This window comes from Camelus ferus, chromosome 2 (genome assembly GCF_009834535.1).
Source record: "Camelus ferus isolate YT-003-E chromosome 2, BCGSAC_Cfer_1.0, whole genome shotgun sequence".
Taxonomy (NCBI): domain Eukaryota; kingdom Metazoa; phylum Chordata; class Mammalia; order Artiodactyla; family Camelidae; genus Camelus; species Camelus ferus.
The window spans coordinates 109,735,364-109,807,452 of record NC_045697.1 but is presented as its reverse complement, the minus strand read 5'-3'; positions in this window follow the sequence as shown (position 1 = coordinate 109,807,452).

Sequence of the window (72,089 nt, the reverse complement as noted above, 5' to 3'; positions counted from 1 at the left end):
ATATTTTTATTAGGATCTTTCAGTGTATTAGGATTTGTTTAGAGCTCTTGGGTTTTCAGTGTTTTGGTTGGGACTTCACTTTTATGAGGTGTTAGGGCCGAAGAGGGGGTATGTTTTGTTTTTATTTTGATTGCCACACGCTCTTCTAACCCTTCCCCGGTGTTGACCCCTCTAAAAAGATGATAATCTCATTTCCTGCTTTGCAAGAGAAATACTTACCAGGTCAAGAATTGTAATCAGGTTTAGACAGTTATTTTAGCCTTCCTTTTTCATCCCACTGACATTAAACCAAGATGAATCAAAATATGTGTTCCACGCATTTTTTGCAAATATTCTTGAAATAGGCACATGGGTTCAGTTCTGTTCTGGAATGGTCTGTTCCAAAGAATCGCAGCGTTCTGATCCTCCTTCATTGTTAGCATTGTGTTTCTAGCAAGTACACCAAAGAAACCTTTCCACTGGACACAACCTTAAAAAACTAAATTTCACCTGAAAGTAGATGACCTGAATAAGGAACATTAAATGTTTTTCCTTCCAAGACCCATGGAAGAAGAAAGCTATGAAGCTCAAATATATTTTTTAAAATTTCAAAACCACTTGCTTACAGATCCAAAGTGGGAATCTAGTTTCTTTTCTCACTCTGAAACTGGTGAAAAGGACCAATTTAATTGTGTAATCTGCTACCCTACTCTTGTGATTGAATCTGAACCAGTATGACATATAAGAAGTCTCAAAGGAGAACAGAACAGTAGTTTTCTTTATGCTGGGAACACCTGTTAAGAGGTTATAGTTGGGTTTATATACAGCAAGTAGAACGCCAGTCTTCTCTCCCTCCATGTAAAAAAAAAAAAAAAAAAAAAAAAAAAAAAAGCCTCATTAAAACATATTCTTAGCCAAAGTTTCATTGCTCAAAAGAGTCTAGGTAACTTTTTCAACCCACAGGAACTCTACAAATCGTGCTTTCAAACTCTGCAAAAGTGTTCTTGTAAATTCTGAGCTTAAATATATTGCCCATCATTTTCTAGGCTAATGTGGTTTCTGGATTCATATCTATTTAGTGACAATAGTGATTCAATAAGTTATTCCCTAATTAGCCAGCATTTTACATACATATTCTGCTACCACTCTACATATTTATCTCCTAAGTGTAACTAAGAGGTTAGCATAACATACATTCAGGAAAGTCGACAGGTAACCAGATCATTTAAAACAGAATGAAGATATCACATACTCCACCACAGGAAACTTCCCGCCAACATGGAAGACAGAGTCAACACAGAGGAAACCTCCATTCTACTCCAAACACCTAGACGTGCTGGAAAAAAATAATAACAATAATAACAAAAGAAAATGAGGCTGAGTGTGCAAACAGGAAAGAGAAATTTCCATATAACGGAAAAAAAAGAGAGAACTCAAAACCAGAATGATGAGCTGAAAGCAAATGACCACACACGATCAGTTTCAGATCTGGGTTCGAGGGCTGAGGTCTGGGTTTAACATACAAAATACAAGGACTCAGTCCCAAGAAAAATGGAAGGATTGAACTGTGCCTTCCAAATAAAGCTGGGGGCATAAAGGGCTGCCCTGTATAAGCACAAGATAAGGAATGAAACACCTCTGCCCACCTTCCTGGGCTGGCATCAAGGTCTTAACTCCAGGCCATGCTCAGGAGTGCAGTCTAAATTCTACTCCCAAGAGCCACAGAAATCCAAGAGTGACACATTAACCTAAACAGTAGGCTGAAACACTGAAGTCGGTTGGGTCCTCACTCACACCAACTCCAAGCCACTCAACAGGGAAACAATGACCCAGGGGACATGAGGCTCCCAAGGCAACCTCTGTGGCAGGTCAGTGAACAACAAAGTCTGACCAGTCATACTTTGAGGAGCAAACCACCAAACAATGGGAGAAATGGCACCTCAACGGTTAGAGGGGATGGGTCCACTTGAAAAAGTATTTAAAACAAATGTTTACGATATTCAAAAAGATAAAGAGAGAAAAAGATGTGGTACCACTGTCTTCAGATTTAGAACATAGTTCTGTCCATCAAAGGACCAAGGAGAGGGCAGAGTCCAGCTCTGATGAAAAGTACTACATGCACTTGAGAAGAGTCACTTCTCTAGCCTGAATACACAGTTTGTTTTCAGAGTAAAACACCCATGTCAAGAAATGCTGTTAGTTCATACGAGTGACATCAGGAATTATGTTGAACCACATATGGTTTGATAGTCTTTTTCCTCGAGCTAGAAAGATTGCACTGACAAGAGTAAAAAAACCATGCAATCTTCTTTGACTTTTTGGCAGACTTTAGGCTGGAAGTTTTATTTGCTACATACCAGCTTTAATCTTCTTCCAAAGGTGAAATGAGGGGCCTTGGGGAGAATTTTGATTCTCTGCTCTTCCTCTCTAGTAAAATTTCTCATTTGTTGTAATTTTTTCCAGAACTGATAAACTCTATAAAATTTTTTTTCCAATCATGATGACCAAGTAGTTTCCTCTTTCTCTTGTTTCCGGTAATTTTCAAAGTGGAAAGAAATTCCCTAAAGAGAGCCAGGATTGCTATTCCTAAACAAGTCACTCCAGAAACCCAAGTCACAACGTTAGTCTTGTCCCTAATGAGATTCCTGACCTTAAGCAAATTATCATCAAAAAAATAGAATTTTCCCTAAAAATGTTACTGGAAGGTTAAGTGATAGCATACTCCTAGCAAATGCTGGTTTCTTACCTGCCTATCAGCTTTCAATCAATAATATTCAATTGCATTGGCTTGGTTCACTTATGAATTTTAAGATGTTTTTCATCTAAAGGATAGTCAAACCCAGCAATTCCACTCTTGGGTGTACAACCAGAAAAAAAAACAAAAACACTAACTTAAAAAGATACACACACCCCAATGTTCACAGCAGCACTATTTACAATAGCCAAGATATGGAAACAACTGAAGTTCCCATCAACAGACAAATGGATAAAGAGGATGTGGTGTACATACACACAATAGAATATTACTCAGCCATTAAAAAGAATGAAATTCTGCCATTTGCAGCAACATGGATGGACCTAGAGAATAGTCCATATGCATAGTGAAATAAGTCAGACAAAGAAAGACAAATACTGTATGGTATCATTTATAAGTGGAATCTAAAAAATAGTACAAAAGAAGGTACATAGCAAAACAGAAAAAGACTCACAGATATAGAACACAAACTAGTGGTTACCAAAGGGTAGGGAGGAGGGACAAATGAGGGGTATGGGATTAAGCAATGTGAAGTATTACATATAAAATACATCAGCAACAAGGATATATTGTACAACACAGGAAGTTTTAGCCATTGTCGTCTAATACTTTCTATTAACTCTAAAAATACTGACTCCCTATGCTATACACCTGAAACTAATATAATATTGTAAATCAACTATACTTCAATAAAAAATAAAATAAAATAAACAGCCAAAAATATACAATAGCGCAGTTGCATTTGCAGAATCTCCTTGGAATGACTTGGTCCTCAGTTATTTTATGATACTGCCTGTTATTTAAATCTGGGTAATTTGTAGTTTGGCCATTGTTCAACCAGAAATGCAGGAAAAAGTAGTCCTCAGAAAAATCCTGAAGGACCACTATATTAACTATCTCCAGAATAAAAACTGAATATTTTCAGAGGGTAGTTGATTTTCACACCCTAAAGGTATAATAGAAATATGTAATTAAAGATTAAATTGCAGTGACTACTCAGGAGGGTAGCCACCCAACAAAAGGCTCCATATTTCTTATTGTGAACCCAATCATCTTCTTGAATACAGAGAGCTAACCCAAAATACGGAGCGAAAAATGAAACTTAGGTGGGAGTGATTAATACAAAGTCAATACTCAGCATTACAGGGAATGTTGATGAAGATAGTTCACTAGATAGCCATTACAGTATCATGTTATAAAGACAAATGTCCACTTGGTAAAAAGAACTTTGAGATAAGACGAAGCCCAGTCGTCATGATGAAACTGTATGCAGGAATAATCCGGTGGCAAGAGCTGCACATATTCAGTTGAATCTCAAAAAACTTGAGAAATAACAGTGCTTCAGATTTCAACCTTAAAAAGCTTCAGAAAATCGCAGAGGAACCCTGCAATTAACAACCAAAGCAAAACAAGAAAAAACAGCATTAGAAGAAACATTTCCCCTGGGAGATACATGGTATCATGTCATATATTTACCATGTCATGTATACCATTGCACATCACTCATAGCACAAGAGGTGCAAAATAATGACATAGCTACAGAAACTTCTAGAGAATTCAGCTTAATTTACATTACTGTCCTTGCTTTAATAGTGATACTACCCTAATAGACCCTCAAATCTTTATTTGAGACTTTTCTAAGACAATAACAAAGAAATTCCATGTTCTTTCATGACACCAAGTAAGATCAATCAAAAGATCTATTGAATATATGAAGGTTCAGGGAAAACCAGGCCTCAGCATTCTCTTAAAACTCTGAGAAGGCAGTGGAAAACAAAATCAAAACTACTCCCCAAAGTACCTCCATCCATAGTTCTTAAATGATCAGGCTTCACCATCTGGAATCAGTTGCCCTGTGATGGGGAAACAGATGTTCTATCAAAGTTGCTTTGTGATCAAACAGGCCAGGAGGAAGGGTAGGGCAGCTCCTGAAACACGCAGAGCCCTGGACTGAGATGAGAAAGGAAAGGGAAGATGAAGTACATGGTCGTAGGTCAGAAGTGAAATAAACAAGGCTAGGGATTATACTTTGGCCCCACTTATAAGCCAGCAGTCCTGCAGCAGACCAAGAACCACCACCACAGTTAGTCCTTGGGTTTCTGATCTAAAATGGCAAGTTTAAGAGAAAGATAAGTTTATTATTACGATGTGTAATCCCACTAGAATCTACATCTCAGAAGGGAAGTGGCTTTCCTCAGTTTTGTGCCTTGGGTGCAGTACGCCCTCACTATTTAAGTGCATGGATGGATGAATGGATGGGTGGGTGGATGGATGGAGAAAGTTACTGCCCATTGAACCACACTCCTGATTTGGATGCTTCTCTATGACCTTTTAGGTTGACCCCAGCACATCCAAAGGCCCTCACATTCCAGTATCTTGGACAGACACTGTGGAAGCCCACTTCCGGCAGGCTAAGGATGGAAAACACAGCTGTAGGAGTTGCTCATATGGATGTGGAATTTATTCCTGATCCAAGTTGAGGTCCAATTCACCCCTAGAATGTGAGTTATTAGGACCTTTATAAACTTTCCTCTATATGCTTTTAAAAAATTAAGTCTAATCTTTATGGACAAATCATCTTAGAGTTTATTAAACTAAAGTAGAGCTTATCTTTATTCTGTTTTCCTTCCCTTTTCAAAATAAAGGAACATAAAGTTCAGAAGTATGTAAAGAAAAGCAAAAGATCAATTTTGCACCTATTTAAAAGATTATATGATTTTTCTTTTTTATATTTGATAAATGTGAATTATATTCACTGCCTTTCAAGAATTAAAGGAAACTTGCATTTCTAGGATAACTCCTACTTTGTCATATCTTTTTACATGTTATTGGATTTAATATGCTGATATTTTATGAAATCTTTGGTATCTATGTTCATGAGGGATATTGGTTTGCAGTTTTCTTTGCTTTTTTTGCAAAATTTTGACAGATTTTAGCATCAGGGTTATGTTGGTCTCTAAAGCCCATAGGGACGAAGTCAAATCTTCTGTTTCCTGAAAAAGTTTGTGTAATATTGGTCTTTCTTCCTCAAATATTTACTAAAATTCACCACTGCAACCCTCTGGACCTGGATATTTCTTACAGCCAAAGACAAGTTTTGAGAACACATTTTATTCTAACCCAATTCACCTGAGAGATAGTACAGTAAACACCTCCTCTTGGTGTCCCATTTAAAATTTTTGAACCACTTTTTATTCAATCATCAGTCATAGTGACCATGAATAAAATTTCCTGTTTTTAATGAGAAATGACCTGATCAGACCAGAGAATTAGAAGCCCAGTTTGGTAATCCAAACCCAAAGCCAGCAAGTCAAGCCTTGGGGACCAACACTTCCAGTGCTTTCCAAAGCACATTCAGTATAATTTGTCTTTTCTATCTCTGACATTCTAATCACTGCCCGTGTTCCTAATTTCCAGCAAAAAATAAAAGATCCTCAAGCCTGCCAATGCACTGAAATCAGTTCAATGAAGTAAAAACTGCCAAGAGCAGGCAGATTTGAATTATTAACAGATACATATATACAATTTTTGCTTTTAATCCCTGTATTGCCAAATCCAAGTTAGACTTTCAGGACTATTTCACTTACGTACAAAGCCAATGAAGGCAGATGACTCCATAAAGAAGAGATACATGTACTTTCAATGCGACATTTTGTATTTTTCCATTCTCTCTTACAAGTCTCAACAAAGAATACATTTGCTCTACCTAACAGACTATGAAAATGTCATAGGTTATATGGATCAAAAGCCATTCAAATGTTTTCCAATCAAAAGACAAATCATGACCATAAAGGAATAAGGCTGAATTGTGAAAAAAAAATAAACTAAAACATATTCATTTCTTCTGATGGCTGCATACTTACTCCAGTAGGTTTACATTCTTGGTTTATGTAAGAGACCCTTCCCTTAAAGCTGCCTTCAGAAGCCACACCCCATCCTCCAAAAGTCCTCAGTGGAGTGAGCTAGATTACTGTTAATAGATGAAAGTCATAAATGGCTGGGCTGCATGGTCTCCATCTGCCCCTCCAGTACCACTCTTCACGCCTCTCCACTCTGCTCTGTGTCCTGGGAGGCTGATCCACATGGGCTGTCCCAAGGCTCCCCAGCTCTCTGGCTTTCTCTCAAGTTTGGCCAAAGGGAAACACCATCAGAAATTGGCAGTCAAAGAAGAGTGTAAGCTCAGAGATGTGGCTGCCTTCCTCCTCCAAAGTCCCCAGCTCCATGGAGCACAAGGGCTCCCCTCTATCCCTTGTTGATTTCCCATTATCCTCACATCTTTTGTAAATAGACCCTTTATTAAAGACTCCTCAGTCACACACACACACACACACACACACACACACAATGTGAATCAGTAATATGTTTCTGGCCCAAACCCTGACTAATAAAGGAGTCAAGTCTGCTGCACAAGGCAGATAATCAAGCTAGGTAACATGTCTTTTAGGACAAAAGATAGACTGTATAACCATGAGAGCAATTTTTTGGAATTGCTCATTCATTGGCTCTGAAGTACTTTCCAAAAATGGAAGTTCAAAAATTGTTTGGAGCATATTCCAAACATCTTGTCTCCAAAGATGACTGCTTTGATGGAAACACTATTCATTTCACTTTTAAATCTCTACATGTTTGTTATTTTTAAACATCTCATGACATTGTCATCACATTTTGTGATATCTGTTCATCACTTGCCATAAAAAAAACAGGTACCTTGGAATGTCTGAATACATAATCAAATTTTGGGGTGATCCCGGTTCAGATAGTAAGAACAGGAAACAGCTTATTACTAAAAAGGGAGAGGGAGAGAGGGAGAGATTCAGAAAGAGATATTGGGAGGATTGGACTTCAACAAGACGCTGAGAAAGAAATAAAATTGTTTCCAAAAATCATTGCATTAAGTAGATGTGTGTCCAATTATGTTCATGTTGTGAGGGGCAGAGTGTCCATGTAAACTATGCATGTGCTTGGGGCATCGCTGAGCTCCTTCGACTCTTCAAGAATCAATTTTCTTTTTTTTGAAAAGACTATTAATACTTAAGACAAAAACTTGGAACCTGACCTGGTAGCTAGTTCTCTATCTGGAGTCAGTTAATTTCATAAAGCTGGTATTAAGTTATTTTCTCTCTCTTCTCTGTACATAATGTACTACATTGAGCTGTTATTGTGGCTTAAAAAATACATGACGAACATTTTGAATGTTCCCAATGTTTTTAATTTTAAATTTGCACAATCGTAGAAATTAGAGATGGAAAAACTAGGATTCTTCCACTTAATGTGAACCGTAGTCCTTGGTCGGGGCTTGGGTCTCTTTTTCTGATTAATGAAGCCGGGGTAGGGGTGAGGCATGAGAAAAGCCCTCTGGGCAATTGTTCCCATCATTTCAGAATGTCTGGACTAGCCTTATCTCTTTAATGGAGCCCCGTTACGCTAGTGATGTATCCTGGAGACCTAACACACGCTGTCCCTCTCTTGGCATTACGCGTTCAGCTTACTGGTTGACAGACACTTTGTCCCTATCAGCTGCAGTATATTTGCACAAAGGATGTTGTCACTGCAATTAACCATAGTATCAAGATTGGCCTGAAAAAGGCAGCAACATGGAACTCTCCAATCCCTTGTGTTTGGGACCATGGAGATAACCAAATTCAGCCAGACTTGTAGTCATATTTAATTCATGTGATGGAATATTGGCACACACAGAAGCCTATGTAAGTTATTTTATTGACAATGATCTATGTCTGTAATTCCTTTAATCTGCTCATAACTTAATGTTTCTATTTTTTTTTCCACTCAAGAGGCAAAATGGTCTTTTAAATCCTATATGACTGTGGAGATGTTCCTGGTTTTGCTTTTTTTCTCAAATACAGCTCCATACTAGATTCATATCTCTGAAAGGAACTTTGTAAATCATCTAGTTGCTAATCTCATTTCAGATATGAGGAAATTACACTCAAAAAGTGATGCACCATTATCCCTTCAAACTTTCTCCTGATCATCACAAACAAGATAACAATACATTGCACTTTTAACAATAACATTTGAAAAAGAATATGATCTCCTTTCCAGGAGCTGAAGCCAAGTTGGTTTTATTTTTTTAATATTTGAAATTCTACTAAAATGTCCTATTTATTTCAAATCCATTATTTCAAAACCAAGCTCATTGTTGAGACTGCCTTAGTCCAAGGTAAACAAACTGAGAGCACATCAGGGCTAATCTAGTCCTTATCAAATGCTGCGTTAGCTAGCTATTGATAATGCCAACCTCGATTTGGGGAAAAATAAATTAGTATTTATTTTGCTTTAAATATACACAGAGGAATGAGTTTATTGTTCTTAGCAGAAAGAACCCAACACATATTGGTGAAAATGTTACAGAGCCTAAAAGCAAGCACATGATTTGAACACGGGCATGGGAAGAACCCAAGTAACTCGCAAACATCCTCTGGGATGGGTCAGAATTGTCCTACTGACTGTCCAGCCTAAGACTCGTACTTATGACCAATCAGTACAATAAAGCCTATAAAATGTTTCCACTTCAATTTAACCTGTAAACTCACAAGAATAACCTATTTGCTCTCTTTGGCTAGAAAAACTGCAAAAGGGTGAGTCAATGGAATAGAGGGTTTTTTTCCCTCTTTTTTTGCATCTCCATTTTTTAAATTGAAGTATAGTCAGTTTACAGTGTTGTATTAATTTCTGGTATACATAGTGATTTAGTTATCCATATACATACATATATTCCTTTTCATATTCTTTTTCATTAAAGGTTATTATGAGATATTGAATATAGTTTCCCATGCTGTACAGTAGAAACTTGTTGTTTATCTATTTTATATATAGTAGTTAGTATCTGCACATCTCAAACTGCCAGTTTATCGCTCCCCACCCCCTTCCCCCCAGTAACCATAAGTTTGTTTTCTATGTCTGTGAGTCTTTCTGTTTTGTAGATGAGTTCATTTGTCTCATTTTTTTAAGATTCCATATATGGGTGATACCATATGATATTTTTATTTCTCTTTCTGGCTTACTTCACTTAGAATGACAATCTCTGGGTCCATTCATGTTGCTGCAAATGGCATTATTTTATTCTTTTTTATGGCTGAGTAGTATTCCATTGTATAAATATACCACAGCTTCTTTACCCAGTCATCTATTGATGGACACTTAGGTTGCTTCCATGTCTTGGCTATTGTAAATAGTGCTGCTGTGAACATTGGGGTGCTGGTGTCTTTTTGAATTAGAGTTTCTTCCAGATATATGCTCAGGAGTGAGATTGCTGGATCATATGGTAAGTCTATTTTTAGTTTTTAAAGGAATCTCCATACTGTTATCCATAATAGCTGCACCAAACTACATTCCCAACAGTGTAGGAGGGTTCCCTGTTCTCCACACCCTCTCCAGCATTTATCATTTGTGGATTTTTGAATGATGGCCATTCTGACTGGTGTGAGGTGATACCCCATTGTAGTTTTGATTTGCATTTCTCTGATAATGAACAATATTGAGCATTTTTTCATGTGCCTGTTGGCTACTTGTATGTCTTCACTGGAGAATTTCTTGTTTAGGTCTTCTGCCCATTTTTGGATTGGGTTGTTTGTTTATTTGTTGTTAAGTTGTATGAGCTGTTTGTATATTCTGGAAATTAAGTCCTTGTCAATCGCATCATTTGCAAAAATTTTCTCCCACAGAAAAGACTTATTTTTAATCACACACATTTCTTATATTTTATGTAGTTCACTTTATACTTATTTTTCTGCTTCTTTGTTTAAATAAACAGAGGTCTGCATCATAAGAACCTCGATTTGTCTAATATATTAATTAGATAACACTAAAAATTGTTTCCCTCTGTATTATTTGTCTGACATCCTTTGGAAAGAATTTTTAACCAATAGGAAAAAAATTAAGTTTATAATGAAGAATATTTTCTAAGTCCATTTGGCTAGGTCAGTAAATTTGGAATTTGGCAGTGACTATAAATTTTATTTAATTTCACTTCACTTTGAAATTTTGCTGAGTGAATAGAACTAAGGGAATCAGAGAATGATTGATTATAGGCTTTTTAGAAATATTGCCTAAAATACTGAGGAAAAGACAGGAAGTGGAAGACAAGGGAACCATTCAGTAGATTAAACAGAATTTTGAAAGATGGATACTGACAAAACTTACAGAATGAAAAGAAAGTGTCAAAAATTACTTTATTCTTCATTGATATAACTGATATTTTCTCCTATAGAATATAGGAAATATTTAGACTTTACTAAAGGGACATTTTAGTAATAAAAGCATAAATTGGAATTAAAAGAGTGAGATGAGACGTTTGAAGAATTTACAAAAAGTATTCCATGTCCTGACCACAAATGGATTCAACTTTGCGTCATCTGAGGAGCGAAACCATTTCCTGTCTCCGTGGACATCTTCATTTCCAAACTTGGCTTCTTAGAAAAGTCGTCTACCGCACAATTTTTTATAAACCGAGAGCCTCTAAGAACAATGTGGCAATAAACATAGACAAAAACAACGTTTCAATATATAGAATATTATGGTGGGGAAAGACTGACTTGAGGACCTTGATCAACTGTAATGTGAATTTCCCTCTAGACGTTTTGGAGCAAGCGCCTGCTACAAATCAAAGCTGGTGGGAAGAATGGACCTGTTTCCTCCAAACAAGTGTGGGAGACTTACAATGGCAGACATCCCAGCAGCGGTGCAGGAACTTAAAGGTTCTCTTTCTTTCTGCTCAATCACAGGCAAAGGAAGTGTAAGTGAAAGTGAAGGATAAATACCTCTTTCTAGGAAATCTTCTACAGGCATATTGACATGAGATGGGAGTCCCATCGGGTGGAGTGACAAAGAAAGAATTTGCCATTGTGACACAACGGGGCCTAGCAGAGTATTAAAAAATTCATCCCAGGTTAGCTTCACAGACTCTTTTTTTTTTTTTTTTTTTTTGATTCCCTACTCTGTAGCAAATTCTATAACACAATTCAAGGCTCAGTGGAGGAGAAAAATAAAAAACAAAAGAGCAACAGGAAAGGTAGTTTGCCCCTTGCCTCCCTCCGCCCCGGAAATGGAGATAAAATCAGACAAACCACGACCTGCGCTGTTTCTGTCTTCCAAGGAAAGAGTATTGCTAAGAGCACAACGCTTTTGGCTTGAATCACTAGCTCGGAAACGCTTATTCTGCCCTTTGGCCGGGACCCCTGAGCCCAGACTCCAGCTCTGGTCCCCCAGTGATCACAAAACATGGCAGTCCTCTCAGGGGGATTAATGAGACCAAGAACAGCTTTCTCAAAGCTGTGCCTGGAAACTTCATGGAGAGAAAGCGTGATAATTTCAATGTGTAATAGGCAAAAGGAGGCATGAAATCAGCAGTACTCACTCAGAAATTATTGTAACTCTGGACTTAGGAAAGGGTATTTGACAATTTAATTCATGACATTTATTTGTCAAATTAATTCAGTGTGGCTCAGATATGAGCGTAGCCATATGAATGGAAAATAACCAAAAAGCAGGAAGAAGGGGGGAAAAAAAAAGAGATCTCTCCTGCAGGGATGAAATAATAGCTCTTGGGGGAGCCATAAAGCCCTGGATTTGTTGCATTTGCTTTATGTCATGGGACTTAGGTGTCCTGACTTTGTGTGACAGCCTGCTGAGTATTTTGTCCTGTGTGTACCTTGAGCATCTAAAACGCAACATGTCCAAAAACAGATCCATTATTTTAAAATTCCAATATAAAGTAATAGAATTAAGGTTTATTCCAGGGTGTCTAGGAGCTCAAAGGGAGAACTAATTACGTTGAAGATGTCAAAGCAAGCTTCACAGAAAACCATCAGCCACATGTTGACGAGTGAGTAGGAGCCCACAAGGTGAAGGAGGACCTGAAGAATATTCCAGGCAGAGAGCAGAGCATGGGTAAAAGCAAGCAGGTGGGAAGAACGTGGGGTGTTTCAAGAACCTCAAAGAATGTAGTCGGTTATAATCTGTTTCTCCTCACTTCTGGCACCAAGTAGGGGTGAAAGCGTGTTGGTTTCTTCACACCAGTCCTCCAACTCTCTGAACACCAACTGGGTGTCCTACATTTCAATTCAGTTCTTACACTAACCACCCCGAATGAGCTCAGACCCCATAGATTAAGGGCTCAGTCCACAAGACTGCCCCCACCACAGATGTCAGATGCAAGTCCTCAGCCTCCTGCGCTTCTGCTAAACAACGAGCTGTAAATCGGGGCTTCCTACAACTTCATCCCTGGGTTTGACCATTTGCTAGAATGGCTCACAGATGGTCATTCTAAGTGTGGTAAGCCAGAAAAAGAAGGAAAATACCATAAGATAGCACTCATATGTGAAATCTAAAAAGAAAAAAAGAGGACACTAATGAACTCATCTACAAAACAGAAACAGACTCACAGACACAGCAAACAGTCTTATGGTTACGGGGAGAAAGGGGATGGGAAGGGATAAATTTGGGAGTTTGATATTTGCAAATGTTAAGCATAACATATAAAACTAGATGAAAACAGATTTCTTCTGTATAGCACAGGGAACTATAGTCAATATCTTATAATAACTTTTAATGAACAAGAATATGAAAACAAATATATGCATATATATGCATGACTGGGACATTGTGCTGTGCACCAGAAATTGACACATAGTAATTGACTTTACTTCAATTAAAAAAGAATGTACTTACTGTTACGAGTTTACTATAAAGGATATTATAAAAGATACAAATAAGCATCCAGATGAAGAGGTACAATGGGTGAGGTGTGGAAGGGTCCGGAGCATAGCAGCTTGTGTCCCTGTGAAGCTGGGCTGTGCCCCTCCCCTCCCAGCCTGTGGATGTGTTCACCATCTAGATGCTCTCTATTATTTAGGGGGTTTTATGGGGTTTATGTAGGCATAATTGGTTAAATCATTGGACATTGGTGATTAACTCTCCAGAGGCAAAGGGGTGGGGTTGAAATTTCCAACCCTCCAACCACAGGGTTAGTTCCTCTGGCAATGAGCCCCCATCCAGAAGCTGTCTACGGGCACACTAAGGGTCATCTAATTAGCATAAACTCTGTATGGTTGAAAGGGGCTGATTGTGAATAACAAAAGACATCCCATCAATCAGGAAATTCCAAGGGTTTTGTCCCCTCTTGTGTTAGGAACCAGGAACAAAGACCAAATAGACATATCTTATTTTATCTTGTATTACATTGGTACACAAGGGGTGATGAGAGACGAAACAGTAGAGGAAACAAGTTCAATTATGAAAGATCTTATCAAAGTTAAATTGCATCCAGTAGTCAATAGAGAGTTACTGAGAGAGTCAAAGGAGAGTGATACGGTCATATCTGCGTTTTCAAGAGATCACTCTAGGAACAGTGTAAAGACAGGATTGGAGACATGCACAACTGACAGCCAAACACCATACGGACTGGAATAGAGCTGTAACAATGACACTGAAGAGGCGTGGTCAGATGGGGGAGAAAGTACAAAGGGCGATTTTGTGGGACTTCATAGGATATCTGATAAGAGCAGTAAGGGAGAGGAAGAAATTAATGATAATGTTTGGATTTCAAGCTCGGGTGACTAGTTGGGCAGAGAAGAAGGACTAGGCATTGGGATGGGGCAGGAAGCAATGAGAACTCTTCTGGACATGCTGACATCCCCGTGGGTCATGCTGGTGGAGACGCCAAAGAGGAAACTAGAGAAACAGATCTGGAGCTCAGAAGAAATGTCTCACAAGAGATGAAGTTTTGCAAGTTACCGACCTGGCTGTGGTTAGCCATGGAACTTTGAGTACTTCTAAGTGAGGCTAAGGTGAAAACATGTGAGACAGCATCCTTGGGGCAGGCATACATAGATATTCATCTCTTCACCCATAAGAAGGGAGCTTAATTGGAGAGAGAAAAGGGCGCGTGCCTGGGATGGGTCCCCACTCTTGGTAAAGCTCTGTGGTTAAAAGATCAGGAGACTTTCAGTAACACAGCTATTAGGAAATATGTGCACTTCAAGGAATGGCTTTTGTGGGTGCCTGGGTAGAGGCTACCACCATAACTACACCACCCATGTGGAGTTGAAAGGGCTCCCTGTGGAACCAGATTTAAAAGCTAAAAAATAATGAATGAGATTATGGTATGCGGTGATATATGTAAGCTTTTGTATACAATCAGTCCTCATTATTCACAAACTCTGTATTTGCAAACTCACCTACTAAAATTTATTTGTAACCCTCAAATCAATACTCACAGCATCTTTTGTGGTCATTTATGAACATGCATGGGGTGTTGAAAATTTGAATCCCCAACGTACAGGATCCCAGGTGAGTCTGAACCAGCCGACATTCTGCCTTCTTGTTTCAGCTCTCAGACTACAAGCAAATGTCCTTTTCAAGGTAGTTGGTGTCATGGTTTTTACACGTTTGTGCTTCTGGTTGGTTATTCAGCTATTTAAAATAGCCTTCAAGCAGAGTGCTGAAATGTTGTCAAGTGTTTCTAAGCACAAGCCCGATGTGCCTTACAGAGAAAATGTGGGTGTTAGGTAAGTTTCACTCAGGCATGAGCTATAGACCACTGTTGGCTATGAGTTCAATGTCGGCTAATCAATAATACATATTAAATAAGGTGTCTTTAAGCAGAAACATACATAAAACAAGTTGTGTGTTCATAAGTTGATGAGAATGTGACCAGAGGCTCACAGGAACACAGTCCTGTACTTCCCTTAGGAGCAGTGGTTTGGTATTCACCAATTCACTGTCACCGTGACTTTATAGGACATAGTTACTGCAAATAACAAGGACTGACTTTATATTCCAGAGGCTAGAATGAGCCAAGAGTCACATCAGTCCTAAATGGAGCTCCTAATTTATTCAGAACGATTCCTTACACACTCACACAAGGTTCAGGGTAAGGTATTGTGTTTTGAGCTTTTATTTGGGTTTCAGAGGCCAAGGCTGAGATTTTTCTCTTTGAACCACCTGATCATTGATTGCAGTCACATGACCTGGAGAGGGAAAGCACTTCCTGGAATCCAGGGTCCCATCCTGCCGTACACTTGCCCTGTGACCTCGGACAAGCGTTTGCCCTCTCTAGTCCTCAGTGATGCCACATGACCCCTCAGACCCCCATCAGCTTTGACAGGCCATGATTTTGCAGCAGGTCTCCAAGCCAGAGACACTGCCCTCAGCTGTGACATTAGGACAACATGACTTACACAGGAGGATTTCCTGGAGTGCATTTCCTGTATTTCTTAGAGCTATCTGAGGACAGAGTCATTAGATGATTGATTTCAAGATTTCTGCAATTCTTGTCTAATTTTAACTTTTATGCCAGGAATAAACCCAAAGGAAAACTGTAAACCTGAAAGAGTAAAATATCCTCAGTTATTTCCAATTTAATGGCATTAAAAATAGAAAGAAGGCAAGAAGAGAAGAGTGTCTAATTGCAATTATTTAAAGCAAATGGCTTGAATGATCAGGGCTGGACCCAAATGTTGTGCATGCCAGTCTCCCTTGAGCACCCACTCGGCCTTTTAGGTCTCTCCAGAGGACGCCGGCAGAGCTCACCAGCCATTGCATGCTCTGTTAAGCACTTGGCAGAAGACTGGATGGACATGTGTGACCCAGACATTTCCATGGAAGATTAGGCCTTCCAGATGGAGTCCTTATTTTAAGAATGTGTGTAGGATAAAGATATAATCCATTGTTTCAAAGAATACAATGATGCACAAAATAAGGGCTCTAGTTTCTTTTTCCTCCAAAGTCTTCAACTATAGAGGATAAACAGAATCATTTATTTAACAAAAGATATCTTGCTTCCATCTAAATTGTCCGAGGGTAACTCTGGGTAGGAATGGAAAAAGTTGAAAAGATTAAACACACACACACACACACACACACACTCAAGAAAATCACCTTGCCTTCCCTTGTCCCTTAGCCAAATGAGAAAATCACCAGGCTACACGCAGGTTCATATCTAACATCTGAAGGGGTCCAGCCACCACCTCTTCACCCCGTCTCCATCTTATACTTGGAGGGGGTCTTGTATGCATGGGTGCACACACCAGCACCCGGGGACAGCATAGTCATCATTCTAAGAGACAGACCTATGGAAGAAGCCCTTGCAGGCACTGGCAGTGGACTCAGGGCCACTGGTCTAGGGAATTCTGAGATTATGGGTCCTCAGGATGTGGACCAGAAGCAGAGTGTGGGCTCCGGGCAAGCACCTCCCCGTAGTTCCTCAAGTTCGTCACCCCGGTGGGGAGGGACACAACTGAACTGGCACGTGCGCACCTCTCTCAAGATGCAGTTTTATTCTTTCTCCGCATGTGATAATGCACATGTCTTTTCATGGTTTTCCTAAGCACCCCTCCAACTCCAAACGTCTCAGCACATTGAAAGCTGTTCCTCTTGGAGGATTTAAAGCATACCATTATATTGCAGTGTGTATAAAACACCTGTAAGTGCATGAGAACACACTGGACTGGACTTTTGGAGGTAAGAGAAAACAGTCTCTCCTATGTTGAAGCAGCTCAAGATATAAAATGAATAAAATTAACGTCTCACTGAAAAATAACCATACATTCCTATTCACGTTTATGACAGATAGAAATTGCATCATCACTGTGCTACCTCCCTTCACTAATCTCCTCCCAAAGTACCATGAAAGCTCTATGACTCTGGGACCTGGTCTGCCTCTGGCACCCTGCCTAGTGCCTGTCGTCTATTGAATGGTCAGTGAATGTTTGTTGAATAAATAAATGTAATTCACCCTTTGAGTCTGCAGAACTTCAGCGCCTCAGCTCTAAACAATTGGTTCGATTTCAAAACCCACATAAGAAAGTAGACCTGTGTTTCCCCGTCCTGTGTCACTTTCTGTGGCTGGAGATGTTTCGAATCTTGGGAGATGCGCGGAGCCACTGGGATGTACCATTGTCTGCTTAGCTAGTCTTCGTGGCGAGGACCCAGCTGCCTTCATCGTGCGCCGCAAAGTCGTGTGAGCAGCTCAGCTATTGACTGTAGGCATCAGACCAGGCCCTGGCAGCAGCAGCGGTGAGGGGACAATCCCAGACAGCAGGGCCGCTGAGGGCGGGGAGACCCAGTCATCACCGCTCCTTTTGAGCATCATCACGATGCACCAGAACGTCCCGCGGCTTCGGTTGGGAAGCCACCAGGATCCACAGCCTCTCGAGTTAGTTTACTCTGTTCTTGTCATCTTTTCCTCCTTCAATGTCACGGCACTCAGAAGTCTGCACGCCAAGCCAGCAGCTGCCAAAACGGAAGCAAGAATTGCGTGAACACTGTTAGGAGCTGAAGGACAGAGGAAAGGCGGAATCTTTGTGGTTGCTCTTCCCAAGTATTTAAAGCATTTAGACACTTTTTTACATTTTTACTTTTTTCTTTGATTTGAATTTTGTTGAAGGAGGGGTAGGTAATTAGGTCTACTTATTTTATTTTTTAATGGAGGTACCGGGGTTTGAACCCAGGACCTTGCACATGCTAAGCATGTGCTCTACCACTGAGTTAGCTAAACCCTCTCCCACAGACATTTTTTAATTGGTGTTTGTAGTCCCATAACTAAAGTGAACATCCAAAATAAAAATACTTAAAAAATTACAGACATCAGAAAGGAAACACTAGATTTGAAGGAATAAATTGACATCAACCTCAAGCACCTGGCCTTGAGAAGTGAAGGGCTACCAAGAGCAAGCTGACTTGTTGACTCCAGGGCGCTTCTGTCATCTAAGTACCTCACACCTGTCATTACAATTTTGGGTACCGGGCAATTTAATGTCTTAATTTCTGGCTATCAGCTAAGGTTCCCTCACTAGAACTAGACTTGAACTCAGGCTTCAGGTGCATTATCTCTGTGACCCTGGGCAAGTTATTCAACACCTCTGAGTCTTGGTTTCCCCATCTACAAAGTGGGAAGATTAGTGGAGCCCACCAGAAGGGATGGAATGAGAGAGGGAACACAGAACACTTTCCCCAGAGCCTGGAAGGGAGTAAGAGCTTGGCTGGGTGATGCTGGCTGAGCTGGGAGGAGAGGAGCACAGATGTGATGTCTGTCAAGTGCAGCCTTGTATGCCAAGTCATCTCCCTCCCTCCCCCTGGGGTCTCCGAGCACAGAGCCTGCTCCCCGCACACCTTTGCACACAGGTCCTCTGTGTGCAAAGCTGTAACTGCACAGCAGGCAGAGACATTCCCAGCAGCCACTGCTGTGTAAGACACGCATCTTTCCTAGCCCCCACCCACAGTCCTCCCGGGAGAGCCAGGCCGGTCCCTGTAATCTCACTGTGCCTGCTGGACAGATGTGAGCAGAACAAGTGATGAAACTTGAGTGGGTCGAGTGTGATCAGTGAGTGAAGATGTCCTCAGTGTCCCGGGAACATGGAGAGCTCCAACTGCACACAGCCCTGTTTCCCTCCCAACCTCCCCTCAAACCCGGCCATGTTTGCAGAATATTCCTGGAACTGCTTGTCTCGAGGAAAGAATCCCCAAAGTGACAAGATACCCCTGCTACCAACGGGAGATCCTCCAACAGTCACTTTTCTCATAAAGGGGAAAACAGCCTTCTTAATCCTTCATCATGCCGAGCTGCGAGGGGTGCGCCTGGAGTTGAGAGAGTTTCCAATACTCTCACGAAACAGTTTTGAGAAGGACATAAGGAAGAATGATAGCCTTTTCAAGAAATCAGTTTGACCGGAGCATCAGAGCCACGGTGTTTTCCTAATTAAGGCTCCGCTCTCCTTGGTAGTCCTCAGAGAAATGAGGAAAACATATGCTCTGCAGATTTCTTGAGGTCCCTGTGTGGGACAACAGAGGTTAACTGTCTTCTTTGTCCCAAAAAGAACAGTTGTTTGTGGTGTCAGACCACCCGTGTTAGCATCTCCCTGGCCCTCCCTGGGCTCGGGCATGAGACTGTCAGCTTGTAAAACATTTCTATCCCCAGAGTCACAGTCAATCACTAGAAATTCAGTTTTATTTCTGCACTTGTCCAGCCCCTCAGGCGACACATGACTTAGTCACAACAGCTAGCACATCCATTACATCTATTTTCTCTCCAAGCCAAGCAAAAACTCAAATAATATCGGGAGTCTAAAATGAGAAGAACCCATTCTAATTTCCTGACCCCAGAACTGAATGCATTTTTAATACAATTTTGAATCAAGTCTTTCTCTTTTTCTTTTTTAGCTTTCTTGAAACTGTCTAAAGCAGAACTAAATCTAGTTTTCTAATTATGAACCTGGGACTAAACTAGAATAAAAAGACTATTCCTTGAACCAAATGTGCCAAAAACCAGCTCATGGTGCCATTGGAGTAAAACAGGTGTCACATTCCTCTGTTGGAGTGGGTGGGGAGTAGAGGCCTGAAAACTTGATGTTACAAAGTGAAAAGTGCAAACAGTGGTGGAAGATGCAACCTGAAGCCGCTGGTCCAAGTCAAGTCAGTGTCTGAAATAAATGAGACCACAGGTCCCCGGGAGTAACACGCCCCAGGTAGGTAACATCGGAAGTAGGGCACGTGTCAGCACCAGGTAAGCCCATAGGAGCTCAGACGTAGGTGAGAGGAAGGACCAGCTTAAGTGACGAGCTGGGTCGGCAAGAAATGACCAGGCAGATCATGCAGAAGGGCAGAAGGCCAGCTGAGGGAAGAGTTCAAGAATCTGGATCAGGAACCTGGGGGTTAACAGGAAATGGAGGAAGAAAGCGTATAATATTTAAGGGGCTTTTTTGGAGGGGGGGAGGTAATTAGGTTTACTTTTTTTTTTTTAGAGGAGGTACTAGGGATTGAACCCAAGACCTCGTGCATGCAAAGCATGCACTCTAGCACTTTGAGCTACACCCTCCCCCAGAAAGTGTATAATAAAGGTAACAAAGTAGATGTATGTATATGCATGACTGAAACATTGTGCTGTACACCAGAAATTGACACATTGTAACTGACTATATTTCAATAAACAAACAAACAAAAAGAATCAATGCCCCAAATGACACTGATAATAGTGGAAAGTTCTCTGATTTTTTTTTTAATTAAAAAAAATTTTTTTGGTATATAAATTTTTATTGACGTATAGTCAGTTTACAATATTGTGTTGATTTCTGGTGTACAGCATAATGCTTCAGTCTTACATGAACATACATATATTCATTTCATAATTTTCCACCATAAGTTACTAAAAGATACTGAGTATAGTTCCCTGTGCTATATAGAATGAACTTAGTATCTGCAAATCTTGAACTCCGAATTTATCCCTTCCCACCCTCTTCTCCTCCTGGTAACCATAAGTTTGTTTCTATGTCTGTGAGTCTATTTCTGTTTTGCAAATAAGTTCATTTGTCTTTTTTTTTTTTTTTTTTTTTAGATTCCACAAATAAGTGATATCATATGGTACTTTTCTTTCTCTTTCTGGCTTACTTCACTTAGTATGACAATCACTAGGGCCATCCATGTTGTTGCAAATGGCATTATTTTATTTTTTTATGGCTGAGTAGTATTCAATTGTACAAATATAACACATCTTCTTTATCCAGTCCTCTGTTGATGGACATTTGGGTTGTTTCCACGTCTTGGCTATTGTAAATAGTGCTGCTGTGAACACTTGGGTGCATGTATTTTTTGAATTGTTTCCCTCTGGATATATGCCCAGGAGTGGGATTGCTGGATCATTTGGTAAGTCTGTTTTTAGTCCTCTGAGTTCTCTGGTTATCAAAAAGATCAGAGCTGGCCAGCCCAGCCAGGCTGGCTTAAGCTGAGTTGGCCAGGAGGTGGCCATGGTTTTCTGAAGGCTACCCTGACCTGCAAACTGGGTTTCAAGAGCCCGCTTCTTGCACATAAGACATGTGCTTGAAGCATGCTTTTTGAAGGAGGGAAGGAATGAATGAACAAACAAACAAATGGGTTCCTGCAGATCTGAGTAATGAGTCCGTTATTTTTTCTTATATGTACAATGTGCAGCCCACTCAGACAAGAGTAAGACTTGCGAAGATAACAGTTTTTCTCCTCTAGGCCCTGGACTCTCAAATCTAATAATCAGGTAAATACCATCTGGTATGTTTCTCTAACACTATCTAAAGGGGATTTTTTTATTCTAAACTTAACACAAGTGATCAAAAATGGTTTAAGAACAATATGCAAGCTACTCTCCATGCTTCCATACCCCCAAGCACAAAGCACGAGCAGAGGCTTTGGTTTGGATACTAACACCTGGCTCATCTTCACTACAGAGCATCCAAAAGACCACTTGTGTTATCACTGGGAGCCTTCTCTGGATGCCCCAAGTATTCTTGACCCCAAAGCCTGGTTTGTCTTCCACGATTATTCTTCTGGAAGCACATTTCAGATCATGTCTCACTAGCTCAGAAATGAGTCAATGTTCTACCACCATCAATAAATAGCATCCTTATTTTGGCAGACCTTCGAGTCTTGTGCTACACTATCTGCCCCCCACCACTAATAGGTGTCACACCAGCCACGTGGACCACCATTGCTTTCACCAGTGTCTTGAACCTTCCAACCTCTCTACTGGGCTCACACACTTCCTCAACCTGGGTGTCCTTTTCTCACGTCCATTCCTTGGGTTTAAATCCCACCTACCCCAGGTCTCAGGCTTTCAGAACTATTGCTCCCTTTCAGCAGCTAGATCCATGATCTCAAGTGCTACTCTAGCAAATGTTCTGCACACCTCACCTTTGGGTCATATGATCATACTCAATCCAATCCCATTTAGTTTGGGAGAAATTTGTCACTTGTATAATCCACTCAAGAAGATGAACTGACAATGGTGCAGCCATTATGGAAAACAGTTTGAAGACTCCTCAAAAAACTAAAAATAGCCTTACCATATGATCCAGCAATCCCACTCCTAAGCATATATCTGGAGGGAACTCTAATTCAAAAGACACCTGCACCCCAATGTTCATATCAGCACTCTTTGCAATAGCCAAGACATGAAAATAACCTAAATGTCCATCAAGGATGACTGGATAAAGAAACTGTGGTAAATTTATACAATGGAATACTACTCAGCCATGAAAAGGAATAAAATAATGCCATTTGCAGCAACATGGATGGACCTGGAGATTGTCATTCTAAGTAAGCCAGAAAGATAAAGAAAAATACCATTGATAACACTCATATGTGGAATCTAAAAAAGAGAGATAAAAGAAGACACTAATGAACTTATCTACAAAACAGAAACAGACTCAAAGACGTAGAAAACAAACTTACGGTTACCAGGGGAGCAGAGGGGATGGGAAGAGATAAACTGGGAGTTCAAGATTTGCAAATATTAGCTAGTATATATAAAATAGATACATACATACATAAATTTCTTCTGCATAGCACAGGGAACTATATTCAATATCCTGTAGTAACCTATAAGTGAAAAAAATATGAAAATGAATGTATGGATGTATATGCATGACTGGGACATTGGGCTGTGCACCAGAAATTGACATTATAACTGACTATACTTCAATTTAAAAAAAAAAAAGAAGAAGAAGAAAGATGAACTGACCATACCAGCAAACTGCCAAGATGAGCGAGAGAGAGCACACTTCTTTGATGATCCAGAAGAAACTGCTTAGGGACAGGTTTCCATGACACACAATCCTTGGCACAAAAACTATAAAAATATCCCACTGGACGGAGGATGGGTGTGACTGGGGAGGGAGAGCACAGGGAGGTTTTAGGAGTGAGGAAACTGCTCTGTAACCTGACTGGGGGTGGGGGGGAGGTGGTAACACAAGCCTATAAATGGAAAATTCATGGAACTAAACACCAAACGAAGGAAAACTCAACCTTTCTATATGATCTTAGTCGTTTCTTTTTTTTTTTTTTTTCCATTTTAAGTGTTCTACCAGAGAAGTGAACTATGCATGAATAATCAGTCATTATTTTTGGAAAATAGCTGTCAAGCAGGGTCAAATTAATGACCTACCTTTGACAGGAGTCCAGCTCCAAGATGATAAACAGCATTGGTTTTGTGTTTGAGGGTGAGGGGAGGGAGTTTAGGAAAAAGAACGTTTTAATGCCAAACAATACTGTACAGTCTGCAAACTTTGGCTTTGGTATATGTCGCACCAGACTTAATTTGCAATTTCCTTTCTCACGTACCTTAAAACAAGACCTTAATACAAATGTAACATAGTGATGTTATATACAGCTTTTCTTCACCTGACCTGGAGCTTTATATTTCTTTTCATTCTTGATTTCTTATCTAATTAGTTTAGTTATTTCAACTAAACCTGGCTTCAGGTGATGCAGGCAATTTGTTTTGGAGCCATAAAACTCTGTGTTGTTTTTAATGTTACTAGAGTTTTCCAAAATATGCCCTAATTTCATCATTTGTGACCTGCTTTGTCAGGTTAACAATTCGTTTCTATATTCATAATGACTTGATGCCTACAGTAAAATCCAGTGTGAAACATAGATTATCTAATGTGGTATCTCTTCCATTGTTTCTTCACATTAAACTAATTTCCATCCTCACGTAATTCTGTAACAATCCCAACTGAAATCCACCAGGGGTTGGTGAAAATTCAGGTTCAAGTGAAAAAAGATTGAAATGAGTTCTTAGTGGAACCCGGAGACCTGACAAATTTAAAAGCTGCCTAATTCCTAGCCAGGTTATAAAAGACTTTCAACACTGAGAAGATGCCGCCCAGATTCTCAGCAGATCTTGCTGAGGGCAGTGGTGACCAGGCCAACTTTGGGAGTATGGGGGGTTTGGGGTTATAATCCACAGAGAATGCAAAGACAAACAAAAAGTAAAAACTCTCTGCTTATTAATTTCTAAAAAGCCCTTGCACTCAGCCAGGTTATATACACTGTACGTTTTATGGTGTGCTCCCGATTTCACATGCCAGAATTTGCGGGTATACACTCAACAACAAAAATGAATACAACGTGACGTTTGAAAAATTCTTAGCAACGCGTTCATGTGGAGTTAACTTCCAGGCAATGTACCCTCTGCACGTGAAGTCGCTGGGTCTTAGAAGGGTGAAGTTCTAACTCTCAATATTAAAAAAAGTTTCTGTTGAGGACAAAACTGTTACCTCAGTTCTCTGCCTCAGTTAAAATTGCTTTAATGGAGGGCAATTTGACCTAAGGGAAAGTAAGTAGAGGCTGGGATTAAAACTAAAAATCAATATACAAGAAAAAGGGGGCGGTCTCATTTGCAAAAATTTTTTCCCATTCAGTAGGTTGTCGTTTTGTTTTACTTACAGTTTCCTTCACTTTGCAGAAGCTTGAAAGTTTAATTAGGTCCCACTTGTTTATTCTTGCTTTTATTTCTATTGCTTGGGTAGACTGCCCTAGGAGAGCATTTTTGAGATGTTTGTCAGATAATGTTTTGCCTTATTTTCTTCTAGGAGGTTTACTGTATCTTGTCTTATGTTTAAGTCTTTGATCCATTTTGAGTTGATTTTTGTGTATGGTGTAAGGGAGTGTTCTAGCTTCATTGCTTTACATGCAGCTGTCCAGTTTTCCCAACACCATTTGCTGAAGAGACTGTCTTTATTCCATTGTATATTCTTCCCTCCTTTGTCGAACATTAGTTGACCAAAAGTCTATGGGTTCATTTCTGGGCTCTCTATTCTGTTCCATTGGTCTATATGTCTGTTTTTGTACCAGTACCATGCTGTCTTGATGACTGTAGCTCTGTAGTATTGTCTGAAGTCTGGGAGAGTTATTCCTCCAGCCTCTTTCTTTTTCTTCAGTAATGCTTTGGCAAGTCTAGGTCTTTTGTGGTTCCATGTAAATTTTATCTCCAGAATATATAAGCAGCTCATATGACTTAATAAGAAAAAAACAAACAACCCAATCCAAAAATGGGCAGAAGACCTAAACAAGCAATTCTCCAAGGAAGACATACAGATGATCAATAGGCACATGAAAAAAATGCTCAATATCACTAATTATCAGAGAAATGCAAATCAAAACTACAATGAAGTATCACCTCACACCAGTCAGAAGGACCATCATTCAAAAGTCCACAAATGACAGATGCTGGAAAGGCTGTGGAGAAAGGGGAACCCTCCTTCACTGCTGGTGGGGATGCAGTTTGGTGCAGCCACTGTGGAAAACAGTATGGAGATTCCTCAAAAGACTAGGAATAGACTTACTGTATGACCCAGGAATCCCGCTCCCGAGCATATATCCAGAAGGAACCCTACTTCAAAAAGACACCTGCACCCCAATGTTCATAGCAGCACTATTTACAATAGCCAAGGCATGGAGACAGCCTAAATGTCCATCAACAGATGACTGGATAAAGAAGATGTGGTATATTTATACAATTGAATACTATTCAGCCATAAAAACTGACTACATAATGCCATTTGCAGCAACATGGATGCTCCTGGAGAATGTCATTCTAAGTGAAGTAAGCCAGAAACAGAAAGAAAAATACCATATGAGGTCGCTCATATGTGGAATCTTAAAACAAAAACAAAACAAAACAAACAAACAAACAAACAAACAAAAAACCATAAATACAAAACAGAAACAGATTCATAGACATAGAATACAAACTTGTGGTTGCCAGGGGGATGTGGGGTGGGAAGGGACAGACTAGGGTTTCAAAATGTAGAACAGATAAACAGGATTGTACTATGTAGCACAGGGAAATATATACAGGATCTTGTGATAGCTCACAGCAAAAAAAAAAAAAAATGTGACAATGAATGTAGGTATGTTCATGTATAACTGAAAAATTGTGCTCTACACTGGAATTTGACACATTGTAAAATGAGTATAACTCAATAAAAAATGTTAAACTTTAAAAAAAGAAAAAAGAAAGAAAAAGGGGGCAATTTCTTTCTAATCACATACCTCTAAACTTTCACAGCTTTAAAAATACTTAATAATATTCTCCAATTTTGACTTGTTCATTTTCTCTCTCTGGGAAAGATTTTAATGATAGGGTTACCAGAACCCTCTTCTCCATAACAGCTTCTTCTACCAATTTCTCACTGAAAAATTCTAGATTGAAAATCTGCAGCAACTCCTGCCCAGAAAGGAATAAAGCTCTGGAAACTTTCAAACTCATAGCTTGATGGTATAACACACAAATAATCATCACGTACTAATAAGGGAGAACTGCCTTCAGTCGAGAAATTGTAATAGTGTAAAGTATAATAATAGATCATAACTGGAGAATGGAGGTCACATTTGGAGCCTTTCTTCCTGGAACTGCTACACTGGGAAGCAAGCATTTTGCTCTGCAGGAGTATCTGGGACTCGGTAAGCATCCGTTCTGGTACACTAGCCGTGACTAGACATTGTTCTATGTCCAGCGGTAGAAAACAATCAGGGTGGATCTGAAGGAACTCAGACAAGAGAAGCAAGAGAAGCGGCCTCACTCTGCTTCCCTTCACCAGCTCTCTGCATGTGACTGTTATTGGGGGAAGCTAAAACAATTTTTCCTGGCAAAATCTCAAATTTTCTTTGCCTAACAACAATGATCTCATTATTACCGACCCATCATCAGAAGGGGAAAGCCCACTTCGAACTGTTGTTTCCAACAGTGGCGGTGGATTTGCACAGAGCCATCCATATTCCCCTGGGCTCGCTTGTGACCAGTGGTGGAGAAAGGGCACTAGCTCTGGCCGAAGAACAGGTCGGAAGGGGCGTCACATCCACAGTCCCAACAGCACATGCTACCACTGGCCTCCTGGAGGTCTCCGAGAACTGAGCACAGGACAACAGTAACAAGAACAGCTCATCAAGAGAGACAAGGACCTGGGGAGTTGAACACGAATGAATAGGCACTTAAGATAAAGAATAATACAGTATGCTTCTAGAGAAAAGCATGAAAATTAAATGAATGTATTATAAAATATTAAAAAAAAAACAACCTATCCTAGTTCTGTGGATGGTGTGGTCTTCGTTTTAAAAAAAATAAGTCAAGAATTAAAGTAATATCTAGCAATTTCAAGTAAAATATACACACACACATTCCCAAAATGCCCTTGCCACAGCTAACGGCAGATAGGAAACTCTTCCAATTACTTACCTAATAAGGAGTCTAAACTCTAACTTTTTAAACTAAACAGTTAGAGATTTGTGTGTGTATGTGTGTGAGTGTGTGAGCACGTGCACTCTAATGTTGGTTTTTCAAACAAAAAAGTCTTTGGTTACTAGTTTTCGAATGGCCTCAGCTCTCTGCTTGGTTATCTCAGCCTTGCATTGATGGAAGGGAACTTGGAGGTTATCCCCGTCAACCTCTTCAGTTTAGAAGGAAAAGACCTGGATGGCTGTGCACTTTGATGAGGGAGGACCAAGAGGTGAGCACCTGACATCAAGCCAGCGCTCACTGAGCTCTTCAGGCCAACTCTGCTGATTTCACAGCTTAATTATCTAACAAAAGAGAGTGAGCAGTAGAGAGAAAAAGTTGTCCATCCCTGTGACTTGACCACTAGGGGAACGTCACTGTATCCTCTTACAGTTTTGGAGTCTAAGATCCAAGGCAGATCCATCCGTGCCCACGCAGCTTGAAGTAGAGACTAGGAGGCAGTTTATTTGAGCACCTTGAGCAGCCTTGAAATAGACACTGAAAGTGTTTGCTTTAGAAACCATGTCTTGGTAAGTTGAGATTTGAGTAACGGCTGGGGACCTGTTATCCTTCAAGCCAGCCAGTTCCTTCAGTGCTTCTGAGAGCAATGCCTGTTCAGAGAGGACAACCAGGCAAAGGCACTCGTTACCCAGAGGCCTTTGCTCTAAACCCCATGATCGTTCTTCTATTTATGTCAAGGCTAGAGGGAGGGTGGGGCCTCTGGTCCCCAGCCCACATGGAAGGCTCGTCTCCATCCTATCACTCTGATGACAAGCAAAGGTCAGTGAAGGAAATGTGCTGAGGGTAATGAAGGGAAAGCGAGAGTTGCTTTACAGAGCCTAGAGCTGGTCTGACGTCCTCTCAAGGGCAGGACAAGCTAGCTAAGAAGGACAAGTCCAAGAGGAGACCACTGCAAGTCCAGACCTTGAACTCATTCTCCAATTAACAGCAAAGCACCACAGCCTTGTACTGTGGGCCACGTGATATCCTTGACCTTGATCCATTTTGATCAGAACTCCTTCCCTTGGATGGACACGGGAGAAGGAAAAGAAAACACAAAACCTGGTACTTGCACCAAAATCAAACCCCCCATTCCTCTGTGTGCAGCGTAGACACATCGCAAATGAGACCAGACCTAAATAGAAGCCTCCACGGCAGACGTCCAGCACCACCTCTCCCCTGATTTGGGTCAGTAGAAATGATCCCTCCACCGCCCGCAGATAGCCATTTGCCTGTTCTCGGGCACAGAGGAGGAACCCACCATCACTCCAAAAATATATTAAAATCCTACACTCGGCCTGGGACTTTTAAACTTCCTTCCAGTTCCCTGAGCATCAGCCATAGTAAATGGGAAAGACATGTAATCTAAACCACTGAGGACAAAAACCCCAAAAGTTCTGACTCCTCCCCTTGGATCACCATCCCTTACTTACTGTTAGGTGTCTCTGGTTAGCGTTAGTGCGTCGGGCTGCCTCCCTCCCAGTGGGGTTCAAGCTATCTTGATACCACGATGGACTAAACACTGAGCAATAACCCACAGAGCATGCCGCCTAGTCCAGAAAGGCACGTGGCTGGGTTCTGTCCTCCCCTCTCCCATAAGCCCACCCTTACTTGCTGAAAGCTCTTTCCATTCAGGGGAAACCTTCTGAGTAAAAACTGGACAGCACTTTGCTAGGTCAGGTGGCTCTTCCCTTGTCAGAAAGGAAAGCCAACAGGTGAATAGTCTCACGTCCCAATTGTCTCTATGGAAAGTGATTTCTCCCTTGAAAAGTTCCAACAGGCTAGTGTAAAAGCCCACATAGTCTAGGCTCTGAATATACGTGGGTCATGTTGGGTCTCTGGTCCTTCAAGAGCTGCTGCCCCCTGAGTAAAAGGACAACTTCATTGAAATGTGTTGTTCTTAGCTGACCCAATTTTGCCTCTTGCAGATCCAGAAAAGCAAGACGATTTTAACTATTTAGGTTTGCAATCAATGGCAGATAGTCATTGAGTTGATTGTGGGATCATATCATATAATGTAATTGAGATATTTTTTGAAAGAGATGGATCCAATCTGTCGACATGTGGAAGGGTCTATTTCCCTCTCCAATGCGTGGGCTGTACTTATCCCAACTGTTGGCTCTCAGAAGAGTTACAGTTTAACAAACTTCTTCAGTCCTTGAGATGTAGGTACCTGAAAATCACCAAGATGCCATCCTTCCTGAGAATTAAGACCGCTCTCTTCACCCCATTCATTAGTAGACTATTTTAACTCTATTCAATGTAGAAAAAATTCTCCCTCGCTGTCCTTTGCGAAGTGGTAGAGCTGAGAACAGGACCCCAGTTTCCTGGCTCTTGTGATTTTGTCCACAGTTCCTCTCGGTTTTAGAATTACATATACACTTCTGGTGTGCCTCTTTGGCTCCAGCTATGTTATTAAACTATTATTACCTAACAATACTCCCATTAATCACAGTGACAGATGGAAACCAGCCCTGGTCATGTTCTCTGAACTCCACGTCAAACAGTCCCAATGCTAATGGAGATGATGCCAGCCATGAATTAGCCCTAAAAGCTTCTGTTTATCCTCCCCCAGCCCCTTTCCAATTACTGTTCATTGCAATGCCTTTTTCTCGTCACAAGACTCCATGCTTCTATATGGAGCGACTCCGTATGGAATTCTGGGAAACGGTTTTCTGTTGACAGACACCATATAATGATGATAAACGATGGACGAGTCAGCCGTCTTAAAACTGTTATTCCCTTAGCAGCCCACTTCCAAATACACGGAGCATTTCTACAGGCTTCAGCAGCAGAAAGCTGCAAACCTGGAAAAAATTCTCCATTCAACCCCCTTTCACAGACTGAGGGAAAGAAGTGATACTAAACAGAAAATGTAAATCACCTGTGAGGTAATACACCCCAAATGATGCCTTGAAAGTGTCGAGGGTGCATAAACAGTTTCTTCACAAAAGACCTTTGTTCTGACTGAACTACAAATGGGGGTGTTGGTTCCCCTCGCTTTCCCTGAATAAATTGCACCTTAAAGTTAAGGGTTCCATGTAACCGTGACTGTCTCTCTCAGAAAAGATGCAGAATTTTTTAAAACTCAGTTGTGCGTTTGGGCTCTTGTCACTGAAAGCCATTTGCTATCCCATCTTTGAAGAAGCTGTTAGTTATATAACTCCACACAATTCATAGGTTATTAACAGAAGCAAAATGTATAATAAAGAGGCTGGCCCTGGAAAGCATAGAGCAGCTAATATAACTCTCTGCTGCTCCCATTGACGGATGCTAAAAACTGAATTTCAAAAGGTGGGTTTGCGTGAGTTTGTTGGATGTTGTTCTACCCCCACTGATCCCACTGAGAGATAAAAAGAGAAAGTATCATTAAAAAAAAAAAAAAAAACACTCCAAAGTCACTACTGCTCTTGCTATTAACCCCATCTTGCTGTTGATTTGATCACTAAGCACCAAAGGCAGAATAGTATTGCTCTGACCAATAAGGTAACCGCTAGCCACATGTGGCGATTTAAAATTTCAATTAATTAAAATTAAGCAAAACTTGTAGAATAGATAAACAAGATTATACTGTATAGCACAGGGAAATATACACAAGATCTTATGGTAGCTCACAGAGAAAAAAATGTGACAATGAATATATATATATATTCATGTATGACTGAAAAATTGTGCTCTACACTGGAATTTGACACAACATTGTAAAATGATTATAAATCAATAAAAAAATTTTTTTAAAAAGAAATAGAAAGAGAAATAATAAAATAAAATAAAATTAAGCAAAACTTAAAATCCAGTTGCTTAGTTACAAAAGCCACATTTCAAGTGTGTGAGAGGCACGTGTGACTTCGTGGCTGCCATATTGGATGGTGCAAACATAGAACATTTTCATCACTGCAGAAAGGTCTATTGGACAGCAGTGGCATAGAGTATTCACTCACTTATCCACTGAGAAAATATTTGTTGAGTACGGTAGTGACCAAAACAAAGTTTGTGCTCAAGGAAAGAACATTCTACAAGGGAGAAACAAACAAATCAGTGAACAAGATTGTCTTACCTAGCATGAGTTGCTGTGAAGAAAATGAAACCAGGTGATAAGGTGGCAATGATCGGACTGAAGGTGAAGTGGGGGTGGGGGGTTTTGAATCAGGTGGCCATGGAAGCCCTCTCTGAGAAGGTGACATCTAAGCAGAGCCTCAAATGACAAGAAAGAGGCAGCCACAGAAATCTGGGGACAGAGCATTCCAATCAGAGGCAAGCGGAAATGCTCAGGCTCTAACATGGGAACCGCTGGGAGCCTCTGTAGGGCAGAGGGAAGGCAGGGTGGCTGGCACGTAGAGTCAGGGTGGTGGGCGATGATGTCAGATCTGTCAGCCCAGGCCAGGTCCAGTAGGGCCCTGTCAGTCACCAAGGACAGCTCAGATTTAAGGAACCAAACATAACACTCCCTTAAAGCTCTCAATTTGAAGGAAAAAAATACACTTTGAGAAATAACTCATTGTTACTTCTCCAAAAGCAATTAACATCAAGGGCATCACACAGCTTTGTAAGCAGCTGCTGCTGAAAGTAACCAAACTTCACTGCGGCTGCTCTGAAAACCATGCAGAATTTTACGACCATCCCACGACTTCCCCCAATACTTCTTTGGGGAAACTATTAAGTATTGTTCATAGAGGGATGAGTAACTAAAAAAAAATACATACATACGTGCATAAATAAAAATGAAAATTCACTTAACAAAGACAGTGAGTGGCTTAGAAGTCACCTCCACACTGACAGCTCAGTGCCCTCATGAGACTGGAACAACTAGCAAGGCCACCCAGGTAAGGAGCAGAATCACCCTGATCATTTACTAGAGAAAATACGATCATTTGTTTGGATTAGCAATAAACTAAATGTAGCCTCATATTGTCTCCGGATGGGAAGAAACTTGTCAAATCCTTCTTTTACAGTTGAGGAAACTGAGACCCAGAAAAGGTAAGTTAACCTTCAGTGCCACCTGGCAAATGATTTTCTAGTCTTATCTAAATGAATTAAATATCCTTTTTTTAATTTTATTTTACTGAGTTATAGTCAGTTTACATTGTGTCAATTTCCAGTTAAAGCACAATTTTTTAGTTATATATGAACATACATATATTCACTGTCACATTCTTTTTCACCGTGAGCTACCACAAGATCTTGTATACATTTCCCTGTGCTATACAGTATAATCTTGTTTATCTATTCGATATATGCCTGTCAGTATCTACAAATTTTCAAACTCCTAGTCTGTCCCTTCCCACCCCCTTCCACCCAGCAACCACAAGTTTGTATTCTATAAACATCTTTTAAAAAAGGAAAAATTGGCTTTATGAATGAACTGAACAAAGATATTAACACATTAGAGATAAAATTGGTTATTCAAAAATCCCATGTGAATGAGCATGCCATCCACCTCCCCATTTTCCAGGGTCTGTTAGCACCGTCATGCCCTTGTGGACACAGACGTTGCCCCAGGGTGCTCCCAGGGATCAGTGTGATGCGAGAGGCCGGAGCAAAAGCCAAGGAGACTCACTGATTTCACACAACATCTCAAGGGACAGAGGTTCACTAATGACAGGAGGAAAGTTAGCACAAGCGAAGCGATCCCTGTAAAATCTTCTCCAACGGGGCTGGGCGACGGGGCTGGGAAGGCCCAGACACTGACTGGGTAACTGACCGATCCAGGATGTCAGCTGCTGGCTGGGTTCCAGGTGGAATGTTGGGGTTTTCCCCTGGGGCTTGTTGTGGCCGGTGATCCACAGTAACTGGGCAGAGTCCTGGGTGGGTCAGTGCCCTGGAGGGGCTGCCGTCCTCTGTGGAGCTTGGCTTTGGGCAGATCCTTAGGACGCTGAGTGTGGTCCTGGTGTTGCTGCTGCCCAATGGCCTGTGTTCTCAGCTCATGTTCCAGAGCCTCCACTGGGAGACAGCGTTGAGGTCTGTCCTCACCTTGCTGGTGGGTGTGTTATTTACTTGCAGACTTGTTCAATCCGTTAGAAGTCAACTTAATGGAAGACATGAAAAGCAACTGGCAAAAACACTGGCTGCACAGACTGAGGAGAAATGCCACCTCATTGACAAGCTTTGTGTGGCTAAAAAGGAGTGCGCCAGGATGGAGACAACTGTAAGGAACGCCAGGCTGGAGGAGGAGCCAGTAAACATACCCAGCCTCGCTGACACTTACAGGAAGTTGACGATGGTCAACCTGAGCTTGAGGAAGGAAATCAATTTTCTTGTCTAAGAACTGAAGAGAGAGAGATCCCTGCAGTCTATATGAGAAGAGATGGCGGAGATGCTAACAGTGCTTAAGTTTCTGGAAGAGGTCATGAGAATCAGCACATCACAAGGGGCTTTTACAAACCAGCTAGGGGACCAAGCACCGAGTCCTGATGGTCCCTTTCCCAGGAGTGGGCCCTTGTGTTAAAGCTGTGCTGTCCCCTCCCCTCCACTCAGGCCTCCCAAACTGCCCGGCTGCACTCACTCACTCAGTCAGATCTCCACCTGAGCTGCACTGAGGCCAGTGGTTGGAGGGCAATACCCTCCTTTGGACCAGAGTTCCTCCAACTTTACAAGTGAGTACAGCAGTGAACTCCTTCAGGGTCAACATCTCTCAAGTAAAATATATTGGAATTCCCAGAACACACCATGAAGCATGGGACATTTTTATATTCAGCAAATGTTTGGATTATCTCTTATTAGTTGTGAAAGAAATGTTGTAATTGAAACTGATCTTCTACTTAGTTTGAATCTATATTAAGCCTCATTTCTCAAGACAGTTTGGGTAACTATTATATATCAGCAATGTAAGTAAAGTTATATATATGTAGTTATTCTGTGTACAAATATTGCATTATAATTTGAAAATGTATGCAGTTTGTCAATATAAACTTTTAGATGGCCATAGCATTTATTTCTAGAGTTTAATTCTGAAGTCATGAGTTTAACTCTGAATTCGTAAGTTTAAGTCAAAGAGCCTTTTTTCACCTGAGTATGTATAGTTTTTAAAAAATAGATGAAAAAAAAAGAAAAGAAAAAGACAAAATGAACATAAGTACAAAAAAGAAACAGACTCATAGGCAGAGAATACAAACTTGTGGTTGCCAGTGGGGAGGGAGGTGGGAAGGGACAGATTGTGAGTTCGAGATTTGTAGATACTGACAGGCATATGTCGAATAGATAAACAAGATTATACTGTATAGCACAGGGAAATATATACAAGATCTTGTGGTAGCTCACAGTGAAAAAGAATGTGACAATGAATATATGTATGTTCATGTATCACTGAAAAATTGTGCTCTACACTGGAAATTGACACAACAGTGTAAACTGATTATACCTCAATAAAATAAAATTTTTAAAAAATTAAATAAATAAATAGATGAACTTTTTTAGGATGAAGTTAAATTGTACTCTTAGAAGAAACTTTCATCATTTAATTTTATATTTTGCTATAACAATATCCATATTAAAAATAAACTTGCTAAATTATAAACAAAATAAAGGGGCTGGAAGGGATAAATTGGGAGTTCAAAATTTGCAGATACTAACTACTATATATAAAAAAAGATAACAAGTTTCTTCTATATAGCACAGGGAACTATATTCAATGTCTTGTAGTAACCTATAATAAAAAGAATATCAAAACGAATATATGTATGTATATATATGACTGAAACATGATGCTGTACAGCAGAAACTGACACATTGTAAACTGACCCTACTTCAGTTAAAAAAAAAAGATTTCAGACAGGCCTTGTTTATAACTAACCTCGGCATCTGCCAAGACTGGGGAGAAAAAAACAAAACATGCAAAAACGAGCTTTTACCTTCTTTCTCTTTTCTCCTTCTCTCATGACTCAGTGTCTCACACAATCAGACCTTAGGGCTTTCTTCCTTTTCCTTTTCAACAAAGTTATGTAACTGCCCGATGTATAGCACATTGATTACACCCGCTGTTTCTTTTTCAGACATTTTATATAAAACTCTCAAGGTTGAAACTACAGGCACCTAAAGTAAATAAGAAATACTTTTTCTTCTTTCAAAAAGCCTTGTTCTGATTAGGCGGTTCATTTTTATGTCCAGATGCTGTTGGAAAGGTCTCCCACAACCTCCCCCCCACCACCCCTTGTAAGAATCAGATGTGCCAAAAAGTATAAGTTCTGATTTTTTTTCAATGTCGTATTTTCTGTTTGTTACCTGGCTGATGCTTGTGGAGCGTGAACTGAAGGCGGTCATGGAAGATACACGGTTAGTGATTAAAGGAATAATATCTATAGGTTAGGAGACCAGACCCTCCCACAGGCTGAAGGGCTGGTCCTGGCCATGAGGTAAGATGCTGGTGTCTGAGCAACCAGTCTCCTTGCTAAAATGAAGATAGCACTGACTATTGGCTGGGTGCTAAAGGAGAATCAATGCTTAAAACACGAAGCAAGGTCTTTAGAAATGTTGTTAAAATAGATGAACACACCAACAGGAGTTAACTCTTTCTTCCTACTTATTTTTGAAATACAGTCAATTTCTTCTAGACATATTTGGGGACCCAAAATGTGATCTCAGTGAAGAGTCATGCTAGATCATGGGTGCAAAGGAATAAAGTGTCATTACCAAACTACTCTAGGGAAGGACACAGGGCTTCAGGGAACCAGACTGGATTCCACTGAGGGCTGAGCCCTGTAACTGAGGGTTACCACCTGCAAGTGAAGAATAGACCCACTGTTGGGTCAGCATGTGCGCACAAGCCACGCACACGTGTGCGATATCAGACCCCAGGTCTGAGTCGCCAGGCACAGTGGACCCCAAACCAAACTCCAAATGGATTTCACCACAGACTTTGGACAAAAGTGGAATATTCGAGCTGGATAACCAAATATCTCCCACTGAGTGCAACACTGTTGAGATGCTTGAAATGGTGGGAGGAGTAGTTCCTGTCCTGTGGTATGTAAACTTTTTTTTTTAATTTTTTCATTGACGTGTAGTTGATTTACAATGTTAGTTTCAGGTGTGCAGCAAAGTGATTCAGTTATACATATACATACATACACATCTTTTGCTTTTCAGATTCTTTTCCATTATATGTTATTACAAGAAATTGAATATAGTTCCCTGTGCTCTACATTAGGTCCTTGTTGTTTATTTATTTTATATATAGTAATGTGTGTCTGTCAATCCCCAACCCATAATTTATTCCTCCCTGCCCTTTCCCCTTTGGCACAATCAGTCGTTATTTAAAAAAAAAAAAAGGATGACCACGGAATGCCCCTTACAATAGGTGCAGTAAGAATTGCCCCTTTTTGCAAAGATCATCTAGTGCTAGTAATCCTAAATTAAAATGCGTTAGCCCTCTACACGACGAGCAGACAGGAATGAAAATGACACATCTTCTAGCACCAAACACTTCACTGCGCTCGCTCGGGTTTTGATCTCTGCAATCCTGATGATTGGACCAGGAAATAAAATCTCTCCCACACCCAAGTTTCATATTTTCTGCAGAGGATGTGGTTTTATCCATTGTCAATCCAAACTCTCCCTGGAACACACTTTTCCAATTTGTCCAGAAAGCTGTCAACAGGTGGCCTATAGTTGCCCTCTCCTTCCTGGGCCGCTGTGCCTTGTATTTTGCAATAACTCATAAAGAACTTGCCTCGCCACTCTCTCTGCTCCAAAAAGTAAACTGCATTTTTCTTCTGTTTTGGAAAAAATTAAAGTTTTTCAAAATGATGGAGTTACCAGATCAAAGAAGGCTGATCATGTATACAAGTCCAGGAAAGCCACTCCTCAGTGAGTCAACAGATCATGAATGAACATTTTTGAAAGTGTCCTTTTCCATCGATGCAGCAGAACACAATTTAGACCCAGATCCATTGGCTCAAGTCTTGCATGTGTGTGTGTGTGTGTGTGTGTGTCTGTGCAAGCATACGTGTGTACAGACAGAACGAGAAAGAGATTGATTATATTCCACCAAATGCATAACCTTTACAAGACAATAACACTTAAGATTCTTAATCTCTACTTGGAGGATGTGTTTGTTGATGGAGAAGACACAGAGAGAGATGCTAGAGAAAGTCAGACATCAAGTAATAAGCACGTCCAACCCTTATGATCCCTCCTCAAGTCAGCTACCTTGTTCATTGGTGCTCGAAAGGCTCTAACATCAAGGAGAAATAAAGAAAGATAGAATGTAGAAGTGGCCGATGCTGGGACCAGTCAAGACCAGAATCTCTCAAAACGTGATCATTTCCACAAGCTCCAATATGAGAATCGATTTCTGGGGTCAGAAGCATTTCGAACCTCTCTAGCTGAACTCCATTCTTTTCCTCACACAGACTCCCCAGCATCCCGGCACTCGGCTGGGGGGGCGGGGGCGGGGCGGGGGGGGGGCAAGTCTGTGTCTGCCACTCCCAGGCCCTGGGCACTGCGCTTGGTCCCAGTTGGTGGCATCTCTTCTCACCTTACTTTGTATTCATCCTTCTTCCCTGGTAAAGCGCTTTACTTCTCACCTCTGACTATTTTTAAATACACATTATTGAGCACCTACCATCATCAGTTCCTACATTAGACGCTGTTGCAGAGACATAAAGATACAGCATTTTAAGGAGCTGACAGTCTACTGAGAGCAGTAAATAGGTAAAGAATGACTATGGTGCAAGACAGAAAAAAAGTGCAAGCAGAGAATGACAGGAAAATAAATGACTTACGCCTACTGGGTTAATCTGAGCTTATCTTGGGTGGTGATCAGCCAGTACGTGACTGATCAAGAGGATTTCACCTGGACAAGGCGTGAAGGGCACCCTAGACAGGAAACAGCATCAGCACTTTGCACGTAAAGTGCCAAGAAATGGCCAAGAGTCCAGGGAGAGTGGTAAACAGTGAAATAAATGGATAAATGTAGATGAGGAGATTCGGGACAGAAGAGGGAGATGCTGTGCTCAGGATGCTCTGCTCAAGAGATGTGGAGCCACTGAGAGATTTTGAGGCCAACGATTCAGGGCAGCAGAGGGAAGGAGGGTGTGAGGGGGTCTCCCAGGGAACAGAGCTGGATGGCTGACAGTACTTGCGGGGTGAGAGCCGACCAGTCCTAAACTAGGTCAGGAGCAATGAGCAGGATGGAAACGAGAATGGAGTAATGAGACTGGATGACTGGCAAGCTGTGAAAGACAGAGGGTGACCAGATAAAGGGTGTCTATAAGTAAGAATATTTGGGTGAATGATGTCCAATTCTGTTATGGGCATATTGAATTTGAGCTAAGAGCATCCTTTAAAAACTGCCCAACGACTAGTCGAAGTGTTGGAATTCATCTTCATGGAGATGGTGTTTGAAGTTAGTCGGGTGAAATCAGAGGAGAAGCAGGCTGGACTTGTTCCCTGTTGTTGGATTACAAGTAACCAGCATAATTTCTAGGAGCAGTAAACAAGTAAAGAATTACTATAGTGCAAGACAGAAAAAGTGCAACCGGAGAATGACAGGAAAATAAATGACTTATTCCTACATAATTCCTAGTGTGTATTCAGTACCCATTAAATATTTGTTTAATAAACAAATACAATCTAGAAGGAAGAATTAAGCAGAGAATGAATATGGAGGAAGGCCTATATTTAGAAGATATGCCCAAAAAAAGGAGGGGGAAATTAATAAGAAATACAAGGAGATCACAACATCTCAGAAACCAGGGAAAGAGCAAACCTTAAAAAGCAAAGGAATAAAATAATGCCATTTGCAGCAACATGGATGGACCTGGAGATCGTCATTCTAAGTGAAATATCAGAAAGAGAAAGAAAAATGCCATATGATATCACTTGTATGTGGAATCTAAAATAAAAAAGGGACACAAATGAACTTATCTGTAAAACAATAAAGCAGAAACAGATTCACAGACATAGAGAACAAATTTATGGTTACCAGGGAAGGAATTAATTGGGGATTTGAAATTTGCACCTCTTGGGGAGTGGTAGAAATGATAGCTGTCTTGATTATGGTGGTGGTTTCATTGGTGTGTACATCTATCAAAATTCATCAAAGTGTTGGGGGAGGCTATAGCTCAAGTGGTAGAGCGCATGCTTAGCATGCACGAGGTCCTAGGTTCAATCCCCAGTACCACCTCTTAAAAAAGTAAATAAACAAACCTAATTACCTCCCCCAACCCCCCAAAAAAACTAAAAAAAAAAAAAATTCAAAAAAATTTTTTTCAAATTGTACATCTGAAATATATGTAGTTTACTGTACAGGAATCATAACATAATAAAGGTGTTTTTAAAAAGAAGCAAACGTATTCAATCATTTATTCAATAAATATTTATTAATACCGCCTCATGCCAGACATCATTCTGTGTGTTTGGGACACGGCACAAAACAAGACAAATGACCTTCCTGCTCATACAACAGAGCTCAGTTTCTAGGGAGTAGTGAGCAGTGCCCACTGTTTCTGAGGGTGAGTGGGATGTGGATAAGCAAACAGCTACCAGGTTTGGTAATTAGAGAGTCTTCAGTTGTCAATCTTCAGTGACCTTTAAAGAGCAGTTTAGTGGAGCTGTGGCAATAAAAGCCACATTTACCATTTACATGTCCATTTTTTTTTCCCACAAGCTCTCAAGGTCAGAAAACCTACCTGTTGCTAGATTCACACGATGTCTGGCAAAGCCCGGTTGGATGCAGTATGTATGAATTCATGAGAAGGGATTAGGAAGCAAGTATTTGGTCATGAAGACGAAAGCACAAAATGAACTCTTCAGTTAAATGAATTCCATCATGTAACATCTGTCTGTGAAACGAAGTAGAAAAATGAAACATTGTCTTGCAATTTATATTGGTCAGGGTTTGGTTTGAGAAAAAAAAAAAGATTGCATCCGTTTGTATTAGTCAGGGTTTAACAGAGAAGCAACACCACCATGAGTGACAGGAGAAATTGATTTATTATAGGAAAAGACCTTATGCAGTAGAACCGGTTAAAAAAAATCCAATGGAAGGGCAACGGTCCCTGTGCATCTAGTGCAGGCCTGAAACTGCCGCAGGTCTGAGGACCAGCAGGCAAAGAAAAGATGGTTGTGAAGCTGTGAACCGGCAAAGGCAAACCGGAAGCTGTGCCTGTTCTCACCACCTCCCACCTCAATGATGCCACTGACAGACGGAGCTGGTGCCCTTCGCTAGCGAGCCGTGCACACACCTGTCCTACAATTCCGAGAGACTGAAAGTGGAGATCTGAGAGAAGCTGGGGGAATGTGGGCCCAGCAGCTGCCCCGTGCCCACAAAGTGAACCAGCACATCAGCCTCCCTGTGCGGGGGCAGCAGGTGCCGCCACCGCCCCCGCCAACCTCAGATCACTTGACTCCCGCCTTCCAGACTGCATGCATACTTCTTCTTCAGCTGTAACCTCGTCCTCACCCCAAACCACAGAGGAAACAAATTCGGGGAAGCTTGGTTCTCACCTAGTCGGCACACGACAAAGCCATCACAGTCCGCCTTGAGTGCATACCTCTTTTAATTATATTTAACTTCCAAATAAAGAGAATTTCAAAGGCATGCCTCTACCTAACACGCTGCAACTCTTGTCTAATCGAAAACACTAACCCTCTCTCCCAAAAGAGGACACAAAGTCCCTTTGTCCACTTTTAGGTGATGCTCGTTCTTCTTCTAGCTGAGTCACACGTCCCCTTTGATACCCTATCCCTTAACTACTGAGATATAAGATATAAGGTTATACGGTAGGAAAACGGAAGTGGGGCGATGAATTTGTATGTGTTTATATATATATGGAAAAATCCTCACAATATTATAGTCCTTTTCACTGAACTAGTCCTGTGGTCTAAGGTGACATTTATTACTCTCTTCTGCTACTACCTGTTCCCCATTCCCTTCACCCTCAGCAGGCACCTTAGCTGCTCATAGTTCTCTGCCTGGTGAGGTGACCCAAAACTTCCTTCCCGGAGGGTCTGGCCTAATGTCATAGTCGTCCACTGACTTTTATCACCAAACATAAGAGTCCTAAGAGGCTCCCCAGGGAATCATCTGAACTCCAGACGTGTTCTTCCTTACCCCTGTTGTTTACGAGCTGATCTCAGTGGTCAGAACCAGTCCCCTCACCAGTACAGTATTCCCCCTACCAGTACAGTAATCCCCCTGCCAGTATAGTAGTCCCCCCACACAGTAATCCTCCCATACAGAAATCCCCTCAGCAGTATAGTAACCCCCCCACTGGTATAGTAATCCCCCCACCAGTACAGTAGTCCCCTCATACAGTAATCCCCCCAGATAGTAACCCCCCACCAGTACAGTAATCCTTATAGTAATTCTTATTGATTCACAGGCATGAGGAGCCCCAGTGGCCAGGTGGCACCTTCACCTTGCAGCTTAATGGAACCCTCGCTGTATCCCCTCGTGGGACCCTTCTTCCTTTGGGAATTAAGCCTTCTATGCTAGCAGCACCCGAAGTCTCAAGGATGGGAAGCAAACATTTTGCTAGCAAAACACCAGGGATAGCAGCAAAAGGAGCCTCTCCCATTTCCACTCCTTGACTTCCTAGACACATGAATCCTGCTTATGGGAGAGAAAACACCCTGTCTTAGGTGCGGAATTAGAGCATAGTCATCACTTTGAGGACATTCCCGAGGCCAGGCAAGATGTTTCTTCCCAGCTGGCACCACAGTGACTCGTCAAAAGGCCACCATTCTCCCAGCCTGCTGCTTCGGGGAATCAGAGACCTTGGTAAGACCAGCGAAGCACATGAGGGGAGCCCATTGCTGCTTCATCTGCCATAAAATGAGGGGTTCGGTCAGAAGTAATGCTGCGTGGAGTGCCGAGATGGTGAGTAAGGCATTCTTAAATTCACAGACGGTGATTTGGGCAGAAGCAGGAAAGGCGAATTTGTATCCAGAGTAAATGTGTATGTTCATAAGAACCAGTGCCGCCCCTTCTCTCATAGACGTGGTCCAGTGTGATCAATCTGCCAACAGTGGCAGGCTGATGCCCTGGGGATGGATGCCGCCCTGAAGTCTGGGTGCTGGTCTCCAGTGCTGGCAGGCTGGGGAGTCGGTCCCTGCTGCACGGCCGTCCACTCTGCTGAGACCACACGTCACCCCGCGGCTGCTGCTTCAGCCACCTTATCCATGAGTTCACTGAACAAGGACAAAGGTGCCCGGCGAAAGAAACAGACCGAATTCTATAGAACCAACTATCGTATCTACGATAATTGTTTAGATCGTGCTTACTGAGGCAGCTCTTTTTTAAGTATTCCTGTAGGACACAAATATATTTAGGCTCTGCCTGTTTGGGAAAGTCTCCTCACATATCTCTTCCTCAGACCTCCTTGTCACCTGTTTACCCATCACACTCCTTACAAGTACTCAAGAATCTAACCAAACCATTAGTTCCGTGAATCAGGACATCTCTTCTTCCAGGTCAAAAGTGCAACCACGTACAGTGGTCAGTGAGTGGTCAGCCCACTAGGAGACCCTCCCTTCCCCACTGTCCTCTTGGCCCCCCAGGAGGGGGCTACAGTGCTGTGACCATCCACATTGCAGGCGATGCCAGCCTATCATACAGAAGCCTCCGAAGACCAGGCCCAAATCTGCTAGCCAGTTTAAGTAGAAGGGGCATTTTTATGACAAATTATAAGTTGACTGGCAAAAAAAATGGGAAGTTTGAAAGGGCAGATTCAATCAAACTTTCCAGAAATAACTCCCAAAGCCATGACACAAAACCAGGTCACCAAGGAAGCTGCTGCACCTGCCATGACCAAGATGCCGTCAAACCAGGAGGTTCCCAGATGAAACTGGAAGCCATCACTCTGGCTGCTGGCCACAGAAGCCCGTCATCTCTGCCACGATCCACTCTGGCGAAGTGGGTCTTCTGTCCTCGCCTCTCAATAGCCAGGAAGGTAGACACGCAACACGGACGCCTCTGCTACAGCTGCCCCCGGAGAAGCAACCATCTCCAGCACTGTGGCTCGCCAGGGAAGGAACCGAATTGTGATTCTCGCCTCATGTCTCCTTTAATTTCCATTTCCCACATCTCATGCAGGCACCTCTAATTGACAGAACCTAAATCATATCCAAAACCTCGGTTTCAAGGTACTCAGGCAAATGTAGCCTTTAACCTCCCAAACTCTACAGAACAGGAAGGAACACAAGGCGGAGGTTGGAGCTGATGTTAAGCAAAAAGCCAGTTCATCCACCACCCAGGGAAGCAGTGAGGTTGGCTCACTTTAGCAGCCACGTGAATGTGCTTATAGGAAAAGAACAGGAACACACAATGGGAAGGATAACTGATGGAGCAAAATCATAAAGAGGAAAGAAAGGCATGAGGTTCGCACACAGGTGGACGGTTAAGCCTTACAAAGGAGGAAGCGCACTTGTGTCTCCAGAATATCAGAAGGACGCACAGGAATGTTGAGGTAAAACAGAAACGTTCTGCTGGGTGACCTCAGCACGTTCAGTGAAACAGGAGGCAAAGTCATCTGCCCTCAGTGGGTGGTGAGATTATGAGGGTTTGCGTGGAGTGAGACGGGTTGGAAGTGTGGGAGACGAACTGAGAGTTGATTACAGATAAGTGAGAGAAGATATGCACATTTTTGTGTGTGGGATTCAAATATTTAATAAAAGTCAAAATATTGGGATTTTTGCCAGTTCCCCCATTCAAACTGATAAGGCTTAATGGATGCCTATACCAGAGACGGCTATATTCCAACCTTGTTGCATTCCTGGACTCCTCTCACCATCTTTCTTCTCTCCCAGGTGTAGGTACATTTTAACAGGAAACAAGAAATCTTCCATTTAAGCTCTAAAGCTCGAAATGTTAACCTCTAGTCATCAAAAGCATCAGTTTGGAAGGATACTCCGTGGGCTACAATACTTTCTCGGGGCCAGCCACACTGAAAGTGACAGGATCTAAGGTAAGTAATTCCCAGAATACGTCAATTGAGACAACAATTTGGGAGCATAATTTTTTTTATTATTTTTTTTAATTCGGTGAACCAACAGATATTTCTTGGGTGCATACTATTTGTTCTAGGCTTATGGGAGGGAGGGATATATATATATTTGTATATATATATATATATATATAAATATATATATATAAATATATATATATATATAAATATATATATATAAATATATATAAATAAACAGGTCTGAGACAAAATCCTGCTTTTGACAAACTGACTTACTCTGCAGATAAAAATAAAATGAAATCCTTATCCAGTATTACAGCAAAGGTAGACTCATGATGGATAAAGACCTAATGGAAAGTTCTAGAAACTTAATAGAAGAAAATATAAAATATTTTTATAACCTAAGTGAAGAAGTATTAAAGAAAATCCTAAAATCACAAACCAAAATAATAAGAAGAATAAGTTAACAATTTACTTATATAAAAATTTTAAAAGTACACCATTTGAGAAAGTTAACAAACAGATGAGAAATCAAAGGAAAAACATGTGTGTCTAAAACCAACTGGTATATATTAGGAACCCCTAAAAATCAACAGAAACAGACCAACAAAGAACACTAATAGAAAAAAAAAATGGACAAAAGATATGAATGAACAATTTATAAGAGAAGAAACCCAACGGACTACAAGCTTTTGAAGAGCTGTGCAAACTCATTAGTCGTCTGGGAAATGCAAATTAAAGCAACAGTGATCATTCACTTCACACCCATTAGACTGACAACATTTTGAAAGCTGGACAACAGGAGACTGCAGAGAATGTGGGGACAAACAGAGGAACCTTTCATGAACTGTCAGTGGGAACAGCCCTTTCGGAGAGCAATTTGGCAGTAGTCAGTGTGTTAAGCCACTGAGGTTTGTAAATAAATCATGATTTTTGTCTATCTTGACTAAACACGTAGATTGATACCCAGCGTGGGATGCTGATGTTTAACACAAAGAAACAAACAAACAAATACGTGACACTGATGGTCAAAGAGCAGTCACTGAAAAAACTGCTACCAGAGGCTGGGAAATTGGTGATGTTATTACATTTGGTTCACTGTTCCTGCAGTGACCTGGGACATAGACCCCCATGTACCTAATGACCTTGTGAGGGAGGGGATGAAAAACAGAACCTTAGTCATACCTGTTGGTTGTTATTGATTCTGTTTAGCAAGGAATTAAAAAGAAAGAGATGAACTAGAGAAAACTGCCTGAGTTACAAATTGATTCTTGAGAAATTCAGGTGGTGTTGCAAAATTGGAAAAGCATGCCAGATCACAAGAGATGAAGAAGGCTTTTGAGCAAGAAGGGCCCAAAGTGACACAGAGCAAAAGATCAGCCTAAGAGTGTGGTGCTGTATAAAATCTTTTAGTAGCAAAAGGGAAAGAAGAAAGAAGGAAGGAAGGAAGGAAGGAAGGAAGGAAGGAAGGAAGGAAGGAAAAGAAAGAAAGGGAGAAAGGAAGGAAGAAAGAAAGAAAGAGAGGGAGGGAGGGAGAAAGGGGAGAAAGAAAGGAGGGATGGAAGGAGGGGAAAGAAAAAAAAAAAACAAACAAACAAACTCAGGGCAGAGTTCAGTGCATTAAGGGTGTGACCTTCTATTTTCCAGGTGGCCAGGAGGTAGCCCCATTAGGCTGAGAGAGGTGGGAAGCAAAGTAATCAACACATCTGAAAATTATGCCTCACAAAGAACTTAGGTATAGTTACTGGCTCACAGAACTGATTAGAAGTAAGTAGAATTTTATGAAGTGTTTGAGATATTTGCATTACCAAAGAAACAACAGAGAAAAGGCCTTTGAATGTTTGAGGCTCAAATCACCCTTCCTTGCGAAGGACAAAATTTAAGAAAGCTACCCAGCCCCCAAGGAGAACACGTTCCTCAGTTCCCATTTCCTGTATTGTCAAGAGGGAAGGAGAAAAGAAAGATCTTCCAGAAGGTCAGGGCTGGGTTCATAACAATCCTGGACCTACTCTTTGATCCTGACTATGGTCTAGACCATACCAACCCTCCCATTCCCCACACAAGGCTCCTCCAGGTCTGCCTGAAACGCCAACCTCCATATTGATTCTCTAAACCCCACCCTTCTTGAAGACCCAACCAAGACACCACCTCCACTATGAAGCCCTTTGGTCTTCAAGCTCCCGTAAACTCTGAAAAATAACTGAAAACCTCAAAAAGTTTTAATTCATGTTGACTATATCTATGGATATTTACTGAATTCAAAATGGAAATGTACATTTGAAATATTTATTTATTTTTAATTTCTATAATAAACCATTAGATGTTAACCTAAATGACATTACTGATGAAACTTTAACTGTCTTTGTCAAAGCAAAAGAAAATGAGTGAGAAAAGTGGCATTGTTTTCATGTTTGCAAGTCTCTTTAATGTCTGACTTAATCAAAAGCAGCCGACTTTTCACATCTGCTTCTGCCCTCAATCTGTGTGATAACACATGTTGGGCAGCCACGGGAAAACTCCACTGTACACTCTTGTACAAGGGGACTTAAAAGGGCAAATTATGCCTTGGAACTATAGGGCCTTCTGTAAATGGTTTTGACCTCAGGAACCCTTGAGAATATGTAAAATATATTGAGCACAATTTTTAAGCTAATATGTTCATGGATTCTATGTCCAGAGCACCAGTTCTCTATTTCACCCAATTTGAATGTCTCAGGGGTGACTGAAGTGTCTTTTTTAATGTAGAGAATCTGAAACGGAGCAGGACCCTGTGGGGTCCTTCCTGGTGATACAGGAAAAACGAATGTGGGGCTAGAGGAGGGCTGTGTCCCAGGTCTTGGTTGAGCCCCTGGGACGTGCCCCGCCAAGTGTGGGTCCTTGGCTTCATGCCGGAAAGAATTTGAGTGTAAGCGACAGTTGAATAAAGGCAGATTTATTTAGAGAAATAAGTACAGCATAGAGTGTAGGCTGTCTCAAAGGCAAGAGAAAGGCCATGAAGTGTGGGAGTTGGGTGCTCAGGTTAAAGTAAAAGTAGATACACACTCCGTAGATGGAGTGCAGGCCGTCTCTGAAGATGAGGAGCGAAAGAGGCCTCTGCGAAGTGTGGTGCTGCCATTTCTTATGGGCTTGGTAGCTTCATGTGCTAACAAGTGGGAGGATCATTCCAACCACCCTGGAGAAGAGGCTGGGATTCCCAGGAATTTGGCCACTGCCCACTCTTTGACATTTTGTGGTTAACCTTGGAACTATCAGGGCGCCTGTGGGCATGTTATTTACCGTGTTAATGTATTACACTGAACATACAATGAAGCTCAAGTTCTGCTAGAAGTCAGATCTCCCACCATCTTGGGCCTCAAGACCTACTGGGAATTGAATCTTCTGCCTTTTTGGTGTTAACTGCTGTGTCATTCCTTGAATGGCTGTGCCCTGCCCCCTTCCTCCCTGTCTCACTGGTACAGATCCTTTGTGTGTCCCCTGTTTCTTGTTTGTAGGAAATAGGCTTCACTCAGCCTCCTTGACCTTCCCTGAGTTCCACAGGGCAGATTCAAACAATTGCTCATCAGAGAAGGGAGGGAAGGCAGAAACAAAGAAGGGGCAGTCAAGAAACAACAGTGCAGCCTCAGGGCAGGTCCCGGATCCTCCTCAAAGAATATACATAACAATACCGTTGAGTCCTTCTGTAGGAACTAAGGCTCCCACCCAGGCAGAGGATAGTTACTTCCAGCAGAGCACAAGATTCCAGGAGCATCGCCCTGCTACCTCACCACCAGCCAATCAGGAGAAAGTTTGCCCACAGTGAAAAGACAAAAAGACTCTGACCCCCTCCTCAAATGATTCTCCCTTTTAAAATTTTCATGATCAAGCAGAATCTTTGGAGTTGGTTTTTGGACACAAGACTGTCATCTCCCCAGGTTGCCAGACTCTTAAATAAAGCAACTTTCCCTTTCCAGCCAACACTCATCTCTTGAGTATTGGCTTTCGGGCCATGAGCAGCCAAACCTGAGTCTGGTAACAGATCAATTAATCGTGAGCGAGCACTCCCCCACCCTTCCCAACTCTGTGACAGGGGCTGTGCCTCCTGTCATGTATTTTGAGGCTACTGTATCATCACGTGTGTGTGCATGTAATTTGTATCTGCACATTGTGTGTCTGTGCGTGTGCACCTTCAATAAAGAGTCCAAATACAAAATGATAAGGACTTGGGCTTCTTTCCTTAGTAAAACAAAATGACTGAAGGATCAAAACTTTGGATGCCTTTATTGGCATCATCTTCACAAAGGGTGACTAAAAAAATGTGGCATAAAAGATATATGATGCAGAAATTCTCCTGTTTTCATTGGTGACTCAATCAAACATGACCTTTCCTTTCACCTTCTTAATTTGAACATGGACCATGTCATTTCAGAAATTATCTTCAGAAGGATAGTTTGAAGCAGGATCTAGTAACTGAAACCTGTGTTTGAATATGTTGAATGAATCTGTGTTTCAGGATACACGGATTCCTTGGGTACTAATCTACTCCAGCTCCTCCTGGTCTGTGCGTGAAATATGCAGCACATTCCTTTGGGGTCTCTTGGAAAATTCGTTCCTTATGAGAAACTTGGAACCTAGCATTTACCAAATACAACATTCAAAGAAAAATGCCCTATTATCAATAAAAATCATTGTTACCTTAACTTTACTTCATATGGTGATTAAGATTCATTCTCAAATGTCTAGAGTCTAGAGCCAAAAGAAACTCAGAAGATAATGGAAGATCAAAAAAATGCAGGATCAAGATTCAGTGTTATCTCCCCCGAACAACTTTATTTTCAGTACCTCCCCCTCAGCTCCACACACACCACCCCCAGCAATGAGTCTGATACCAAATAAACAAAAGGCAGCAGAAACTAAAGTCAGGACCTATGGCGCGGAGTGGAACGTTAGGGAGCCCTGTAGCTTGATTTTTCAGTGCTTATACACAACGTTGTAACTCTGTCAATTCAAGAAATCTTACTTAAGTCAGAGCAGAGGTTGCCTCCTACAGCCAGCTCCAGGATGGAACCCTTTCTGTCCTCCCAGGACATTGCACACACGCCTTTAGGACAACTCAGCTGTGTTTTAATGGCTAGTTTAGGATCCTAGTCTTTTCCTACCTAAACTGTGAACCCCCAAAGGAGAAAATATTTAATATAATGCCTTGCACATAGTAAGTACTTCTTGAATTTAATTTACAATATCTTCACTAAAAATTTAAAAAAAAAATAGGGCTTTAACAATTAAATGCCAAAAGACCTGACTCTAAGACTAAAGAAAATTTTCTTAAAGCATGGAATCACCATAAAAGCATAGTTATTATGGCTAAAGTCAAAATTTTAGTATACAAGAAGGGAAAGAAGATAGATGTAGAACTTTAAAATGTATACAAGCCTAATTTTTTTAAATTGGCCAAGAAGATCCACCTTAAGAGTCCTGTAGAGTGAGGACTCCTCTGGAAAGTTGCTGAGATTTACCTCATACACTACAGTATGCCCAGTGCATGCCGGAATAGTTCCTAGGCCTGTGGTACACCCATGAGAAATACCTATTGGATGAATGCACAAATAAACCATTTGTTTCAAAGCACTTGGTGACCATTTTGACAGAGCTTTCTGCTCTCTAAAGCTCTCACTAGAAAACTGCATAGTCCAGCACATCATAATCACCTAGAGTGCTGGTTAAAATGCAGATGCCTGAGCCCCACCTCAGGTCCTCCAGAAAAAATAGAACCAATTAAATACATACACACACACACACACACACACACACACATATACAGAGAGAGAAAGGTAGAGACAAAGATATCTATTTTCAGGAGTCGAGTCGACTCACAAGATTATGGTGGCTTGCAAGCCCAGAAGACTGGAAAGTCAGGTAAAAGTTGAATCCACAGAACAGGCCAGCAGGCTGGAAACTCAAGCACGTTTCCTCTGTTGCAGCTTTGAGGCCAGATCCTTTCTTTCGGAAATGTTGGTCTTTGGTCTTAAGACCCTCAACTGATTGGATGCGGCCCACCCACATTATGGAGGGTTATCTGCCTTACCCAAAGTCTACTAATTTAAATGTGAATCACAACAGAGAAAGACAACTACCGTATGATATCACTTAAATGTGGAATCTAAAAAACACAACAGACTAGTGAACACAACAAAAAAGAGGTGGACTCACAGATATAGAGAACAAACTAGGGGTTAGCTGTGGGAAACGGGGGGGGGCAAGATAGCGGTGGGGGAGCGGGAAGTACAAACTATTGGGTGTAAGATGGGCTCAAGGATGTACTATACAACATGAGGAATGTAGCCAATATTTTGTGATCACTGTTAATAGAAAGTAACCCATAAATTCTTCTTTTGTTTAAAAAAAATAAAGTATTTTTTAAAATGTAAATCCGATCTTAAAAATATCTTCACAGCCAATATCTAGACTGGTGTTTGACCAAACAACTGAGCACCATAGCCTTGCCAAGTCGACACAAAATTAATCATCATAGCCGTAATGGACACTCACCTAGAAAGTTTATCTGAAATGCAAATTTGTCTGGGGGTGAGACTCAGGAATGCGCATTTTAAACAAGCCCTCCAAGTGATTCCGATTCAAGTGCTCTGTTGAACTACAGCCGAAGAAAGACAGTAGTTTATATGCTTCCTGGATAGCTTTTAAAGCACATGATAATACCCACATTCTGGGATTCGAAGGCCGTAGCAGAGTGCTAATATCACTAATAGCACACTTGTCACAGTGAGATGGACACGGCTGGTATCAGAGTTCAGTCAGAAAAGCAAAAACCCAAAAGGTGCTCTTTCAACAGACAGAATTTAATACAGGGAGTTGTTTAAATATGGAAGGACTGAAAAAGCAAAGGGAACCCTGAGGTAACCCAGAGATGTTACTGCAGGAGGCAGTGGCCACCCCGCAGGCTGTGGGGACAAAGGGAAGCAAGTGGAATGATTAGAAACTAGAAGCCTGGAATAGTAACCCTGCAGAGTGAGGACCCAGACCTCCAAGGAAGTGTGTTGCTTGACTAAGCGCTGGTGTCTCTGGAACTTGGAGAAGGGACACCGTGGAGCTAAAGCCCAGATCTCTAAGGGAAAGGGCACTGACTGTCTGGAGTTCATCCCTGAGGGGCTTCAGTGAGCATGCTTCTGAGAGCGGGGAAAAAACTGGACACTGGACCCAGCTGCCATTGCCAGAATGAACAAGGGACGACACTGACAGGAACAGGAGTAGACCAGAAGGAGCAAATCCTTCCCCCTCCATCCTCAAAGCTGCCCTCTAGTGCCTCCTATTGGCATAACCCAGCAGAGAGGCAGCCTGCCGAGTTCCAGCCCCCATGTCACAGGGCACAGCACAGGAGGGTAATAGTCAATACCTTGATAATCAAGATACTGATGCTACCAGGTGAGCACATCACCAGTCCAGCCTGAATGAGACAACAGCATCTAAAAGAGAACAGACAACCTGGGCCGTATTTAATAAATAACCTCTCCTGCTTGGACCAGCACATCTTCTGTTTTCACAAAACGAATGCCAGACTTTCAGTCCAGTAGTCCAAAAGCATACGTCAGCTTTAGCCATTTATAAACCAGAAGACTTGATGAATTTTAAGTAAATTTAAACACAATGTGACACAGATGTGATGTCTATAAATAGCAAAGCCTGGAGATGTCCTAGAACAGCAGTTCTCAAAGGGCAGTCCCTGGGCCAGCAGCATCAGCTTTACCTGGGAGCTTGTTAGAAATGCAAATTCTTGCCCCACCTCCAAACCTACTGAATCAGAAACTCTGGGGACAGGACCCAGCAACCTGTGTTTGAAGAAACCCTCCAGGTGATTCTGATGCACACGACAGTCTGTGATCCACTGTTCTAGTGCGTTTAATAGCTTAATTCATCAAATTTCTGAATTGAAGCATCTTTGTTTACCTGATATAAGGTTTCCATATGACTTCTCTGGTTTTCATCTATCATCATTTTCCTGCTACAACTGATTGATCACTCGTCAAAGCCAAGCAGAGCATAAATTATAACAGGTCTCTGTTTCTTTGGGCACATGCAAATATCTTGCTTGTCTGTATTTATAATTTTTTTCAGACTTGCCCTGTAGAATAAGGGCCAGATTTAGAAAAAAACAAAGTACACTATTTTCCATTTTATTTTTAGTCATAAGCTAAGTAATTAAGTCTTTTCTGGTTCCTGAAGCAATCCCACTTTCCAGAGAACTTGAAAATGAACGAAGAAAATTCAGTTAATCGGCGTGGACAGAAGGGAATCCACTTACTAAAATTAAAGTCCTGGAGAGGTCACAGCATAGAACCAGGCTTAGAAGGATTAAACGCATTATTGTGCTTCCTTTCTCCAACTATGCATGTTATTTTCCATATTAATGTTTTTCTCCAGAGTTATACCAGGAAGGGAAGATCTGACATGGGAAGATGTGAGGATAAACTTAAGCCCCAAATCAGAACTTACAGACTGGTGCCCAGAGGCCAGGTTCTGCCAGCAGACATACCTTGTTTGACTCATATGCTGTTTTTGTTTAATATTTGCCAACCTTTGAAAACTGGAAGATTTCACACGAAAATCCAGAATTCTGGCTTCCCTTTACCTAGCCACGCTGGACCTCCAGTCTTCCATGACAAGTATGGCGGGAGCCCTGAGGCAGCTGCTGCCTTCTGAGGACACAGACTCTCCAGACGGCCAAGGCCCTCCACCCACCTCCTGCCACTCACACTAGACTGTGTTCTGCCTTACATCCCACCCAAAGGGTTTCCAGGTTGGGAGGGGGGTGTCCTCTGTCCCTTTGGACGCCAAAAAAGAAAGTTTCCCTCTACAGACAAGGCCTATCCAAACGGCTTCATTGGAGTGATGTCCACCATTTTGGAAGTCCTACTGGTTCACCTGGACCCTTGCCTCTCATCAGCCCCCCTGCTTTACCTGAATGCCCCCCTTTCATCCCCCCGGCTCATCCCCTCTCCTTTTGCTTTTGGAGCATTGATAGTCGTGCACCTGGCTGATGTCACTCAGGGGCCCCCAGTCACCAAATCTGGTGGACTTGTTTCAGTCTGGATCCTGATCCCACCATCCCTGTGGGTCTTTTCTTAACCTCCCTCATCTTCCAAGGGTCGTTCAGGCCTCACCCCCAACTCAGAACCTCACCAGGGCCCTCAGCTGGGTTGAACACCCTCTGTTGAGCCGGGGCTCTCCTGTCATCTTGTTCTTGTCTCTGTCATCTCATTCCAAACATCATATCACACCTCTTGCTTATGCATCTGTCTTCCCCACGGGCAAAGACTGGACCTCATTCACCCCTCTGTGTACAGTGATGGACATACAATAAGTATTTGACACAAATGTAAAAAACGAGTTTCTTCTGTATAGCACAGGGAACTATATTCAATATCTTGTGCCAACCTTTAATGAAAAAGAATATGAAAAAGAATGTATGTATGGATATGTATGACTGGGACGTTATGCTATACACAGGAAATTGACACATTATAACCAACTATACTTCAATAAAAATAAAAACAAAAATAAAAATAAAAAAGAAACAAATGGATGAATGATTAAATGAACCAAGAATTAAAATACAGGAAAATTATAATATTCGATGATACAGAACTTGATCTCCAATATCTCTCAGCTCCTAAATGTCAGTGCTGGAAACAATTACATTAATCATTAGGTAATCTGGCCTCAACTTGCTCAGATGCGGAAGGGCACAGCATTCAGTGCCCCCCACTGGGTTCAGCAGGCTGTCCGGAAAGGGCGGGGCTGATTACCATGATCACTGTGCCAATGGGGGGACACCAGGGTTGGCTTCAACCTCAGCTCTACCAAAATCAGCCGCCCTGCCTGAGCATCTAGTCCGCAGAATGTAACTGTTGGCCTGGTGTCTTCCAAAAGCCTTCTCCTCCCTCAAGACACTTGGGGCAGAGAGCTGAGAGATGAAAAGATTTGAGAATCCAGGGAGGAGTCTGACATCCTGACTTCTGGCAGCTCCCATGCCTTGTTTCCATCCAGCCCGCCTAGCGCTGAATCAGCGATGAGTGCTAGGAAGCCACTCCGCATCCTTGAAACCTCTCTACCACATGGTTTTCTCAGAGCGCCATGCACACTGTCTCGGTGGCGTACATTTGCATGGGGAATTTTCTGGATGCAATTATCCTTTGCAACTAATGAAGTCAGATGTAATCACAGATGTACTGTGAGCACTTTGCATCTAGGCTGATACGTGTGTGGCTCTCTGGAATGCCAGATCTCAGAGCTGTTTACCTCTTCCACCCACATGTTGGTACTGGGGTCGGCACTGCACAGGATGAGAGCCTTCTGGGGCACCACAATCACGCTCTTTGGGGGGCCTGTCTGCCTCCTGGGGCTCCCTGCTCTTAGCTCCCAGCTGCAGTTTGGACCTTCTCCCTAGCAGCGTACAATGGATCATTCAGCCCAACCAAAGCCCCTGGTCGCCACCCCGAACCCACAGTCTAGTGACCTGACTCTGAATTCAGTCTGTTCATCTACCGATTTCAACAAGGAGCAGAGATTTACAGACAGAGCCCTCAATCAAAAATTTCAGAAAGAACCCACTTAGTCTTGGACAACTTCACATTCTCTACCATAAGCACACATAATTTAAAAAAAAAAAAAAACAGAAAAACCATACAATAAAGGTCATATAAAGTCTGGAGGAGGGGAGAGCCTTCCTTGCAAGACCCCGCCTGGTGGGAACTCTGGAGGCACATGAGGACTTACCCTGGGGTACATGGACTCATGGAAATTTGAAGAGAATTCACTTCTTGAAACTCAGCTTCCTATATCAGGTTCTTACTGAAAACTGTGCCTGAAGATGTGTGTATTCACTGTATGCAAGCTATGTCTCAGCATAAAAAAATGCCAACTGTTATTTTCTGAACCCTCTTCAACAATTCTTAAAAAGAATTAAACAAGTTTAATTTTTATAAATTATAAATTATAATATTATAAATTATAAAATTACACAATTTAAATAAATTTAAAATTTATTTTAAAAATTGATGAACAGGGTTCAGAAAATTACAGCTGGAGGACCGCCTGCCTAGGGTTTCTCTGGGGTCTGAGGCAGCACAAAGTGTCCTCAGCGCCTGGCACAGGTGTATCCGTCAGAAAGGTGTACAAGTCTTACCCCGAGCACACCTGTGAGGCCGTCTAGCCTACGAGGACAGTATCCCCTCACAGACAAGCCAAGCAGTTTGCTCTCATGCTGCGCATCAAATGAACAAGGTGGACCAAGAGATTCGGCGCAGACAGGTGAGAAGGAAGTCGGCAAACCTGCCTCAGAGGACCGTCCCCCTGGATGGCTAACACCTGGAAACAGTTGAGACCTCTGGGACAAACCAGCCAGGGGAGGGAGAGGTCTCACAGAGGACCAGGGAGGGGGAGGGTCCAGCCCGAAGAACCCTGAGGACAGAGCAGCCCACAGGACAGTTAGCGCAGCATCCAGAAAAAACTGGACGGAAGAACCGCTCCAGCAAAGGAGCCCGGGGATATGGGACTGGGACCCGTGGCCAGCGGGGGCCAGGTTGCTGAAGGCATGGAGCCCAGAGGCAGAGTCCTGCAGCCGGGAAGTTCTGGAAAGGGCTATAGGTAGGGACGTGACAGCGACATGGGGTGGGAGAACAGCATGCGAGCAGGAGCACCCACCCTGACCTGGGATAGCCGGGACCAGGGTTCCAGCTCCGCCCACCTGCTGTGGGAACTGAAGCAGTCAAGTCCATGGTGCCTCAACTTCCTTCCCTGTAAAATGGGCTTCGTGGTAGTAGTCCTCTGACAGACTGTTGTGAGAACTAACCAGTCATTCAGGGGAAGCACTTACCACAGCGTGTGGCCGGCACACGATGAGAGGCCAGCTGTCAAAATTCAGATTATCTGTTCCCAATCCTTTCAGGCAGAGGAAAATGTCAAGTCAAAGCTGTGGAGCTTTTTCAAGGGGTTCCTACCCTTCTCTTTCCCAGGACACCAAGTGGGCCAGTCAGCAGCGGACCCTCAAAGATGGTGACTTGCCTAAGGAGCGGGTTGTGGACCAGAGGGCACCAGGGACTCAGAGGACAACCAACACCCCAGAAGTGGATGAGACAGCTCCTGTTGTGTTCAGTGGGAATGCCTCACTGGGCCAAGACGAATTCATTCAGATACTTTTTTCTGCGAATTCAGTCCTTCACTAAGCATGTGCTAAGCATGGACCACATGCCAAGCACTGTGTGAAGGGTGCAGGTTGTAAAGATTTTTAAAGCACGTACATGTGCATGCACGCGTGCACACACACACACACACAGCTCCTGCCTTCAAGAAGAGTGCAGTTTAACGGTGTATGAGTCAAGACAGACGTTAACAGATTGACTCTTGAGACTTCAGAAGTCAAACATGCTAAAGGTTTATTTTTCCCTCCTGTCTGCAGGTGGGAAGGGGCTTGTGGTGGGGCGGAAGGACCCAGGGACCTAGACTGATAGATGCCCAACTCACAACCCTCGGCTAAGTTAACCTTATCTTTTTTTCCAATTCTCATCTGATAGAAAAGCGTCTTTGGTAACTGCTAAAACTTAGGAAATTGTTTTTTGTGAATGATGGAAATCTCTGAGATGCTAACTGATGCAGCACGCAACCATCATGAGCATTTCTAGGTCAAGTCACCGGGACAGGGACACTCATTTCTCCCTTCTGGTAGGTTTTAGCTAAAATTCCAGTGATTATTAAGTTGAAAAGGCAGAGCAGTAATGTTTTAAAAATAAAGAAAATTCAGATCAAAATATGACTTTAATAATCTAGTAATCAAGGCCACGTACTTCTTACCTTCTAAAAAAAATATTGTTACTGTCAACCACAAAGTGACAATACACAATGCCACAGCATGGCTCTTTGACCTCATGGAATCACCATTAACTTCACACAGAAAGTCCCAAAGAAGAAAGTGAAATCCACTGGGAGATGCGCCCGGCCTTTTCCCTTCCCCAGTACTTCCTGCTCCTGCTGCTTCACCAACCAGCTCCCCACGATACCATCTTCTCATCTCTCCTCCTGGGACCACAAGTGCCCTCCATCCTCAACCACCTGAGTGGCCCCTCAACCTCCTCATCTTGAGAGAAGCCTGGCTGTCCTTGAGGACATGGCTTCCTCTGCCCCCCTCCCTCTGGTAGAGGCTGACATTCTTCCAGCACCTTTAAGGACAAGGCTGGGAGACAGCATGAGTCTTATTTCTTATTCCCCATTACACCTTCCAGATCATTTCTCCCCCAGTTTTCTGGGAAAACCGCACACTGCTCCAATGTTGCCACCTTTACCTGCCATACTTTCCCAGTCATTCCTCTCATTCATTTAACACTTTCGTACCTGTTCTCTGCAAAAACTCATAGCCGAGTCTCTCAGTTTCTTGATCTGCCTACTCCTTGGGGTTGAAGAGGTGATGAGAGATTTTACAGATTATCAAATCTTGAGTAGGCAGACATACTAATGTAGAATAACTATCTTTATTTGTGATCATGCCATTTCTGAAATATTAAACTCTAACTTCTGCCCTAGTTCTCTCGCTGAGTTCTTCCCCGCACTCCTATCAGCCCCATCTGACTGTCGCTACACACAGCCAGCCTCGATTCTGTCATCTGATCACTCTCTCACCAGTATCATCAACCTATTTGCCCAACTGGTCTTCCATCACATCTCCCTGGAAAAACCTGGATCTGTGCACATCCAACTTTCCACCTTCTCCATGCCACATCTGTGCTGCTTAGCACTAGCTAAGGACCCAAATGGTAAATAATAATAATAATAATAATAATAATAATACCAATAATGGAAAATATTCAACAATATTAATTCTTCCAATACAAGAACAAATGGTATATCTTTCCATCTGTTTGTGTCATCTTCCATTCTTTCGTCAATGTCCTATAATTTTCTGAGTACAGGTCTTTGGCCCTTAGGTTTATTCCTAGGTATTTTATTCTTGTCAGTGTAATGGTAAATGGGATTGTTTCCTTAATTTCTGCGTCTGATAGTGAATAGAAATGCAACAGATTTCTGCATATTAATTCTGTATTTTGTGAATCTATTGAATTCATTGGGTTCACCTATTCTGTTCAAAGGCAAGTGAGAGTGTCAAGAACATAGTGGGGGAGTAGAATAGATGATCTAATTTTAAAAATACTAAGATAAAAATTCTTTCCTTGGAAGAGAAGTCAAACTAAAAGACATCTCAGATTCATCCTTCTCTGAGAAATCATGGAAACTCCATTTCCTCACTAGTAGAACGTGAAGAGAGGTATTTGACTCAGTACCTCTAAGGTTGCTCCTAATTCCAAAGTGCTGTGACTATGGCACAGAATTCAACCACACAATATGTGTAAGAATTGTGGTCAAACCTTTAGGAATTAAGGAGCAAACTTTGAGCTTCCTGGGTACTCAGATAAAAACCACATCTCAGTTACCAGTTGAAGAATCTGGACTAAAGGCTCATCCTCCACACTGACCATTTTATCTGAAGTAGGTAAGGATGGGGAAATTCAGTTCAGCCCGATTGTTGGCTCTACTTTTTGTAATACCAACTTATCATCAGGGTGTGTAGTTAAGCCTGAATTGCTTTAGTCACTGTATGAATGGAAACCATCACAGAACGATTCTTTCTGAAACTATCTGGTTCGTTCAGGCCTTTGAATTGGGATTGGCAATTTCTTCCCAATACGATGGTGTTATTTTAATGGAATAGGGACTCAGCAAGAAGTTTTTCAGGCCAAAATAATGCATTCCTTTTTCCCCTTGATAAATGTAGGCAAGTTGGGGTATTCAAAATAGAAGGACTTTGAAACAAGGAAGGAATGCATATTGGCTCCTTAGCTTTGGAACTGGGAAGTGAAATTCCACGGACTCGAAACTCAAAGATGAGGTGGTCTGCTGGGGAAGCATAGCTCTGGAATGGAGGAAGCTAGAAAAAAAAAAATAATAAAAATCTAATGAGTTTTCCAGGAATGGAAAATGCTGAGTAGTGAGTGAAATTCAGAGAATTAAAATTGGGGTGGGTAGAAAATGCATTTTACCTCTTTCTTGAAAAAATATTTTTTGAAATACCTAGGCTATCTGGACAAGGTATTGAAAAATGTGGGTACAGTGATGGCCTCGGGTTAGAGGTTCTTGGGGTCAATCTTAATCCCACGTGAACTGGTCTCTGCCTTCATCCATTAAGTAATGAACTACAATTAGCCTTAAAAAATGAAATGGGTTGGGTCCACTCAGACTGGCTCAGGCAGTTTCCATCTTCCTAAATTTTAGTTGGCTTTTAGCGGGGAGGCAGAGAAAAAGCAGGCTTCCATCTCCAATCCATAAATTTAATTTTACTTCCACGTAAGTAGATCTTGACATCAATCTGGCGTGCACTTTGTCTCTGTTGCAGCTGGACTTGCAGTGTTTCTGTGTAGGATAGCAAAGTGCCCAATTTCATGCCTGAAAAACTAATTTCAGGTTGCATAGACAGTATATAGGTAAGAAAAAAAAAAGAAGACTGGAAAAAGCACTATACAAGTTGCACTGCAGTGGATAAGGAAAGGGGTGTGGAAAGGAGGCAGGAAAAAATCTATTTGCCAGTTGTTCTAACAGAACGTCAGACTTTTTCCAGATTTCTTTGATAAGATTTGACTGGCGTGTAGGACTTGGAAATGAAGTGAGGGTGAACTCTTGTTTGTGATTTATAAGCGACTACTGTGACTAGTTCAAGCCAGGGACGTACAAAGCAATAAATTAGATAGAAGCCCACCAAAGGCTTGTTCCTTACAGAAGTATAGAGACACCTCAATCTGAGTTTCCAGAAACTTCTGCAAGTGGGACTCAGTTTCAAAATTTTTTCAAAAGGAAAAAATACGAAAATGAATGTAGGTATGTATATGCAAGACTGGGACATTGTGTTATACACCAGAAATTGACACATTGTAATCGACTGCACTTCAATAAAAAATAAAAATTTTAAAAATTAAAAATACTGGACGATTGTTAAAAAAAAAAAAGAATTTTTTTTCAAAGAGAAATGTAAGTTCCTTGGAAGTAAAGTTAGTATACTACCGTCAATGCTCCATCTGAGGGTAATGATGTTATACCATTACATCTCTTCTGCTTGACTTAAATTATATGTGGTGAGTACAATTTACAGCAAAGACACTGCAAAGGAATTCAAATATTCAACAAATTTACAGAAGAAAAAGAAGGAAATCATTTTAGGTTTCAAAGAATGAAAACCTCTCAGATCCAAAATGAAACTGCATATTTCTGTCTACAAATTTACCAATAAAATGCACATTACCTGGAAAACCCTATGAAGAAGATGAATGGGGGGAAAAAAGAAAGAAATCCCTAATGTCCATGGCACTTTAAGGAAACAGGGAACGCTCACGGGGTCCTGTGAAGGGTCAGTCGCCTTACCTACATCGTGTAACAGTCCTCCCCTGCAACGTCGAGATCTAAGTGTTGTCCCTGTTCCACAATTGAGGGCCCCAAAGGTCAGAGTGGCTCAGCACTTTGTCCAAAGTCAGGCCAGCTGGGAAAGTAAGCCAGAGCTTGAACACAAATCTGTCTGGTTCCAGGATCCAGGCCATTAAATCACACTCCATGACACACCGTGTGCTTTTATAAACTAAAGAAAAGAACTCACTCAGCAGCTTTCCTTCTTTGCTTTCTGTTTTTATCTGTAAGAGACCACCTCACCCTGAGTATAGCAACCATTTAGACACAAATATATTTAATTCCCATCCCCACAGACTAACGTAAGCCCTGCAGCATTCACATGTCATTACTGGAAATACAGGGCGTGGAACTAAGCAGATATGCCCAAGATGGCCCCAGCTTTCCCTTAGACTTGATTCAGTCTGTGGTGTTCACTAAAGGAAGACTGCATCAAACATGAGCTCTCACTGCCTCAGTTCTTTTAAAAAATGCAGCCTCTTTAGAAATAATATTTTAACTATGCTTTTTAAAGCGTTTCCCCCTGGAAGCTCTACTCGTTTAATCTTGATCACAATCCACAAGGTAAGACAAGTACTCCTCTAAGATTTTTGAAGTGTGTATAGTATTTCATTAATTGTTACTATAGGGGGAAGGTCTAGCTCAGTGGTAGAACACATACTTAGCACACATGAGGTACTAGGTTCAATCCCCAGTACCTCCGTTAAAAAAAAATTTGCTATTACAATATGGGTAAGGTATAACCTCACTAGACAAACAGTAATAAGCACTTAATTGGCATATTAGCTGGTTGGATACAAATGGATTTATACAAAATTCTTAAAACAAGCTATTTTACATACAAGAGGCTCAATTCACCAATTCCTGTGTGGGAGAGCCACTGAACCGATTTGCATTCCTCCCTAAAAAAATGACTCTTTGTATTTGTTTTCCCTTTTTAAATTCATTCAAAACGTTTTCTTTCTCTGGAGGACCCCTGAGGGTAGGAAGCAGTGCTAGACATCACGGAGGCTACAAAAACAAAGAACCCCTCAAGGACCAATAGTTTCACCAAAAAAAAGAAAAAAAAAAAATGCAGTGCCACTAAAATCATCTACAGAGGAGGTCACATTATTAGCAGACACAAATTCTCGGCTGCATATAGGAATCACTTGGTGAGCTTTAAAAAAAATTCTAATGATGGGTCATAGCCACAGAGATTTTGATTTAATTGGTCTGGGTTGCAGCCTGGCCACAGGGGCTTTTAGAGGCTCCCGGGCGATTCTGTGTGCAGCCAAGGCTGAGAAGCACGCAGGACCACAGTGAAGGGAGCCCAGAGGAGCCTGAATGTCGAGTGTGTCAGTTCAATAGCTGCGGCACATTGTAGGGACCCCTTCCTTCCTTCCTTCCTGTATTGACCCCTTGAAGTAGAGGGGCCATACCCTGGGCCGTGAAGAATGAGGAGTTTTGAAGCACTGGAGATGGAAGCCAGAGAAAGGGTGCCAGAGGAGGTGGAAAGGCTATAAACCAAGGCAAGGATGCAAAAAGGAACAAGGTGCACGGTGGGGGATATAGCTCAGTGGTAGAGTGCGTGCTTAGCATGCACGAGGTCCTGGGTTCAATCCCTAGTACCTCATTGTAAATAAGTAAATAAACAAACCAACAAACCTAATTACTTCCCCCTCAAAAAAATAAATAAAGATTAAAAATAAATTTAAAAAATAAATTTTAAAAAAACAAATAGGAACATTTCAGGGATTTTAAATTTGAATGGGGCAGAGTCTTGTGGGAAATTAGAGGGGACAGTAGATTAGACACGTGAGCCAGGGCCCTGAAGCAGAGGGACCCAGGGCAGTTAAGTTTGGAACGGACTTCAGAAGCAATAAGAAACTGTTGTGGGGGAATAGGGAAAGAATTCAAGAGCAAGGCATGGTAAAGTGAAAGCAAGTTTATTTAAAGATACACACTCCACAGACAGAGTGCGAGCCGTCTCACTCAGAAGGGAGAGCGGCTTAGGAGATACACACTCCATAGGCAGAATGTGGCCATCTCAGAAAGGCGAGAGGGAGAGAGAGACCGCGAGGCATAAGGGTATTTAGTTTAAAGTAAAAGCAGATACACACTCCATAGACAGAGTGCGGGCCATCTCAGAAGGCAAGAGGGAGAGCGACCAGGAGGTGCAGAGTTGTTAGGTTTTATGGGCTCGGTAATTTCATATGCTAATGGGCAGAGGATTATTCCAACTACTTTGGGGAAAGGGTAAGGACTTCCAGGAAACACCCCCCACCCACTTTTTGACTTTTTATGGTCAGCCTAGGAACTGTGATGGTCCCTCTGGATGTGCCATGAGGCTCAAGGTCTACTGGAAATCAAATCTTCTGCCTTCTTGGTTCTAAGCAGCTTGTCCTGTCCTCAGCTGCTTTGTCATTCTTTCAGTGATTGTTCTCTGCCGCCTTTCCTTCCACTTCAAAACCACTGATCATTTTTGAGCCAAGAAGTGATGTGACCCAATAACTATAACTCTGCAACTGGAAATTCAGGGACATTCATCTCGAGGAAGTGCCACATCATCTGCAGGGGAGAGCCTGGAGGGAGAGGGAGGCCAGCGAGGCCAGTTAGGAGGTGATGGTGATGAGGGAGCCCAAGGTCAGAGGCACAGAACAAGGGCCATGGCAGTGGGAGGGCAAAGGATGGAGTCCAGGCACGCAGTGATGGAGGAAGTGACTGAACTTAACTGGATGGTAAGAGACAAGGAGAGAAAGGGAGCGAGATGGCTGGAAGAGTTAGTGCTTGCTGACATAATTAACAGAACTGGGAAGTCGTAGGGGGTTGGTGGGGAGAAGCAGGTTTTTGAACCACAGTTTATGAATTCGATTTTACACACATTTTGCTTTAGCAGTCATCATACCATCCATTCAGAAATGTCCAGTGATGAGTTTGAAATTAGGACTAGGAGCACAACAGAGAATTTCAGAGTAGACTTAGAGATTCGGGCAGCCACGTAATCGTGGGTTATTAGAGAAGACGATACGCGAGTTCTCTGAGGGATGTAAAGAAGATGACAGCAGCTTTGGCTATGCTTGAGGGTGCCTGTCAGGAGACAGGGAAACTCCGAAAGGGACAAGGAAAGGCTGTGTCCCAGGACTTAGTGAGAAAAAGAGATTCCAAGAGCATGGGATAATGTATCATGGCATAAGTGGCGGGGAAAAAAACCGCAAGTTAATCACAGAAAAGTCCCTGGATATAAGCCATCACAGATTATTGGTGACTCAAAAAATACCAGGATGGCTGCAGCGTCTGTCGCAGGTGGGGTAACAGCAAAGTGGCTGGGAGTTGAAGGCGGGAGGCAGGAAACGTGGACACAAGAAGTAGAGTCCACTGATTCACTGAGTTTGTAGGTGGGGGACAGAGGGAACTGCTCGGACTGCGGGCAGGGGCACTCAGATCAAGTGAAATGGGTAAAGGAGCTCCGTGAATGTGCACAGGTGTGGGGCCGGTCAACAGGGAGACTTAGATGCCAGAGGGAAGGGGGCGCTGGGGAGATGAGGGAGGTCGTCCAGAGGGTGGGTCGAAAAGCAGTCAAGGGGAAGGGTGTCCAGATTGCCTGGGAAGGAAGGCTAGTACATCTTTTTCTTGGAAACAAAAGGAAAGGAAGAGGGATTCATGGAAGGACTAGCTCTGCAGAAGTAGAAAGGAGAATGAAGGAGCTTGAAAGCCTACCGATGGGAGATTTCCCAGCGAAGCAGTAGGCAAGGGCCCCTTGGAATGGTGGGAGAGAAGGCGGCCCAGGGGCGGGAGGAAGCGGGTGCCAGGCGCAGGCCGGGCAGGAGCTCCAGCTGCTCGCGCCGCTCCGCGGGACTCCAGCCCGGCTGGTTCTGGGCTAGACACCCGGCCTGAAATAACCGAGGAACCCAGCCGGTACCAGCCTCAAAGCCGTCGCCCTGTAAGCACTACCACCCAGAAGTACCCCGAATGTGCAGGCTCCACTCGCCGCACGACTCCCACGTGAGGTCTTAAACCAGTCAGCCTTTCCCCTCCTTGCACTTGGGGCATCAAGGTGTCTTTAAAAGCCTGCAGGCCTCAGCCTACCCCAGCGCACCCCGTCTCCCCAGTTCAGCTCCACTGCTCTTAACTTCACCTGCGAGTCTCCTGTGGCCCAAACGGGCAGGTTCTCCACCCAACCTGCGTTCTTGAACAAGTCCCACATCATGTGCCTCCTGGACCGGAAAATGAAGGGCGATGATGATGGGGCTCGGCCTCCAGCACAAAGGGCTTATGAGGATTAACGGACAAAGGGCTGAGCAATTTGCGGTTGCGAAGCGGTGGAAGAGCTTAGAGATCATCTCTGCCCGGCTGGGCACAGCGCAGTCCAGCAAACACAAAGGCCACATTCAGACCTTGCCAGGTGCCAGAGACCCGCAGAGAGCTGGCCAAATGAAGCAGAATCAGAAGACAAAAGAAAATCTCTCAACAAAACAAGGCAAGAGGAAAGAGGATACAGAGAGAAAAGGGATTGGGAGGTTAGAGGGTCACGGAGTTTCTGCCGCTGAAATTCCCCTGGACAAAGAAATCATTTCATGTTTCTGTTTGGGTTATGATAGCCGAGTGCATATATCGCAGACTGTGCATTGACCCTGGACCCGGCCAGGAAATCCATCTGATGGAAAGGGAGAGGTCTCGGCTAGGCATGGCGCCACAGCGGTCCAGTAAAACCGGCTTCTGTGCCATTTCAAGTCTTCTGTGATGCGTTCGTCCTGTGGGGTGCTTTCCTCCTGAGAGGAAGCAACACCTCCAAGTATTTGGGGCAGCCCTCTTTCCCTTTTCTACTCAACCAGAGACTTGCTCCATGGGGACCTGGCGAATTTTAGAGATTTTTGCCTTAGATAATAGTCGGGGCAAACGTTTTTTAAAGCCAACTAAACGCCAAAAGTCACCAAATGTATCCATCCTTATCAATATTGTAAAGTGCTATCGAATGAGCATCCGCGTGGCAGTCTAAAGAAACAAACTCCTTGGGAGTGGGTCACACTTGAATTTGTTGTGACCCAGGGTTCCGGGGGACTGCATCCGGGGGACTGCATCCATGTGAACCCGGTATGTGTTGGCTCTGTGAGTGCCCCGCCTCCACTAGACAGTGATTCTCCCCAAGCTCCTTGCCCCGAGGTTTCTGAGCGGCCCAGGAAGGGCAGACAGAGCAGTGAACTTTTGTGTGTTCAGAGCTGAGCCGTTGCCTTTGACAGCCTGGCTCCCGTGCTCCCACTGCTCCTTCCATCACACAGGTCTGGGCTTCCTGGGCTCCGATGCCGTCGCTGTCTGACTGCTGACCCACCACCTCCTGTGCTGGCCAGCTCTTGACCACCATGCCCCCGGGGCTTCAGCCCTCTCTGGTCAGCCAGCCTCCAGCAATCCTAAGCGATGCCACCACTGCCCCTCTCCCGCTGATACAGGGAACACCTCTTTTAACATCCTCCTTGTACAGAAAAGTGAAGGACAGTCACAACTGTGGGTGCTCTTGTGGCATGATTATGTCACCACTTCCTCACCTGTAGCCCTCTCTCACAGAACACACGGGTGTGGGAGGGAGGGCTACGGTGGCCCTCCGAGCCCTGTGCCCTCCTGACATCAGGTCTCGGGCTTGGTCTGACCCACCCTTTCAAATTCCTTATTTGCTCCTGGTGATTTTCTTCCAGGGACTCTGCTTCCAATCTTCGTTGAACCAGGGCTCCCAGGAGTAGGAGTGCGGGGACTGTTACGGGGTAGTCAGTTAGAGAGTATAGTCAGTCATGTCGGGCTAGGTCTGAACATCAGTTGGGAATGAGGTTTAAACCTTCTTAAGGGGCTTAAGATTCTCCTTCTTTAAGAGTGTGTTTCTAGAGCAGTTCTCTAGAAGAGCTGCCCACCTCCACCCCCGAAATACACACACACACACACACACAGCCACTCCCTCCTAGGCTGACACCCTTCTTATCTTACTCTTGACAGATGCTCTTCAATCCACCTTTCAAAGGTCTAACTTCACCCCTGGATAGGCTGAGCCAGGGTGGCCGGATGTCGTGACTCACTCTGCTAGCCTCTTACTCAGGCCAGCAGGGCTGTCTCTGATCCCCACTTTGGAAAGTAGGAGATACTTACTACTTTGTTCTCAGCTTGGGCGGTGGGCGGCAGCAGCTGAAATAAGAACAATAGGACATCATTTACTTACGTATGTGTTTAGGTTACTGAATACAAATTCTTGATATGGGTAACAGCTGTTGAAAAGCAAAGGTTCCTAACAGTTTTTAATAGAAATTAGCCAGTATTAGATCTGCTTCATGATGAGATACTTTCCAAAGTAGACTCACAATTTAGTGAATTAAAACAAAAAATTATAATGACTGACTGGAGTTCCCAAAGAATAAGGAAAAATCCAATATGGCAGCATTTAATATTGATTACCGCACTTACTTGAAATCTGTTGACTCACTTTTGTTCACTAAGCCTTTCTGGGCAGTAGGAGTTCTGACTGCTCTAAGAGGTTTACAAAAATTGGAAATCGGGAAATTAGTTGAAAAAATGACTCTTTGCTCTCACATATTAAAGTAAAAAAAAAAAAAAAGTTCACCCTGCACAGGGTCTAGTTATTAAATTGAATTATCAACTTGTAATGGAATCTTCAACACCACTCAAGTGAAAAAATCCCAAATAAGTTAAAATGCTTCCAAACTAAAGATCGCACACTGTTTCGCATCATCCAGAAGTGATCACACGAGATACATCTGGCTTGACATTTAATCCCTGCTGTCATATTTTTGGCTCTCTCTGTATCCTTGACCAATATATTATATAAACTTCTACTCTGAACCTAGACACAGTAAATCAACTGTATCTTTTGCTTGGGATCTTTTGCCGGAGTCGGCAAGTTTTGACACATAAAGAATTAGGAGCAGAGGCATCCCTGACAATCCCACTGTTGACACATCCCTGCAGTTTTTGCCCCTAAAATGCAGCATATCCACAGATGTTGTTGGGGTACTGTTGGCCGAAGAAGCAACTCCGGCAGCTGGTTCCGGCAGCCAGTTCCACCCGTCCCTGTCTTCATACACACACGGGCATCCCACCTGCCCCAGAAACCACTGGGTCTCTTGGAGGCTTGGCACGTTCACCAGCACTGCCTCAGGTAACAGGCCTGTCCCTTCCATCCTCCCCTTTCCTGGTGCCTCCAGTGCATTGCCCTGAGTCATCACCCCCTAACCGAATAGGGAAAATGTGTCTTTGAGACTCCCATCTCCCCCTTTTTCTGCCTTTTTAATTCTCAGTGTCATCTCCTGGTCACCAAACCCCAGGGGCTTGAAGTTGGTTCCCTCCTGCCTATCAAAGCGCATTCCTAGGAAAGAATCAGGACAAGTCATTAGCTCGTTGAGACTGAAGTGTAAAAGACTAACAAGGTTGCACTTTTCCTTAATGATGTGAACAATCATTAAGTCCCTCATTTGGCTTAAGCTGAAGCTCTGATTGTGGTAGATCTCTGCCAGCCTCTCTCCGCAATAAACTCTCATTCCGTTCCTTCCTAACCATCTGCCCCATCTCGTGATCTGGCCCAGCTGCCCCTCAGCCGTTTCACTTCTAAACATCTCGCAGGATTCGCCTTTTATTCTCTGCCAGCTACTCTGATTGAGCTCCCCACACACCATGGTCTCTCAGCCCCTAAGACTCTGTCTTATCTTCTCCCATTAAACTGTATTCTCCAATCACTCCTCCAGATATAAGCAAAATTGTTAAACAAACTTTCTAAGATATCTCATGTCTGTAATCTCCTGAAAGAGAAAATCTTAGTTCCCTAAAGTGAGTTCATAGCTTCTTCCTCCATTACAGTAAAAAAGCAAAGGAGACAAGATAAAGTGTCCAGCAAGTCTTGGTTAATTGAAACCAAGTCGGTGTGCTTTTAAACAAGCCTCTAGCCTATGATAAAATTAGTTAGCCAAAAAATCCTAAGTTTGATATAGAGAGAGCTCATTTTAAAAAAAAATCAGTGATTTCCAATAGGAAAATGAAAACATTACATGAATAAACAGTATAAAAAGAGGAAACGTAAGTGGTTGTAAAAAGAGAAATCACTTGCTACACAGTTAATGCTTCAATGAAATTAACATTTTTCATGTACAAAATTAGGGGAACAAAACCATAATACTCAATGTTGTAGAGAGTAAATTAAGAGCTCCTTTCAGAAAGCAACTTGGTAAAACATATCTAATAGCCTTAAAAAGTTTCTACTGTTTAATCGGTAACTTCATTTCTACGGGAAAATTGTAAATGCAGAAAAAGAAATACAATTTTTTAAAGTTTATAGCAGCAATGCTAATCAGAGTGAAATGTCGGAATAATCTGAAGAGATAATAAAAAGGGAATGCTTTAGTAAAATATGATATAGACACCGAATAGAACAGTGAGACAGAATGAAAGGTTTATATGTATATATAATGCATAGAAAAGGTGGAAGGAAATATACTAAAATGTTAGTACTGTTTTCTCCGAAACATGAAACTGATGGTGATTATTTCCTTTTGTTTGACATTCTCCTTGGTGAAAATGTATTACATTTATAGTCTTCTTTAAAAGTATACTTTAAAAGAAATCATTTATAAGCTATATTTATTTTCAGCCTAATCTAGAAATCCAAAAAAAGTCTGGAAAAGTCTACTCACCAAGTTCATCCTTGGCTATTCTTTTTTTTTTTTTCTTTGAATTTTGATAAAGAGTGCATTTTTTTCATTGTTTTTTATTGAAGTATAGTCAATTTACAATGTTGTGTCAGTTTCTGGTGCACAGCACCATGTTTCAATCACACATACACATATATATTCGTTTTCATATTCTTTTTCATTATAGGTTACTATAAGATGTTGAATATCCTATGCTATATAGTAGAACCTTGTTGTTTATCTATTTCATATATTGTAGTATCTGCAAATCTTGAACTCCCAATTTATCCCTTCCCACCCCTTTTATCCCCTGATAACCGTAAGTTTGTTTTCTATGTCTGTGAGTCGTTTCTGCTTTATAAATGAGTTCATTTGTGTCTTTTTTTTTTTAAGATTCCACATATAAGCGATATCATATGGTATTTTTGTTTCTCTTTCTGGCTTACTTCCTTGGCTACTTCTTGATGATAGCCTTCTGATTCTTGTTGGGGGAAAAGATCAATTAAAGGGTAAGGAGTAATTCTTGTTCAAGATGATATATTGAACATACACACACACACACACACACATGCCTGCCTTCCCTGCAGACAGAATGTAATAGGAACTGTTTCAGGCCACCCACACCCAGTTCTGCTCGCCTTCCTGGGTGCACAGCTAAACGTGATTTCCCAGCTTCTCTTGATGAGTCCAGCCAGTTAACACTGGCAGAGATGACATACCTACTTCCGGGCCTGTCTGTAAAACCTCTCTGTCTTTAGCTCTCTCTCCCCTCTTGCATGGCTGAAAGTGAAGGACTCCCAGCTGGGAGGACAGCTGACCAGAAGAGATGCCCAAACAGGAACATCAGACTGGACTCTGGGTGAGGCAGAAATCCACCTTTACTGTATTAAGCAACAGAGATGTCAGGGTTTGTTACTATTATTATTATACAGCACAGTCTCACCTGCTCCACCTAATACACCGAGGCCCTAGTGAAAGTAACGGAATCCATGTAGAAATAAACCCATAAACACATTTTGAAAGAGAGAAGTTTAAGGGGGGGAATTCGATGGAAGAAAGAGGAGAGAGAGCCACGACCCCAAGTATGTGCAGGATGAGCCTGCAGATGGGGTGCAGGAAAGCATCTTCTCATAAAAAAGCCAAAGATCTCAAGGAGAATGGAGGTCAGGTCTGAGAAACGGAGCTGAAAACAAGGAATTGGATGGATATCTGTCAATGGAAAAGCAATCCTGGTTACCCCGCTCGCAGAGCAATAGGTCAGCTAATGTTTACCGTCAAGGAAAATAAAATTGCCTCCCAAAACAGCAGAAGGGAAAATAAAAATAAGGCACTAAGAGGAATGATCCAATGGGATTTCCTAAACAGAGAAAATGTAGAGTAAGAAATTATTAGAGAAACAATCATCAGATATCCCAGACCTGAAGAAAATGAGCGCTCTGATCGTAAGGGCGTAGGGCGTCCACCCAGAAAACGTCAGTGGGTCTCCCGAGACACAGCATCATGGAAGTTCAAAACTGCACACAGTGAAAGAAGTTCAATTCAAGACAACAGAATCATCAAGGTGGCCGCCCACAGAACTGAACACTCAGGCAGTTCAAAGCGACAGCCTCTGAAAGGGACTGCTGTCGGGAGGGCTGGGTGGGGACTCACCTTTCATTTAAATCCTTCTGTCTGTGGTGTGTTTCCTATTTTCATGCATTACCTCGGTGTATTATTTTAATTTGAAAACAAAGGAAATATATGTGCCACTCACCGTATTTCTAGTCAAACCCATACCTGCAAATTATGAGTAAGAGAGAAAAAAATCACCCTATCTTTACAGAACTATTATTTGCATAAGCAAATTCCACCAATTAACTTCAGATTATGCACCTTCCCAAACATCCACAATGGGCCTTGGCCTCTTTGGTTCTTAACCTACATCAGTCATTGACAGGAACGAGGATGAAATGCATATTTGTAGGGCAAGGTTGTAAATGTATTCAGAATCCAAATGAAAGTGCTTTAAATTAGGTACCAGTCGGGGGGAGGGTGTAGCTCAGTGGTAGAGCGTGTGCTTAGCATGCACAAGGTCCTGGGTTCAACCCCCAGTGCCTCCATTAAATAAATAAATAAAAATTTAATTACCTCTTCCCTAAAATTAAAAATAAATTAAATTAGGCACCACTTAAATTATCTTTTTATCCTCCATTAACAACTAGTAATTAATAGCTCCATTTAATGTATTTATACCCTGTCATTTTTCAGGGAAAAAAAGTCATAAAATC